The sequence below is a fragment of the Castanea sativa genome, chromosome 6 (genome assembly GCF_040712315.1).
Source record: "Castanea sativa cultivar Marrone di Chiusa Pesio chromosome 6, ASM4071231v1".
NCBI classification, from domain to species: domain Eukaryota; kingdom Viridiplantae; phylum Streptophyta; class Magnoliopsida; order Fagales; family Fagaceae; genus Castanea; species Castanea sativa.
In genome coordinates, this window is record NC_134018.1 from 62,626,069 (window position 1) to 62,698,157 (window position 72,089).

General features: G+C 33.4%; 2 protein-coding genes across 4 annotated transcripts; both read left to right on the plus strand.

Annotated features, from left to right (window-relative positions):
* The first annotated feature begins 16,656 nt into the window (after positions 1–16,656).
* LOC142641112 (heat stress transcription factor A-4b-like) lies at positions 16,657–21,117 on the plus strand. Its single transcript, XM_075815498.1, has 2 exons — positions 16,657–17,401; positions 19,743–21,117. The coding sequence occupies exons 1-2, from the start codon at positions 17,186–17,188 to the stop codon at positions 20,862–20,864; spliced, it is 1,338 nt and encodes a 445-aa protein (XP_075671613.1). The 5' UTR covers positions 16,657–17,185; the 3' UTR covers positions 20,865–21,117.
* A 2,165-nt stretch (positions 21,118–23,282) lies between these two features.
* Positions 23,283–43,529, plus strand: LOC142639214 (putative sugar phosphate/phosphate translocator At1g06470). Of its 3 annotated transcripts, none has more exons than XM_075813343.1 (13): positions 23,283–23,413; positions 23,934–24,714; positions 24,825–24,994; positions 27,422–27,507; positions 27,641–27,690; positions 32,236–32,303; positions 33,473–33,573; positions 33,758–33,770; positions 36,828–37,012; positions 37,265–37,351; positions 39,153–39,247; positions 42,159–42,308; positions 42,893–43,529. In XM_075813343.1, exons 2-12 carry the CDS (start codon positions 24,194–24,196, stop codon positions 42,274–42,276), a joined length of 1,494 nt encoding a protein of 497 aa, XP_075669458.1. In that variant the 5' UTR covers positions 23,283–23,413; positions 23,934–24,193; the 3' UTR covers positions 42,277–42,308; positions 42,893–43,529. The 3 variants fall into 3 exon arrangements, with proteins under 3 accessions (XP_075669458.1, XP_075669459.1, XP_075669460.1); XM_075813344.1 differs by lacking the exon at positions 42,893–43,529 and adding an exon at positions 42,525–42,655; XM_075813345.1 differs by lacking the exon at positions 23,283–23,413 and having other exon boundaries at positions 23,945–24,070; positions 24,177–24,714.
* Positions 43,530–72,089: the final 28,560 nt, after the last annotated feature.

Sequence of the window (72,089 nt, forward strand, 5' to 3'; positions counted from 1 at the left end):
GGAGAGATTTTTCGCCGAGTTTTTCGGTTTCCTCTTCGATAACACATCGGCGTGTTATCTTGTGTTTGCATCTCTCTTCTCTACTCTTTTAGCTTTCATTTTACTATTGTGATTTGTTGAATATGACTTAAAGTAGTTGTATTGTTTGTTTGCTCGCATTTACTCTATTCCGCACTTAGTTTAAGTTAGAATAAAATTAACCGAGCCGTAATTTTTTTTAATTTGGGGTCTAAACAGCTCTTGTGTTTTTAACACAAATTCGAGCTTTCAAATATAATAATTGAGATGTGTTGATTCTTATAAGATATCACTTTTACTATAATTTAAATGATAACATTTTTTTCTTTTACATGATAATTGAAAAAATAACTTACTATGTACTATTGAAAAAATTAGATTTTATGTAATAAGAGTATAATAATAAATTCATACAAATTATATTTTTTTATAGCTCATTTTTTTCTTCTCAACTAAATTAAAAAAAAATATTTACTTTCTATTACTTCACTTTTCTATACTCTATACCCAACACAAATTGAAAAAAACTAAAATCTTTCCTTCCTCTACTTTTATGTTTTTCTTGCATTTGTTAATATATATATATATATATATATATATATATATATATATATATATATATATATATATATTTCCATCATTCCATTCCATCCAAATCAACCCTAAAGTTAAGTCAACAATACCGGTGGTTGCAAAATTCCATTCCATTCAAACTTCCATGCATTTCCACAAGCCTAATGTATTTAAAATTCCACTATTCTAAACTTCCATGCATTTCCACGAGCCTAATATTTCTATAACAACTATACCGCTCAAATTTAATTTTCAAAATTTCTTCCTTCATGTTTATTTTTTTCTTTCTTTACCCAATAAATCACCATGGTCTAGGGATGGCAATGGGGCGGGGTGGGGCCGAAGGATGGGATCTTCGCCCCCGCCCCGTATAGATTTTTTTTGCCCCATCTCCGCCCCGCCCCGCATGACAAGGAAAATTTCTTGCCCCATCCCCGCCCTATAAGGCCCCGCGAAGCCCCGCCCTACACCGTAAAACTTTATTTCTTGTTAATTTTCCCTATAATTATTACCATTTTTTCAAATAAAATGACATGTTTCAATAATAAAAATATACTTGAAATTATAAATAAATTTATCTTATCAAATCAAACTAATTTTTAGCAAAAACTAAATAATATTATCTAAATGTTTAACAAGACAATGTCACAACAAAAATCTCATAGTATGACACAAAAATCTCATATTATGTTAATGATGAAAAGTAAGTTCAGAAAGACATATGAATCATGAATGAAAATACAAAAAAAAAAAAAAAAAAAAGAGTTAAAATTGGTACCTTATTTCCAACTTTGCTTGAGAGAAAATAGAGGTAGAACCACATTAGGTAGAATAAAATAAGCTGATGATATTTTTGTTTAAATAGTAGGATTTTAGAGTATGAAAAAATTACAACTTAATCCTTATTATCGCGGGATGGGGCGGGGCGGGGTGGGATGGGTCTAAAAAGGGTAAACCCATCCCCGCCCTACCCCGTGGTGCGGGTCTAAAATCTCGCCCTATCCCCGCCCCATCACCTTTGCGGGACAGGGAAAACCCGCACGGGGCGAAGCGGGGAGGGGCGGGTCAAGCGGGGCGGGGAAAAATTGCCATCCCTACCATGGTCCATGTACTAGGTTAAATCATATAGGATCAACTCATATTATATTGTGAATAAATAATTAAACAGCATACTCGAAAAAAAGGAGAAGAAAATCAGACTATCTATATATATATAGGTAGATCCACCTATCTACATCCTTCCTCCAACTTTCTTACGTACCCTTCACGATCACAGTCAAATTCTCTCCCTTATCTTGCTTTCCTCACCACTTTGTTTCCTTGTCTCCTCTCCAACTATATCCTCTTTATGGTTGACCCTCATCTCGATATCAACAAAGTCGCCTCTAAAAACTAAGAGCCTAAACGAGGTGGATCGATCAACTCATTCTGCTGGACGCCTACCCCACCAAAGCAATTTCAATTGCAACAGCTTATACAAACATACTCAATATCTAAAAATTAAAGTGTAATATTTATTGTTATTTCATTCCTGTTGAGTTACATTATCAGAGCATTTCAGTCCAATTTGATTCATTTAGGTCAACTTAGGTCACTTCGCCCAGTTCGGTTTAATTCAGTCCATCCGGTTCATTTTGGACTTGGGCCTTAAATTTATTCTTTTTCTAAGTTGGCTTTTCAGTTTTTGATTAAAAATTATATATATATATATATATTTATATATATTCTTAATATTTGGATTATAAAGTATGATATTTTTATTTTATTTGAGTCAAACTCTTTAGTTTTTAGCTAAAAATACAAACAAATTACTCATTAGAAATTAGAGATACGAGTCATAAAAAAGAAATAAAAATGATAAATATTCAAAAGATTATCTTATTCAAGTTTCAATAATATAGACTATAGTGATTAAGGGTCCTAATAAGGATAGTGGGCTGTGGGCCGCACCCGAGGACATCAAAGAGCCCGAAGACAAGCACGCATTAGTAGAGACAAGTAGATTACTAGGCCGAGGAAGAGGTTTGATCATAATGAACAAGTGACGTTGTCCGAGGAGCAATCCTTCATTGGCCAACAGAGTGTAAGCCTAAAGTCCGATCACCTATCAAGTACTGGGCAGTGGGCAATCGTGCTTAGGAAGATAAGCTTTAGAGAGAGATGAGTAAACAGAGAATTGAGAAATGTTTGGAAAGAAAGCTACTACCACCGCATTGAATGCTCTACATCTAACCCCTTGGCCGCATTAATGTGGAAGTGATACCTGAATAATGACTTTCAGCCTTACAGCTACCTACAAAGACTTTCGGAAGGTGCTGGTGAGACAAATATCAAGGGGATTCACAATCTGATCTACACGTGGAAGGCTGAGATGAAAGAGGGGAAGGGAATATAAAAGGGAAGGATTCCACTACAGGGGGGATCATTAGAAATCCATAAAAGAAATCACTGTGTAACCAAGAATTTGAATATTTGCATTAGTCTAGGAGAAATATATAAGAACATATCATCCTCAAACCTAACCGAGGAGTACCTTTTCTTTTCAAACTGTTTGTATTGCTCATTCGAACGCCAACTAGCCTATTGTGATCTATATTCTAACTCATTGAACGTTTAGTAATATACTCACTCTCTATCAAATTTATTGTTTTGGGCTCAATGGGCTATTGTCCAAATCTCTTGGGCTGTGGATCGAAACATGCCATTACATAGACATTTAAAATAATAATAATAATAATATAGACATTATACTTAAATTCAATTTAAAAAAAAAAAACTACAATTCTAAACTTATATAATAATTAAACTTAGTGTAACATATTAAACTTACATGTATTTCATGGAATGGGGGTGTGCATTTTTTTTAATATTCTTGAAAATGTTCAAATTAGTTAACCAATTATGGTACATTTTTTTTAAAAAAAAGTCTTTTTTTTTAAAAAAAAAGTCATTTTTAATGACATTCTCAATTTATATAATAAAATATTATAATTATGTAATTTAAACCTTTTTATTAAATTATGGTTTTCATATATATATATGATAGGCCAAAAACATATTGACCCCTTGTGATGAATTAAATTGATTAATTAGCAAAGTTTATTAATTAATCAAATTAACATGCAAACGCATGGTAGCACAAACAAATCACCAATAAACTAAAGTGCAGTGGAAAATAAATTGACATGGTGATTTGTTTACGAATGGGGAAAACCTCCAAGGCAAAAACCCCACCGGGTGATTTTAAGGTCACCACTCTCGAGAATCCACTATTATCACAACAAAGCGGTTACAAGTAAAAAAATCTCAGTACCTAATACCAACCTACAGTTGAACCCTTACCCCAATACCCAATTGGACTTGTTCTGTAGTGACAATTTCTTCTTTTCAATGCACGGCTCCTAGTACGTGACTAACCAATTGCACGGATCTCAGTACGCAACTTCAATTACCAACTTGAGAAAGATGTTGGCTGCAAAATTCTTTAGTTCATCCTCACAATAAAGAACAAGAAAATGCTTGGTTACAAAACCCTACGGTGTAAAGACATAACAGCTTCTTCACAAAGAGATGAACTAGGGCAAACTTTGTCTTCGGTCACAAATTGGTTGAACAGACTTTTCTCAATACTTGTGCAACTTGTGCTTACTTTGACGGCCCTTAAAATAATTCTTTTATATGTAGGTTATGAGAAAAGAAGGCCCAAAGACATATCCACGGATTAGAATCAAAACAGTACTGAAAAACTATTTTTCTTAAATCTCGACAGCTAGAGGTGTTGAGGTGCTGTCGAGCCACGGGGCTGGAACAGCTTCTTAAAGCTCGATAGATGTAGCTGTTGAGCCAGTTGTCGAGCTTTAATGAAGAGCACTTCTCAACTTGTTTCTTGGACAAACTTGCATGACTTTAACACTTGATCTTGAAACCTTATTTCTTGAAGTATCAAAAACATCCTAAATCTACCCAATTACAAGTAAAGTGCGTTTTGTCAAAGGATTCGCCAATTATATAAAATAATGACATATGTTCTTAACAATTGAACCATATATGTCCTAACAATATATATATATATATATATATATATATATATATATATATATATATATATATATATATATATTATGTGTTGTTGTTGAATGCAAAATAAATTATATGTTTCATTACATAAAACTTATAAACATAGAAAATACTTTTAAATAACACACGCACTATTTAACTTACAAATTTAACGTTATATTTTTTAAAAACTAAGACATGGGTATGGCGGGAATAACATTATATTAATTAATAATTAAATATATTTTATTTTTATTTTTATGTATGGTTAATCATTTATTTTTTTATATAATACTAAACATATATCAATCTAAGAGAAACAATTAATATTTTATTTAATTAAGGTCTAAGATTATTATTATTAAGGGAAATTACACTTTACCCACTTGTGGTTTGTCCAAAAAACACTTTACCCATCTGTAGTTTAAAAAATGGCACTTTGCCCACCTGTGATTTGATCTGTTAGCAAAACATTACCCACCTCTAACCCTACAGTTACTCTAACACCAATTCACTCAATAAAACAATAGCAATTGAATCAAAACTCTTTCCTTTGAGAAACCATAATAGAGCATGACTTGCAATTTCATAACAGAGCATATCTTGCAATTTCCAAACCAACCTTTACACACACAGACATTGACACAAGAAAATGTATAGCACAAATAACAGCAATAGTTCTTTTTCGTTCTTGGCAAAAAATGTATAGCACAGACCCAATTTCTCAACAAAAAAAAAAAAATCATTAACACGCTACACATTGAGATAACAACAATCATTGATTTACTCTGTTTTTGTACGTGTATGAAAAGTCAAAAAAGGTTGTAAATATGAGAAAGCGTCTTAGAAATGGAATTAGATGGTGAAGCACGACAATACGTGGTGGGTGGAGCACAAATATTGGATCAAAACTCCAATGAGAAGTCTGCGAAAATATATAGCACAGAGCAAAAAAATGTATAGCACAGACCCAATTTCTCAAAAAACTTTTTTTCATTAACACGCTACACATTAAGTAATCTACCACAAATTTTTTTTTTTAAATCTACCAACAAATACCAAGATAAATTAACAACGTAATCTACCAGCAAGAAAAAAAAAATCTTCAAAAACATGATCTGCCAGCAATAAGCTGCAAATCTTCAAAAAAAACTTCAAAATAAATCAAAATTGCGGTAGAAATCTGCCAGCAATCAAAAAAAAAATCTACCAGCAATTTTTGAAAAAGAAATCAAGAACCCTAATTATGAAAAATGTACCTGCGGTTTAAATCAAGAGAGAAAATCTTGAAGATCCTTCACATGGGTTATGATCGGGCTGCCAACTTCTCTTGATGTTAAGAGTTTTAAGTTTTTATCTTGATGGAGTGGATCACAATCTGGAATAGGGAGTGTACATGTACAAGGAAGTTTTTATTTTTTTCAAAGGAAAGAGTTTTGATTCAATTGCTATTGTATTTTTGAGTGAATTTGTGTTAGAATAACGGCAGGTTTAGAGATGGGTAACGTTTTGCTAACGGATCAAACCACAGGTGGGTAAAGTGCCATTTTTTAAACCTCAGGTGGGTAAAGTGTTTTTTGGGCAAACCACAAGTGGGCAAAGTGTAATTTTCCCTTATTATTATTGTTATGATACGTGTGTGTGTGTGTGTGTATATATATATATATATATATATATATATATATATATATATATATATATATATATGATAGAGATCTAAAATATCTCCTTTAAAATTTAAGCCCATGTCTTAAGTATATTAAAGCCCGTTGTGTGAGTTTCATTTTGATATGTGAATTAAAAAAGAAAAGAAGAAGAAGAAGTAGAAGAAGAGATATGTGAGTGAGAGAGAAGTATAAAATGGAAATAATTGAAGAGAAGAGGGGAAGTAGCTAACAGCTGGCCACTTAAAAAGTCAAATTGAAAAAGAAAAGGCAGACATCCACACAACTCTAAAAAGGAGAAGAAGATAAATTAGCCACACAATTCTAAAAAATAAAAGATAATTTTTTTTAAAACATAAAATGAGAGAGAAACTTAAGAAAGATAAAGAGACATAGTGTGGAAGAAACTAAAGAAGCATAAGAGCATTCACATTAGAAATGACATATGTCATATGTTGGTTTAATTTAGCATAAAATCCCAAAATCTTCATTACATCAAAACTTGTAAAATCTAACTATTGCAAAAAAATTTGCAATTGTGCTATAGTGCGATTCTAAATGTAGAATCACACTGTAGCTCAATTGTGAAACCAAAAAACATTATTTTATTCTTTCTCATCTCCTTGAATCTCTCACTCTCTCAAGTTTGTCTCCCACATCTCTCTTTCTCAAATTTCTCCCTCTCCCTTTGCTCTTCCTCAGGCCACCGTTGGCCACCATCGCCCAGCAACGCCAAGCCTAGGCCGCGTCTCACCCAGCGACGCCCAAGCCCAGGCCGCCGTTGGCCACTGTCTCACTCAGCATGGATTGTGAGATCTCTTGGGCGATTTCCAACTGGGTTTTCCGTGAGATCTCCGGCATGGGTTTGCCATGGGTGGGTTGCGTGGGGGTGATGGTGGGTTTGGAGTTCTGGGTTTTTTTTTTTTTTTCCTATTGTGATCGATGCCTAAAGGAAGAGGTGGGTATGGCTAAATTAGGTATGGGTTTGATATGGATGGTGGCTGAATTAGGTATGGCTTTGTGAGTATGGCTAAATTGGCATTGAAGAGAGAAAAAAAAAAATCAAGGCTTTTTTCAAGTATTGGTGGGTGGTTGTTCTTGGTTTGGGTTGGTGGTGGGTGGATGAGAAAGAGGGAAGAATAGAGAGACGGAGAGTAGAGATGAAGAGAGAAGAGAGAAGAGAGAGATATTTTTTTATCTTATTTTATTGTGTAATATATATTATTTTAATGTGTTGTATTGTAAAATAAAAGTTTGGATGCTAGGAGTATTGTAAAATGGTATGGTATAATTAATAAAGTAGCTTTTTGATATGGTAAAATATGATAGGATAACATTTCTTATTGTGGATGCTCTAAGGAAGACTGAAAATATATGGAGAACGGAGATAGAAGATACATATCTTATTTTTCCCTTATTTTTTTCTTTCTTTTTTCAGCATACCCAGTGTCTTCTCCATGTCCAATAAAAAAAAAAATTACAATAAACTCACCTGTGGTTTGATCCAAATTCAAATTGCATACCCGTGGTTTGAAAAATGTCACTTTGCCCAGTTGAGGTTTGCTCCGTTTTTCTCCTGTAACCCACCTCCGTTAAAAGTGAGGGTAAATATGTATTTTTACCCCCATTTTATATATCTCTCCTCCAAAACAAGAAACACATCCAAAAACAAGAGAAAACATATCAAAAAGTTAGGGTTTGTAAAAATCAATTAAATTTGACTCTTTCTCACCTTTTCACCATGTCTCTCTCTTTGATTATTTGCTAACATTTGATTATTTGCTGCTTACCTTACATGGCGTTTGAAGTTAAGCTATATGTTCAATCTAGCTTAAGTTGATTCAGGATAGTTTTATCATTTTGAACCCAGAGTTGTATACATGAAATCTAAATAACCTTAGTCACTAGTCAATCTGTCACGCTCTGAACCCAACTATAAAGATAGGCACGTGACAACTGCCGCACGCTTATAAAGTAAGCACCATACAAGTGTGCAAAGCCTTCTTAGCAACTAAAATTTATCCTCGATAATTTCTTTATGAATAGATCTCCAATAATTTAATAGGAACAAAATCCAAACCTCATGTACATAATGCCAATTGGCCAATGAATATAAAACTATTAGAAGACCATCCAATTCCAAAATCTCTAAGCTTCTTTTCCTGCTCACAACACAACATCAAAATTCCCAAAACTTGCTATTCTTCCGAATTTGAAACTGGAGGGGAAAAAGGGGGGTGAGTTGACAACTCAATAAGTAACCAAAGTTTTAATAAGTTCTATCAAACAATAGATTTGTAAAGTAATAAGATGTAATATGAGTTTTCAAAAGTTATAATATACTATGGGTTTAAAAAAAAAAAAAAAAACTAAAGAAGTTTCATAGTCTTAAAATAATAAGTTACGAATAGATCACATACATTAATCTTACAAATATATATCATAGATGGTTTGGAAAGTATTCAGTTTTCCATATATCAAAAGTTATAACTTACCATAGGTTCCAAAAATACATAAGCAATTTAAATGACTCAATATAGTTCAAATGCTCAAACATTTCAGAAAATCACATATGTAGTTTTAAGGACTCGAAATAGTTCAAATATTCAAACGTAATTCATATTCTTAACAATCTTATGACTATGGTCACACTATATCCCAGTGACTAGGTATCAGAGTACCAAAGAATAACCCCCATTGGTTGGGTATCAGAGTACCAATGAATAAACCCCCATTGGTTTGGTTATTAGAATACCAATGAATGACCCCCATTGGCTAGGTATCAGAGTACCAATGAATAACCCCCATTGGTTTGGGTATCAGAGTACCAATGAATAACCCCCATTAGCCTGGGTATCAAAATCAATTCATAATCAGATTATCCATATTCATATATATGAAATCATAGTTCTAACAAAAATATATATAATCATATATTCAATATTCAAATATATTTGTGATATTTCTATATTCTTTACTTTAAATCAATATAGCTAAAAAAACAATTAAATTAAATAAATCTTATATTCAATGCTCATATGTATTTGTGAAATTCTTTATTCTTTACTTTGAATCAGTATAGCTAAAAACAATTACATAAAAATATATCATATATTTAGTAATCAGATATATTTGTGATAATGTTTTACTTGAAATCAGTAATACAATAGAAATAAAATTGTAACAACTGTAAACAATTTTCAGTAGTTAAAATACGCAAAATAAAACCAATTAGGATAAGATTATTTACCTCCAAAAGCCATACCAAAAGGAATTTCCCCCTAACACTTCTTTTAAAATCCTTAGATATCACCTAAAACAATTTTGCACATACCATTTACTCAATAATTAAATAATTTAAGAATGACTTATAGAGGTATCCGGCCAAAAGAGAAACTGCCAAAAATATCCATCTTATATATTTCATAACTATCATTAATTCATCTATATAAATTCTGTCTCCTTACTAAGCCTAACAATAATCCCCTGTTTCTTACACCAAACTCACGTAGTCATAATATTTTTGTCTCTTTACTTTCTACCACAAATAGTTCCCTAGGAATAAAACCTAAACTTATAGCCATATAGGTTCTATACGTGTGTGTGTGTTTTTTTTTTTTTTTTCCTCTGCCACCATTAGTTCTCCTGAGATGAGGACAAACCAAGTACTACATCATACAAAAATCAAAGCACTAGGACATTTACGAATACACCACACCATTCTTTTTCTTTCTTTTTTTAACTTGTCAGACCTCAGCTCATCAAATTGGTACTATTCCGGTTGTGCAGAAACTTATCCCACCAAGCCTAAAATTCTGCATATTCTATCTCCATTCAACGCAACAAAAGGCATAGATAAGATTAAGTTACTGAACATAAGAAAAATACACAGTAATAATGTCTAGTTTACCGAAAATAAATCCAAACTTTTCTTCGTTTGCATCATTAAAACTCTTGAATAATTAAGTAGTTTCACTACTGGCCAAAATATCCACATAAGAAAATATTCTAAAACCACATAAAATCTAAATTTGACAAAAGAACAAGATTTCTTAAGCTCGTACCTCAAGGATGTAGTCAATCCTTCTCTACTTCAGTCATTTGGGTAGTCTCTTCTCTCAAAATATTTTTCCCTATATGTTGACCTTTAATAAGCTTATATATAACTAGGGTTTCAACTTTCAACCTTATTTTCTAAAAACTCCCTTATAATTATAAATTATAAAATTAGTCCCACAAAGATATTTACTTAAATACCCCTCCTTTTAAATCCTTTTTTTTTTCCAGGTATTACACAGTATAATTGCAAAAACTAATCATTGACTAAATGCAAAATTAATTAAGTTTTTTTGCCACTATTCTTAAGCTATATATGATTGGTATTTGGTGGTTAGAGATATAATATTGGTTTTGGAAGGACTAGGCTCTAGAGTTCCTCCTATTTGGCCAACAGATCTGCGGGGTGTTGTGGCATTATGGGCTTGCCACACCAGGGGTGCGATGTTAAAGGTGTGTATTAGATTAGGGGCTTCCCATTTACTTTGCACAGTCAAAGGTGTTAATCTTGTTGGCTTATCAGAGCAACGAAGGTCCTTTGTTGTCTCACGAGACCTACTGGTCCATCGTATAGGTGAAGCTTCCATTTGAATCTTTGATAGTTGGTGGATGATTATGATTTGCATTAATAGTAATTCTAATTCTTTGTTGTTACCATTGTGCTAGAAGAGAGAGAGATGAAGAGGAGAGAGAAAAACACAGTGGAAGAGGAGAGGGAGAGTCAAATGTTTGTTATAAAATTTTACCAAAACATAACTTTTTGATATTTTTTTTTTTCCTTGTAGTTTTTTGTGCTTTTTGTTTTGGGAGGAGAGAGATATAAAATGGGAGCAAAGATACATATTTACCCTCATTTTTAAGAGAGGTGGGTTATGGGAGACAAACGGAGTAAACCTCAGGTGGATAAAGTGACACTTTTCAAATCATAGGTAGGTAATGTGAATTCAGGTCAAACCACAGGTAGGTTTATAGTAATTACAACACAAAAAATTGGGACATGCTTGAAACTCTCCTATGTGTACCCTGTGTCTAGTACATCTCTAACACTGACAAGGTAGGCAAATTGTTGTGTTCATGCTTTCTAGCAAAAAACCATACCTATGCACCCATAATCCCAAATTCAATTAATTCAGTTTTATTTACTTAATTATTTTTTTCCCACATTTGTTCATATAAAATGTATAATTATATTTAGTGTCAAAGATTGTAATGGCAAGCCGTGTAGCACAAAGAAGGGTAAGTAAGACATTGTGAACTAAAGAGAAACTAGAATGGAATTAATGGAAAGTATTAACATAAATGGAGTCTAAATCTTTTGTCCCACTTTTCCTACTCCACTCTATACTCCACCAATAAAAACTTGCCACGTGTTCACCTAATTAATTAAATACTACTATTAATTAATAACGGTAGCATTAATAAGTCAATAATGATAGTATTTAATTAATTAAGTGAACACGTGACAAGTTTTTATTGGTGGAGTATAGAGTGGAGCAGGAAAAGTGGGACAGAAGATTTGGACTCAGAAAATGGGGTGAAGGCAGGGAGTAATTAATAATATTGATGACATCGCAAGGGATGTTTTATCCACCAGGACCACCACTAGATCTTATTAAAGTCTACCGATTTAATATAAAAATGTGTAATTCAGAAGTTGAACCCTATTTTGACTTTGAGTGGCCTATGTCAAAAATAAATAAATAAATAAATATAGACAAAGAAAACAAAGCTAGAAGCCTGGCATATTGTTTTCTTTATATAAAAAAAATTCATGTGAAAAATACAAATCAACCTAACCCAACTTGAAACCTGAATGACCCGACCCGACCGTTTGCCATGTCTAGCTACAGGATTGAAGTGGAAGCAAGCAACATGACAAAAGTTGTAATGCTCTGGCAAGCTGAAAAGAAGAAACAAAGACACTATAATTACCAAAAATTATGACAGAAACCCATTGTATTAGCCCCAAACAAAGATATTGCCGAAATCCACCAGAATTCACAGGTATTACAGGAAAAAAGGCTAGTACACCCCAGTATTTGAAGGGAAACATTTCAAATGTGTTTCTGTACTGTTCAAAGTACCAATGCAACAAATACCAGCTAATACGGGTATGAAATGTCTGTTTGGATAACTTATTTTACTATTCAGCTTATTTTTGCTACTATTCATGGGCCCCATTTCACTTTTGGTACTATTCATGGGTTTCACTGTACTATTTCAGCTAACTCTTACTTTTATCTACAATACTTTTAGCAAAAAAAATTCAGTTTCAACAAAATAAGTGGATCTCAAATAGACCCGAAATTGACAAATTGTCTTTCCATTAGTCACTAATTTCTGATGATTTTTTTGAAAATGATTATTTGGCCTATGAGGTGTGGTATTTTAAGGATGGGCTTGAGTCTTGATTTTGCAGTGTTGGGCTTAATATATCGTGTTGAACATTATGGTAGTGATTGGGGGTTCTTGTCATAAAATTGGGGATCTCGAATATGGTCTGGAACAAAATTGTGTGTCTATAGTCCACATGACTAATGCAAATTGTTATATATCAAAAACTACAAATTGATTCATGATTCGAAATGTTGCCAAATCAACTAAAAAAAATAGAACTCCCAAAACAAATAATATTACACAAGGTGATTATACTCTCATAGTAAAATATTTATTTAAAATAGAAGCATCATGTTAATATCCAACATGATATCAATTTTTGAGGCAAAATGCTCCAATGAAAATAGTTTTGCACCGTATATATGAAACAATATAAATTCAAGAAGTACAATCCCTAATGCATCACTATTGTAATCTCTCTCCTGTACCGCGTCCACCATTACAATTAGCTCAAGGAAAATTTCCCACATAGCGAGTCTTGTTATTGCACCAATGCAAACACTTCTCTGATTGATTTTGAAAAATAGTATGTTCAAAGGTTCAAACATAACTTAGTAAATAAAAAGGATAAAAAATATATTGACCAAGATGCTTCCCAATAAATAAGTAGGTGAATTAATACATAAAAAGTAATGTGCAAAAGGGAGGCGGACATCATACTATAATAGATTGAAACTTTATAAAAATAATAATAAATAAATAAATAAAAAGTGCCAAAGGGAAGGGAAAAAAATTGTTATCCCTACTATAAAGTTGTGCATTCAATGACGTCATAAATTTGTGAATTCAATATGGGTGGATCAACTTCCCACTATAATGGAATTTAGGATAGTTTTTTTTTTCAACTATTTTGAAAATTCGAAATTAATGGTTTGAGATAATATCTAATTCATGGCCATCATTATGACAACTAAGTAATTTTTATTTTCACTTTATAATGCACAATATTCAAGCACTTTAGGGAAATTATTTATAACCTTTTAGTGTTGATTTTAGAAAAATAAAATAAAATCATATTTTTTCATGCATATGTGCATACATACACACACACACACATACACACACACACACACACACACACACACACACACATATATATATAGGGCTAATTACAACTTACCCACCTTTGGTTTATCTGAAATTTAAGTTGCCTACTCGTGGTTTGAAATTTGACACTTTACCCACCTAAGGTTAGCTTAATTAGGATTCAATTACCTACCTATGTTTAAAATGAAGCTAAATATGTATTTTTGCTCTCTTTTATATCTCTCTCCCCTCAAAACATAAAAAACATAAAAGAATTAGAGAAAACAAGATAAAAAAATGAGAGTTTTATAAAAATTATAAACAAACATTGTCACCACCATTGAAGTTTCTATCAAGAACTTTACCTTGTATGTTTCTTCATAAATAGGCAAATAGTGGAGCTCATTGGTCACTTCCCCCCATGATTCAATTAGAATCAAAGCCTTGTTACGATTATTAACTATAGTCTGAGGATCTTCAATCAACTTCACCATCTCATCAAGAACTCTCTTAGCTGCTACCTCCGAGAAAGCCTTCTTATAATTCTTAACACATGTTTCAAGCAACACTAAAGCCAAGTACTGAATCCTAGGACTCTTCAACATGACCCTCTAATTCCACGAATCAATTCAACACTGTTAATCTTTTCAGCATTGATCATGTCACAAATGTCAAGATTATATTCAATTAATTTAGTTTTATTTTCTTAATTTTTTTTCCCACATTTGTTCATATAAACGTGGAGTTCTATTTTTAATGTTAAAGATTGTAAATTGTAATGGCATGCCAATTCGCGTGGAGAAGAGTAAGTAAGATATTGTGAACTGCAAACTGCAAAGAAGCCAACATGGAATTAATGGAAAGTATTGACATAAACGGGATGAAGGTAATGAGTAATTAATACTATGGATGACATGGCAAGGAATGTTTTATTCACCATTAGATCTTATTAAAAACTATTCTTTAATAGAGTTGTAACTCGGAAAGCTATACTAGTTGTAAGTCCAAGTCTCTAACCTATTTTGAGTGACCCATTTCAAAATTAAAAAAAAAAAAAAAAAAACAAAGTTGGAAGCCTAGAACAGAAGTTGTGGAAGATGAAGAATAGAGCTACAAGATTGAAGTGGAAGCGAGCAACAAGATAAAAGTTGTAATGTTCCGGCAAGCTGAAAAGAATAGGAGATTGGCTGAAAAGAAGAAACTGTAAGCACCATAAATTATGGAAGAAACTCTTTGTATCCGGTGCCGGCCCAAGGCCGAGGACTAAGGCCTCACCAAAAAAAAAAAAAATTCCCATCAAGGAAAAAGACCTTACTTTCAAGATTAAAGGCCCGAATTTTTATAAAATTATATATATATATATATATATATATATATATATTAATAGTTGTGCATTTTTTTTAATTGGTGATGTTAAGGATACTATAAATTTTAATATTGAATTACAAATTGCAATGTTGCTAATTACAAGCAAGTGATTTAAACATTCATTAGTTAGATTGATGAATTTCATTAATGAAAGTTAATTTAACATCATATTGTGAACATTTTATAGTGTATTAAGTAAATTTTTTCTTTTCATTTTTATTAACTATTAAGACTCTCAATATACAATACCAATAAAAACCTAACCTAATTGAAACTTTAAATTATTACAAAGATATCATTAAATTCCACCAGAATTTGTCGGTATTACCGAAAAAGGCCTGTACACCCGATATTTGAAGGAGTACATTTCTAATGTGTTTTTGTACCAGTAATTACCAGTGCAACAAATACCAGCCAATACAGTGCGGATTTGTCCTCCTAATCACTAATTTCTGATGATTTTTTTTTTTTTTTTGTTGATAATGTGATTATTTGACCTATGCGGTTTGGTAGGCCAAGCAATTATTCTCTCGCTGTCGAAATTTGAAAGTTGAAAGTTGAAACTTTAAAGGCCGCGGCGGCGGTCAACGGTAATTATGCATACAATAAGTGCGTCTATTATAAGGTTGCTCTTATTGATCTTCCTGTGAGCTCTCTTCATTTTTACCGCATGTATAGCATGCAAACTAATTATAGTGTATAAAAATTCGGTATCATAGCATTTTGTACGTCCATTTTCATTTCTCTGGTCAAAATTTCAGTCTAATACAATTGAATATGATTACAGCTACTGGTCAAACTTGTCTAAATTACAGTTGGGCCAAATTTTTTCGTGAAGAGAAAGAAAACAAAAACTGAATTAAAAAAAAAAAAGGTTTACATGGAATATAATATAGATCAAAAAAATTCCTAAAAAGAAAACAAAAATTAGAACAGAAAAAAAAAAGGATAAAAATGTACTTCTTTGTGTGCCTTCAAAAACATTCTATAGAATAATAAATAGAAGTCTTTTGTCCCTTTTTTTTTTTTGGACAAAATCTGCATAAAACCGAAGAGTTCTGCCAGGAGTTTTATTGGTTGGCATTTTTAATATTTTTAAGACATTTATGGACTAAATCTCTCGGAATCTGTTTTAACAAAAAAAGAAAAAAAACCGAACCAACAAACGGAAGAAACCGACTGAAGACCTCACACAATCGAGTTGCAAGATGAGAATGGCCTCATCACATCCTTTTTATATTATCAATCTACCAATTATTTATGGCTCATCACGGACTAGTGGAAGCACTCCAAGACAATTCCAATTTCTACGACCATGTCGTTAGAAAGAAATACCTCTGCAAATTAAGGAAAAAACAAAAACTTATTAAAAACAAACAACCCCACTGACCATGCACGAGCACGAGCACGAGCACGACCAAAATTTTCAAAACGCGGTGCTTGGAATATTCAAACCAATAATACAATTTCAAAGCTCTTAACATTATTAATATTTTTCCATTCTGTCTCTTTCATCGGTCCTCTCTTCTCCTTGTTTAGGTGAAGTCTAAAGACTCTTCTTTTCCACGTTGCTTTTTCTCCAAGTTCCGCTTTCAGATTTTTCAGAACGTTTCACATAAAGGGCTCAATTGTTTCCTGAATCTTTTCAACTCTCATTTGTTTATTTCACTTTATGTCTTCACCTCCAAAACCAGCATATTAGTGATCCATTTTGAGGCAAGTCAATTCTTGGGGTTTTGGGTTTTGTAGTTTTAAGTTCATATTGTTTAGTTCCTGAGGTACACAAGGCATTTGATGCAGTTTTCAATCTTGGATTTTGATATGGTGCTTTGAGATGGTTCCATATTTCTGGGTTCTTGAATTTTTTTTTAGACATCACCTTTTTCTCAGAGCCACTTTTACTTTGACTGAGTTGGCGTAAATTTGATCCAATTGCTAATCTTATTTGGATATTGTCCTTTGTGTGAGCTAGGAGATATTTGTAGACGGACTTTGGTTTTAAGTTTTGTACAACAGTGGAAGCTAGTATGGATGGATCACAGGGTAGTTCGAGTGCCCCAGCGCCTTTTCTTATAAAAACATATGAGCTGGTGGATGATCCAATAACGAATTCCGTGGTGTCATGGAGTGAAAGTGGTTGTAGTTTTATTGTGTGGGATCCCCCAGAATTCGCTTCAGATTTGCTTCCCAAGTATTTCAAGCACAACAATTTTTCAAGTTTTGTCAGGCAACTTAACACATATGTAAGTCCAATACTCTTTCTTATGGAAGCGATTGGTTTATTTAAATCTGATGACTCTAGCTTTTGCGGAAATGACTGGTTTCAACTTCCAATTGTAGTTTGATTTCTGTATTTGTGTTTTGAATTTATTGCTATTATATTAAAGTACATCTGTAAGAAAATTGGTTTTTCATCAATTTGAATGTTTTCTTTTAGAATTCTTGCTTAAATTCATGTGGATATGCAATTGCAAAGTTGTTGTTTTGTTTCTGTTTGGAATTGATTTCATTTCTTGGTTTTTTTCCTGAATTTTACTAGTGTTAAACTTTTGTGCTAATTTCAATGTACATGTAAACTCATTAATTTTTCAACAGAGATTTGTTCTTCACGATTCGTGTCCCTGCATATGATTTATTGGAAATTTTACACTCATCTCTGAATTCAATTTAAGCATATTAGAATTGCTTCATATTCATTATATTATGATGTCTATGTTCCTCCCCTTCCCCCTCCCCCCACCCTCGCATTTTTCCTCTTATTTTGAGTTTTTCTTGCTCACTATGAGTGCCCACTTTAAGTTTGTGGCCTATAGTTGTCTGGATATAAGCATCCTTGCATAGAAGTATTGTAACAGAACTTCTATTGCTTTTGAAAGTGAAATTGACCTGATTTTTAGACTTTAACTTATATCATGTCAAGAAAAGTATCTTTGAGGAGGTAGCTAGGGGGGTTCTTGTCATATGCAGAAATATTTAGCTTGTTCAGTGAGAACCTTTTTAACTCACAGTTACGAGTGTATATGGACCTATAGGGAATGTTGTTAGTAGGAAGAATTTATCCGTTTTCAGGACATGAACATCACAGCTACTGTGAAGCATCATTAGTTACTAGTAGTATAAGCTCCTTTTTTCAAGGATCACTTCAAGTTGTACTTGGAAAAGGAAGAATTGCAATATATTTAGTCTGAATATATTAAAAATGACAGAAGTTGATTTTTGAAAAAGCTTCTGAAGATAATTGAGAAAGCAAAGGGATGTTTCCTTGTTAGATTGGGAATGGAATGTCATACCTCTGGTTCGATAATTGTTTTCCTTTTGGATCAATTGTGAATAGATTTAATTGAAGATTTTTGTATGCTTGCAATTTCTATGGTTTCAGATTAGGGGGTACCTCGTTAGTCTTTTGTTATCAATGAGGTTAGTGAGATATGGATTGCATAATACAGATTACTTGAAGAGGAGGGAAGACGTTAATTAGCTGATTTCCAGGCATTATTCAGCTTTTAGTGTTTAAGAAAGTATCAGGGATCTTGTGGGGAGATAGGTTGGAAACTTGGCATTGACTGGTCTGCTTCTCTAGTAATGTGCCTGGAAATCCCTTTTATCTTGTAGCTTGCTATTACAGTAGATCAGAAACTCAGGCATCTCAGTGGAGATGGGTGTATTTCAAAGGTCCAAATTTTACTGTTCAGCCAGTTGAAATTAATGGTTGGCATCTCATAGTCATATTGGGGATGAAAGTATGCTCAATGCTGTCATGAAAACATGTTTGAGGCTGAGGTCTGCTATCTCCGGTGGGTTTTCATAATCCATCCCACACATTTGGGCAGGCATTGCTGAAGTTGTGGAGGTGGCAGATTGAAGCTTTCTGATAGACTGGTAGAGCATACTTCTCATAACAGAGTTTTTAGGTGCTAGCCAGGAGATTTTTATGCTAGTGGATCTCCTTGAGAGGGGTTGTTGGAAGTCAAGTGCTGATGATTTTTTAACAGTAAGAAGGGAGAAGCTGTCTGTGTGCTCATGGACCACGAGATTTTGTTTGGCTTGTGGTAGCTATCCTCTGATGGTCCTACACATTGAATTGGATACTATCAAAAATTGGCTAAACTTAGCTGTTTAAAAAACGGGTAATAACGTTTAAATGCCCTGGATTCAGAAATGCTACTGCGGTGCTGACAGAAGTCAACGCCTACCTGAATCAGTAATGGTGATACGGTTAACCTGTTGCCTGAGAATTCAATGCGGTAGCTAATGTTCTTGCTGTTTAATGTGTATTGTTGAAATGGGTGAAAGTCTTTTTATGAATACAAGCTGCCTAAAAGAGTTTGTGAGGTACACGATATGCATATACATATGCATGGATTTACACATTTTAGACTATCTATAAAGCTTTTCAACTAGTATTTTTGAACTGCTGATCCAGCAGTAGCTTAGCAGCATGTTCTTGTCTCCAATTTTAAGATTGGACTGTTTTATGTTTACTTGATATATGATCTATTTCAATATTCCTTTTTTGTGCAATTGTTTTGTGTGGTTAAGGTGCAGTTTTCTATATTTAAATTCAAGCTTCTCGTGTATTACCAGGGATTTAGGAAGATTGATCCTGACCAATGGGAGTTTGCAAATGAGGAGTTTCTAAGAGGACAAAGACATCTTTTGAAGAATATTCATCGACGCAAGCCAGTTCATAGTCATTCCATGCAGAACCAAGATCATGTTTCAGCCCCATTAACTGAAACAGAAAAACAGGAATTTGATGTGGAAATTAATAGACTGAAACACAACAATGGCTTGCTTCAGTTGGAGCTACAGAGGCATCAAAGTGACAATGAGATGTTTGAACTTCAAATGCAGTCTTTTGGTGAGAAATTGTGGAATATGGAACATAGACAGAATCATTTGATGGCCTTCTTTGCTCAACTTCTGAAGAAACCGGGTTTCGCATCTATACTTATGCAAAAATCAGAAATTCATAGCAAAAAGAGAAGGTTATCGATGCCTAATCATTTTCATGAAAGAGAAGTGGAAGAGAAGTGGAGTTTGAATTTCCAAACTTTCCAGAAAGAAGAACTGGATGCAATATCTGCTCCAACATTAAATTTGGAGCTGATTGAGAAGTTAGACTCATCATTAAATTTTTGGGAAAATTTTCTGCATGGAGTTGGTGAAGCTTTAAATGAAGAAAAGTATGATATTGGTGCATTCTCACAGCCCCCTCCTATCACTGTCACAGAAATTCATGATACTGATGTGAATAACCAGCCTTGCTCACCTATATCACATGCATATTCCTCACCCAATTCAGCAGATACTCATTCCAGAGCATCCCCAGAGCTGGTTGAGTCAATGACTCATGTGGACAGCCCTCCCTTATCATCTATATATCTTGGGGTTGACATGATGCCTAACTCTTCCGGGATTGATATAAATATGAAGCCTGCTAGTGCTCTAGCGGTTGAGACATTAAAAGAAACGGTAGAAGGGACAACAACTGCATTGCCAACTCATCCGAATGATGTCTTCTGGGAACAATTCTTGACAGAACGACCCGATTCATCTTATAGGCAGGAAATCGAGTCAGAGAGAAGGGATACTGATGGCAGAATGAGGAATAACAATGCAGCTGATCACAAAAAAGTTTGGTTCTACTCGAATAACGTAGACAACCTTATAGAACAAATGGGATATCTGACTCCAGCTGTATAATAATCTTGTTGATTCTTCTTCCACCTGATATTTCAACTGCTTGTGTATACCATTTTAACTGATAGGTTCACCTACTTTTCTTATGTAGTTGTAGGCATGCCACTAGTTGAGCACTTGAGCTCATTGTTGCAGTGCACATCAGATATATACCTGTCAGTTTCTGATGTCACGAGAGACTGGTCATTTCTGTTAAGTTTCTATATGTATATGATAAAAGTTATAAAATTTGCACATTTGCAAATTTTCCTTCCTTCTTTCCTCTTTAGTTATATGACAGTTACTTCATGTCCAAGCATTTACCCTTACTTGCCTTCCATTGCTTTGGTCATTTTTCTAATTAGGAGATCGCTGAGATAATGGAAGCTCTAATATTTATTTATTTTGAATGCAGTTAATTATAGTGAATTAATGTGAAATAGAAAGAGAACACACAATCACACGAGAACACCAAAAATTTCATGGTTCAACCTTTAACCATCTCCATAGACAACTTCGAAGAAAAAGTTTCACTAACAAAATAAAGAGCGCACAGTAATGAATAAAAGCACTCCTACAAACTCAAATCTCAAATAAACCCAAAAACTCTTTTATTATGAATTTTTAAAATTTAGCCGTTTAGACCCCAAAATTACAGTTTATATCAATTTCAAGTTTATTACTAATTTAAGCCCAATTTTAAATATGATTAGCCAATTGATATCTACATGGATACACAAGCACGATAGGAAATCCCAAAACAATCACAAATACCCAAATACCACAAAGTGTTCACAAAGAGAAAAAAACTAAAATGAATCATTAGCTTTGCCTACATTCGTTTTTTTTAAATATTTTTTTGCTAAAGCTTTGCCTACATTCGTAATTTTGCCGTCCAAATTGACTTTGTGTGTGGTTGGATACTAATGAAAATTTAAAATTATTTTATTATTTATCTTATTTTTGTTACTATTTATGGGCTTCACTGCACTTTTTGGTATTATTCATAAACCCATTGTACTATTTCAATTAACTTTTGCCTTTATTACAGTACTTTTAGTAATAAATTTTCAGTTTCAGCAAAATAAATGGTATTGAATTTCTATAAGGAGGTGGAAAGTTTACAGGAGTTGTACTTTATTGAATTTTGTGCTAAACACCTTTGATGTGTTTTGTCACACTATTATCACACAACTTTTTGTCAATATTACGTATCAATGATATCATGGTATTTTTGTGAAATTTTGAAAGTTTCTTTATTTTTTTGAGAAGATGAAAATTTGAAAGTTGAAACGTGCAAAGTCATTTTTTTATACTGATTTTTTCAATAAACTTGAGATTTTTTTTTTTGAGAAGAATCTTGAGAATTTCATTGTGAAACCATGAACCAAAATTACTAACATTCTTGATGGGAAGATGCAATTTTGTTCATAATGTTTCGGTACGATGCAAAAGAGTAGAGCCAACACTTTTTTTACTAATAAATTTTTGTTTTTTAAAAGCACTGTAATTTTTTTTTTCTTCTAGAGATAAACATGTCACTTTTTTATGACTTTTTTCAGTTTCACTTAATATAAATTAAGGAGTCATATGATAAAATCCCATTAATTTTAGGATGTGAAATAAATATGTTGAGTTATAGGGGATAAGCACAATAAATAATAAAATTATATTAAATTTCTTGGAACTTTTATAAATAAAATTTTTATTAGGGTAGCATTCAAATTTTGTAAGAATTAGTAATAGAATTTTACCGATAATAAATAATTTAAGATAGAATTTCATTATAAATTATCTTAATAATTAATGAATGCTTTTCAAAAAAAAAATAATTAATGAATGTACTAAAAGACAAATAATTATTATTGACGTGTATAGGTTTTAGTTAGCTCAACTACCAGAATTTCTTAGAAAGTATCTACTTGGTACAAGAAGATGACAGTCACAAAATCATTTAATGCAACCACATCATCTATAATCCAAATTCTATTATATAATATATATGGTAGTCACATAGTCATTTAATTCTTGGGTATTGCGGGCAACATATACTAGTTCAAAAAAAAAATTGTTCAACCAATTTTTTTTTTAGCCATAAGCTGCTAAAGAATAATAATTTAAATAATCCTAACATTTTCTAGGCCTACTTTAAATTCCACAAAATAGTGCAACAGGAAAAAAAAAAGGGAGAGTAAAATTAAAGAAGGATTTATAATCTTAAAAATAAAGCAATAGAAGGACTCATATTTATGAATAATAAAATAAAATAAAAAAATCAACAACCCTCCCATTCCCATAAAGAGGAGTTTTTATTTTTATTTTCTTTAAAATTCACCCATTGCCCACAACAACAGACAATAATAACATTCAAACCTAAAAAACGACCAAACTCATCTGCTGACTCTGCACCTACAATTTAATCATTGCTTTCAATTTACAATACGTTTATTTATTATTACTTGTTATTACAAACACATTTCCCAGATCGGATCTCTCTTTCTCTCTCTTTCTTGTTCTTTATAGACACACAGATATCTCTCTGTGTCTCTAGCAATCTCTGTTACAATTTTCAGGTCAGAATATAATCGTCAATGTTAAGCATTGTTGGGTTTTTGACAATCTTTAGCTACTTTCCTTTATTTTTGATTTCAGATAATGAATGTTTCTTTGATTTTCTGTTTTTCCCAAGTCTTGGAACTGATCTGAATCTTGTAATGGAGACCTATGACGTTTATTTTATTCTATTTGGAATTTTCCTGTTTGGTTGCTAAGAAAACCCTGGAATTAATAAATGAAATGTGGGTTTGATGCTTTTATGATTTTAGCTGTTTAGTTTCCAAGAAAGCATTGAAAAAGATAGCTCAGCTTAGCTCAAAGCAAACAAATTTATGGTATTTATTAGTTGGGTTTGTAATTCTTTTTCTTCATGTATCTGCATTTGATTGGGGAATGGCAACAATGCCTAGTAGGATAGATGTTTGTTCTTTTGTAAATTTCCATTCTGTATTGTTAACCTGATCGAGCGTTATTGAATTTGGATTTTTGGGGAATTTTTCTTTGGCTATTTTTTGATGGGAGTTTTCATCTGAACAGGTAGCTTTGGAGATTTCAGAGTGATTTGAATATATCAGACTGGCTATTTGAGGTCTTGACTAGTTAGGTCGCGAGAATCCATATAACTTACATAATTGACTCATAGTTCGTCTGGAGAAGCTTCAAGGACTCTTCAGGTTAAGATCAATCTGAAAATTGTATTCTTATAATGTTTGTTATGTTGGATAATTTTGCTATCTGATTTGATGGAAACTGAAGTTGGAGTGTATGGATGGGTTTAAGTTAGGATAGGAAAGGAGATGGTCGAGCGTGATTTGGATACAGAAAACACTGGGTACACGGGAGTTAATGACACTCAGAGTGGCAACCAAGGTTCAGGTCTTCGCAGGGAGCCCTCATTCTCAGGCTGGTGTGATGAGGATGGGAGGGTCTGTTTAAACCATCAATTGGAAAATTCTGATGAATGTGTAGAAGAAGACTCTGATTTTGAGTTGCCTTTGCTTCAACAGGGGGAGATAGAAAACGGGTTTTTGGGTAGGGAGGACTATCATAAGTTTAAGGATAGAAGAATGTACTTGAATGGTAGCAATAATATGGATGATGCTTCCATTCGTGTTGGGAGGAATGAAAATGAGAAGTATGTGCCTTTCAATATTGAAAATGGGTCTGCAAGGGAGACCAATGGTGCCGATGTCTCTATGTCAATCGGTAATCATGAATCAATGGCGCCATATTCCAAGGATCCTATTTCTGTTGCCAATGTGTTGAAGACATTGTTTTTCATACTTGTATGGTACACTTTCAGTCTATTATTGACCATGTAAGTTCCTTCTATGCTCATTCAATTATTCAATGCATAGTGTTTCATTTAGTTTCCTCATTGATGCAATGGAAATTTCTTTGGTTCTTATTATGTGCTCTTTTGATTAGATATAACAAAAGCCTGTTAGGAGAAGATTTGGGAAAGTTCCCAGCTCCTTTATTGATGAATACTGTCCATTTTACAATGCAAGCTGTTCTGTCATGGGCCATCACATGGTTTTGGTCTCATAGGTTTGAACCTAGTGTTGCTATGTCATGGAGGGATTACTTTTTGAGAGGTAAATTTTTCCACTTAAATTTATTATGTCAATTTGCTGCCTAAAAAATTATTAATTATTCTGTTTTTTTTTTTTTTTTCTCCAACCAAGCTAGTGCTGAAATCTTTTGGTTTGAAATGATGGTTGGTTTTGGGTTTCGAATACTTTATGGTTAATAGTACTTCCCAAAAAAAAAAAAAATTGTGGTTGTTCGGAACAAATTTTAATTGAATTGGGATTGTCCTCTTTTCTTGTTTGCTTCATCCTAAATGTGTTATTGTATCTAACAAAATAGAATTCTATATTATCTATAACTCAGATGTAGTTGTGTACTTGGAACATACGAGATTCAGGTACTGTTTAATGCGCTGGAGCAGTGTGTTTATTGATATTTGTCTTTCTTGTATCCTCTTGCCATCTGAAATCTATAAGAAATTTATTTTCTGATATAAAAACTTAAAAGTTATTGGTAAAGGTAAGAAGTTAGTCTTGTGATTGAACATACAAATTATGCAGAAAGCCTATATGCATATTAAGTGAAGGAAACTGAGGATAATGAAAGTACTTGTATGTACCATGCATTTTTTTTATTAGTTGTGAGAATCCTGCAATCTTTTGTCAGTAACTTGATTTCTTTGATATTTTTTTGGCAACATGACCAATAGTTAGCATTGAAGAACTTGTCAATTCCTTAAAAATTTTAATGCAAGCTACCTGGTTGGGTGATATTATTTGAAAATAATCCTCGCTACACTTTAGGTAATCTACCTTAAATGTGTTCCGAGTACTTGATTAGATATTTTGTAAGCAACATGACCAATAGTTTGCATCAAAGGACTTTCCCATTCTTTAAAAAGTTTAATGCAAGCTACTTGGTTGGTTGATATAATTTGAAGAGAATCCTTGCTACACTAATCGACCTTAATATGGAATGAGCAGTTTAGTCAACAGAGTTTCTATTGTCAAATTAAGGTCTGGGTGAGGCTATAAGCTAGCATAAGTCAAGTAGTTTGGATAAAACAAGCATAATATCACGAAGGAGAGCTGCTTTAGTGCTGGAGTTTGTGTGACAATAGAATTATGCATGGGGCCTGTTTCTTCTTGTATTAATATGATAAGACAAAGATGAAGAAGCCCTGATTTTGATGAAGAGATGAAGATCATTGATGCTCCCCTTGCTAGGAGAGAAGGAAAAGGAAGATGAGCTAACTGGTAGCAAAAGAAAAAAAATGTAGGTGAGAGAAAGGAAACTGTCTGTCCCGTTTGTTTGGTTGTGAGGAATGAAACAGAAGGAGAGGAAAAAAAAAGCAGAAAAGTGGGCCTTGAAAACATATGACAAGAAGTCCCCTCCCTTTCAAGTGCCCAAGTGTGTTTGTCAACTTTAGTTAGAGATAAAGAATTGATGAGATGAGACATTTGAAGTGAAGTCAAGTTTGTAGTTCTAATTTTTGTTTGATAATGGAAGGATAAGAAGAGATTATTGTTAGAAAATATTTAGTGCCATTGAGTTTTGTTATAATGATTGTACAATATGATTTAAATGCTGTACTTGAGCAATTCCTTTTTTTTTTTTTGAATAAGTATATTGATGTAGGGAAAATTAGGAAATTTGTCTACATTTTGTATGTGGTAATTAGAGAGAAAATAGTGCTGTTTAGGGGCTGTGTGAACAGTCTCCGTGAACCAACGAAGGCAAATGTGCCTATTATTGAAAACACTCAATTTTATAAATCAACTCATTCTTTTTTATTTTTTTATGAATAATCAACTCATTCTATCATCTTTGAATACATTGAGCACAATATATATAAAGACTCTTACTTTTACTTGTAGTAATGGGATTCCTACTAGTAATAGGACTACTATAAAACCTGATAAATACTTAACTTGGACCCAAAGAAAATAAACCTAAGATACTTAGAATTCCTTAGAAGATCCTAGACTCAACTAAATTACCGAAATACCCTTAATTCGCAGGAATTGTTGAAATTGCAGATTTGCCCCTAAATATAAAATTGACTTTAACTAATAAAATAAAAATCCAAATTTAAAACTGTTTTAATCCTAAAAGACTCATACTCAAATTCTCCCTTTCTTAGTAGAGAAGTGTAAATTGATTTTTATGAATGTACAGGCAATCTGTTAATAATACATTACTTTCTTTTGCTTCATGAGCAGTTTAATTTTAATTCTCAAAGAGGAGATAGATATTATCTTCAAGTGAATTTTGCTGAAGAAATCAGTATAATATTTTATGTTTATCTCATACGTTGCATGTAGTTTATTTTCTTGGTTGATGATAAATTACGTCTTGTATGCCCATAAGTTTATTTCCTCTAATTACTATTATTTAATTCATATATGTTTCTTGATGCAAAATTTCTGTAATTTCTTGTTAAATTAACTTTTCTATCAACTAATGCTACAGATGGACTTTGCCTTTCACAGTTGTACCAACAGCTCTTGGATCAGCAATGGACATTAACCTGAGCAATGCTTCCCTTGTTTTCGTATCTGTCACATTTGCCACAATGGTTAGTTATCTTCTACTGTACTACAGCATGATGGGATGGTTATCATCTCAATAAAGTTTCTCTATATGCTTACTTAATCCACATTTTACCATTTTTAAGGTTCTAAGCAAACATACATCTTTTGTTTGTGCAGTGTAAATCTGCTTCTCCTATATTTCTCCTATTATTTGCATTTGCTTTCAGGTGAATCTCTTGTCAATTAAGCTGTATTACCTGTCTCTTTTTCATATGAATAACCTATGTGAAATTGTGTATTTTTTTTTGTTATGAAGAGTTGATGTGTCATTTTCTGTTGTTCTTCAAGCTGATCTTTTAGTTTCTTGAACACTTTGGCCCCATTTGGCATTGCCTTTAGAGGGGGAAAAAAGATCTTTAAGGGGCTTAAAGCATTTTAGCAATATTTGTCACCTTTTTGGAAATTTTGCTAAAGAGCTCCCCATTTGGAGTATTACAACATGACTTTTCCACATGGCATAGGCATGATGAGGTGGCCAACTACTCCATAAAAGCATTCTAATGTGGTTGAATAAAATACTCAGCAAGAACCTGCTTTTGAAGATGAGATTAAATGGTTCTGCTGTTTATTCTAAAAAAAAGAAAAGAAAAGATGTGATTAAATGGTTTTTAGACATGTGGATAGTTGTTGTAGAAGTTAGTTGGAAATGTGACCAACTGTTTTAAGTGTGTTATTCATCTGCTAGCTATAGTCTGTTATGATTGACACACGTGATTAATTGTTTTTACATGTGTGCTAGCTATAGTTTGTTGCGGGCTTGTTATTGTTTAGGGATGATGTCATCATGTTAGCATAACCAACTACTTAGTGTAAAAATAGCCAAGGTTGAACATTGTAAACTCAAACTTTATGATTGGATAATAATTTTACTTTGAAATTAAAGTTGCGATTAGAGTCTCTCTTGTTTTGTCTACTCTCTCTTTTTCTTTGAAAGTCCAAATTTTTTGTTTGCGTTGCTTCCACTTCCCACCCCCCCCGGCCGCACAAAAAAGTCAATATTTAAAACTCTTTTGAGCACTGTTCTAACTTTTTATAATAGAAACAATGAATATATAGAAATGTCTACATTTATTTTTCAAAATGACACTTGATGCCCACATGTTCTTTTTCTTTCTTATTCTAATTCTTTCTCCTCACAACACAACCACCCACACCCCCCTCATCCACACTGTGACCAATAACCCCCAAATCCACACCGCCTCCAAATTGGTGAGTTGTAGTACCTCTAGCAAGCAACACTCCCCCCTTGGGGTCCCATCTCTTCAAACCCAGATTCCCTCTTGAAGAAAAATCTCAGTTAAGTTCAGCTCCGTGCTCTTCAGACTCAAATGAAGGTGGTACAATAACTCCAATAGACATTTCTGCTCACCTTAGAGTCCCAAAAATCAATAGAAATTTAGCTCATTAATATTACTACACGAAAATTTGCAATTATTTGCCCCATTTGGTTGAGAAAATTCAAAAAATCATAAATAAAATAATTTTCATTTCCTGAACTTTCTCAGCAACCATAAAGAAAATTTTTCCTGCTTTAACTCATTAATAGCACTACATGAAAATTTGCAATTATGCCTCATTTGCTAAGAGCCTTGTAGCTCATGGTTGGCATATTTTTGTGTGTCCATGACATCCAAAGCTCAAATACCCCCTCCCTGTTGTAACTATTAAATTCAAAAAAGAAAAAAGTTCCACATCCAAATCAGAACCCATCACCACCAAAGAAACTCAAAATCTCACATTCATAAGGAAAATTCGAACAAAGGGAAAATATGCACAGAAATTTCCTGTTCAGACATTTTTCACTAGTGAGTAACTCATTCAAACTTCAATTTTAAGTAAACAATTCATCCAAATCTGAATTCTGTTTACAATACTACCAAAATTAGATCACAAAAACAGCATCATTGTATCCAACATCCACAAGTCAAACAAAAAAGAAACTCAATGCAGTTTGTGGTTGTGTTGATTAGTGACACAATTGAGGCAGGTTGCAGCTGATTGAGCTCCACTTGAAAGCCCATCCTGAAATCACACCTTTGGTTACACCCTTGGCTGAGTTTACTCCATCTTTGAACCTTCCAGCTGAAAATCTATCCTTAAGCTCTACTGCATTGCGAGCCAACGAATGTCGCCATGAAGCAAGGTTTGAACTGCCACTCCTTATTCTAACACCCCATTCTAAAATTGGTTCCATCTATAACGACTGAAGAAAAAGTGCTAGCCACATTTGTGCTATACCTCAAAAGGACTAGTCACAATTGAGGTTCTTTGTAGTTGTTAATAAAACCCAGATCTACTCAGTAAAAAACCGATGTGGGACTCATCACACACCTACACACATCACACAATCAATCAAATTGGGGCGTCACAATCTCCCCCACTTAAATCTCTAATGTTCTCGTTAGAGCCCATTTTGTAGGGTAGTGTCTCTCAGTCTACACGGGATTATCGGGCCGGCTCTGATACCATATGTAACGACCCAAGAAAAAGCGCTAGCCACATCTGTGCTATACCTCAAAAGAACTAGTCACAATTAAGGCTCTTTGTAGTTGTTAATAAAACTCAGATTTACCCAGTAAATACCTGATTTGGGACTCATCACACAATCAATCAAATTAGGGCATTACACCATTGGTTTTCAAGAACAATAAAGATTGACTGAGGAGAATTTCATTATACCAGCTTTTTTTTTTATCCACTGACAATCTCCGAAAGAGAGGTAATATTGTAGTGGAATGATGTTGCATGTGTAAAAAGTGTGAGGAGTTCAGATCATCTTCTTCTTCATTGTCCTAAAGCTTATGAGTTGTGGACAATGGTGTTCTACTTATTTGGACTCCAACGGGTTATGCCAAAGAGGGTTATTGACAAGTTTGCAGCTAGGTAGGGTTCTTTTGGCAGGCATACAAACATAGCTTTTGGGAAGGCTGTGCCATTTTGCATCATGTGGTGTCTTTGGCAAGAGCGGAATGCTAGAAGTTTTGAGGGATGTGAATGATCTATCCTTGAATTTAAAGCCTTTTTCTTACGTACATTGTTAGATTGGAGTGTTGCTTTTCATTCTTTTTCCTTGGTTTACTCTTTTATGTACGTTTGAGCATTGTAATTTGAGAGGTTAATTGGATTTAAATATGAAAAGACAAGGAAGTTTTATCAAATCAAACATAGGATCTACCCCTCCTGTTTTCCACCTGCGTTATGTGAATATTAGCCCCTATTTCTACAAGAAATTGGGATTATCTATTTTTTCTTTGGTGAGTATGTGTTACTGCTCCTAGGTTTCACTTCCTGTTTTCTTCATTAACTCTCAAGTTTGGTTTTGTGTTCTTGACACTGAACCTATGCTAGTGACCAAGCCCTGTCTTGTTAATTTGTTCCTCAGTACATGCATCTTGATCCCATGATTACAGTTGTCTAGGTAAGGGAGCACACTGCAAAGAGATTTAACACCATATCAACAATCCATCAAAAGCATGCCTAGTACCTCTCTTCAAATGCTATCAAGTGTTTTGCATATCTCATTTTAACTTCTATGGATTTTTTCCCCCTTATGGTTGTCATGTATACATGACCTTTGGATTTAACACCTTGAGCTTTATTTAGATGGTGCTTTTATGAGGATTTTGGTTTCGTAGGTTAATACAAAATGGATCATGAATTCTAAGGGTGTTGGTTGTGCCAGTTCATATTGGATTATGAATTCTGAGTTGTTTCAGTACTGAGTCTATGACCTTGAGATTAATTACATAAAGGTAGAATGCAGTAATTGTTGTGCTGTAACTTGTAAGCTAGGCAGCTAGGCGCAATTGTGAATAATATTACGTATCTTGAGTGTTCTTGTTTGCTCCTGTCTGTGTGCATGATAGCTCAGCTTTGGTTTTTGATCCACTCACATAATGTTTTAATTATGGTTAAAGAAGCTCTGTATGATTTAAATTTTGTTTCCATTCCAATGTTGAAGGGGAAATTAGAGTTCTCAGATTTGAAATAAAATGTTTTGTTCCAATTTTATCTGCTATACTTGAAAGTTCTGCATTTTCTTGGTGCTTGAATGTGGTGGGCGTCCAAGAGCTCTTATTTTGTGAGCATTGCACAACTTGAGGATAAGATGAAAGAGCCAGGTAGGTGGTATAATTAAGTGCAAAAAAGATTAGTGATCACAACAGTAAGGAGACAAATTATGTTTGATTGTGCTACATGGAACAGAATAATGATCCAGGAATTGGTAGACAATGTTACCCTGGGTGGTGTTTTTTGATTGTCTATAAATCCTGGGTAGGGTTGAATGGCAATAAAGATTCTTGTGGCTGTGCATAAGTTGATAGAATGAAGTTTTCTTAAATTGAGTTTAAGATCTTGCCTTATAAGGTGATAGAAAGCCTTTTGAGTTTTCGAATCTCCAATTTTCATACAATATTTCATGGTCATGAGCTTCAGGTCACGATTATGCAAACGCAGATTCAGATAGAAAAGTTCATGTATAGGTGCTTTTTTCAAATTTTTAGAAGTCTATCCACTCATTATTTTCTTCTCTCTTGGTAAAATGACTGTTTTGTGATGTTCATTTTCTTGTAATTTTATTTCATACTGCTTCGACTTTTATGAATTTCTTGCAAATTATAATCTAGATATCTATTCATTGTATGTTTGATGTGTAGTTTTTTTTTTGGGTTACCTATTATTTGCATTTAATGCGGAAATTTATTTGGAAGGTTGGAGTCTCCAAGCATTAAACTCTCAGGCATCATTTTAATTATCTCAGTTGGAATACTTTTAACAGGTATCAAATTCCGTCTGTAGTAGTGTTATTCTCTAATTGCTCAGTTGAATATGCCTGTATTTTGTCTGTAGCACAGATAGCACCACCAGTGTTAGGATATCTAACCCATTATTTGTGAGGATGTGAGTTTGTGAAAGTAGTGATAATCTATAGATGTCCCTGGCTGCTTGAGTGATGCAACAAGTGGACCCACCAAGTCACAAGCCCTTACTGGCTTATATGAGAATGGATCCCAAATGGATATCATGGAATAATATTTGGTGAATTGGTTCAAAGTGTGAATAGATCCTGAAGATGACTTAAGCAAGGAAATAAAAATTATTAAAAGCCTTCTTTCTTTCTTGAACTCCTCCCTTTCTCTCTCTTTTCTGTTTCCTTTTTATCTTGTTCGTCCTTGCCCCTATCTCAATTTCTCTCCTTATATTTGCTGGCTAATACAGCGATGGTTCCTTGTTTTTGTTAATGGGGGGAAATTCAGTCACAAAGATGTGATATACCCAAAACATAGGGATTTTATGTCAGCTGCATAAATTCTAGTTTCTTTGTATAAATATCATTAGACTTGTTTACCATGCCTGGACAGCCAAAATATGCATCCAATAATCCTAAGGCTTTTTTCTTTCCATATTCTTTCTGCTGTTAATATAAATTCATATTTCGTCCAAGGTCCCTATCAAATTTTATACTTCACATGCAATGATTTCTTTCAAATGCATTTGTTTCCAAAATTAGTATATTTTGTCTGCCCTTCCTCTCTCCTCTCTCCTCTCTCCCTTCATTCAAATATAGGGTTAATATTTGAACATATAAAGGCGTTTTAGGATCTGAGGATTCTCAACTTAAACTTCATGAAAAGAAAATTTGATTGTATGATATACCCCTATATTTTGCTGCAATGCAACAGTCCTTGCCATGGTTGACTTCTACTATGATTTATTTGGTGCAGTTTTCTTGCATTAGTGATTCTCCAATATATGATTGGATGACTTTTTAGGCGGTATTCTTTGTTTTTTGATCTATATCTCTTCTTAATTTTAGGTTGTTACATTAGATATTATTCTTGTACACCCCTGTTTACTTGTTTTGATTTTTATCAGGTAGCAAAAAAGAAAAAATTAAATATATTCAGTGTTAATATTTCTGTGTTTTCCATATGGACTATATGACAGTTGCAAAAGAGACAGAGTTTGAGTTTTTGGGTTTCATCTTGGTTATGCTTGCTGCTGTAATGTCTGGCTTCCGCTGGGCCATGACTCAAATTCTTCTGCAGGTAGGTCTTGTGCGGGTTTTTTAGTTACTTTCTATTTGCGTGATATATGGATTTTGATTATTTTTCCCATTATCCAAGTTTTAATTTTTTTTTTTTTAATAACCGTGTTCTTAATTGTTGTTGTTGTCTTGGAATCTTATTTTGCATTCTATTCGTGCGCTTCGACACCAAAATCAATATAAAGAAAGAAGCTTATGGTAAGTGCTGTATATTGCCTTTTTTTGGAATTTAAATTTTAGCAAAGTTTGATGTTATTAGATTAACATGAGTTTTCATATGACTGCATTTGGACTAGAATCATCAGTTGTCACTTAGGTGACGTCATTAGAGTTTTATTTTGAACCTATAACTGTGACTCATCTTCTAGAGTTACAACCTATGATGCACGGACATGGAAATGACACGGCGATACGGCAATTTTTGAAAAATAAAGACACGATACAGCGTGGACACGACAATTAAATAATTAATTAAAATTTATATTTAGGCATATTTTTTTATATTTTTAGACATAAAATACGTTTATGTTTAGAATTTAAATTATGTAAGAACTACAAATAAGTAAACTAACCCTTGAAGTAGAACAATAATACACATAAAAATGTTTAGAGTACAAACCAAAAGTTTAAATAGGCTACATTCAACATCAAACTAAAAACATAAAAGGTAACCAAGCTTTAAAAAGTATAACCTAGTGAGTGTTAGTGACACAGTGACAGTGAGAATGGGATTAAAAAAAAAAAAAGCGTTATAACTTATATTAAAGTAAGTAACACAGTACACGATTCACCAAAATATCTGAAAGAAAGAAAGAAACAAAAAAAAAAAAAAAACAGAGAGAGAGAAGAGAAGAGGTTGGACAGTCCACGCCGAGAGAGAGATAGATCAGAAGCGATGGGGTGCAGCGTTGACGTTTATGGAGCTTGCCGATTGGCCCGATCTAGCTCCAGTGAGGGACAGAGGGCAGCGGCAGCGGGTAGAGGTCAAAGGGAGGGTGGGTTGAGAACTTGAGATGCGAGCAGAGGTCTGTGAATTTTTTTTTTCACTGCTGGCGTGTCGGGCGTGCATGTCCGGTGCCATGTCGGCACCGTGTTGGAGAAGTGAAAAAAAAAGAAGAAAACATTGCTCGGACACCGGAGTCCGGCGAGTCGTACCAGTTCTAGTGTCCGACATGTGTCGGACACCGACACGTCGCCAAAATTGGCGTGTTGGTGCAGCCTAGGTTACAACTTTCAAGAATATTATGAGTAAGAAAGGGCAATCTTATACTTTTCATATTCATGTATAAATAAAGAACCTGGCCACTCTAGGGTTGCTTCTCACAATGTTTTTCATATTCTTCTCTCTCTAGCTGTAAAGACTATGGTGTTAGGGTGTGGTCTGTGTAAAAGGTCTTGTGTTTGAATATGAGGAACCCCCAGTTATTTCATTTTTCATTTTTGGTATTTCTTAATGTACATTGTTGGTCCACCTGCCAACTCAAGCTTTTGGGATATATCGTGTGTACTAATTTATTGAGTTCCTTTGTCATGATTCTTTATTTTTATTTTTATTTTATAAATTGACAAGTATCAAAAGTCCTCAGTTGTGAAAAGGATAGATAAAGAAGTTTTGACTAATAAGAAGTGTAGTTTTTCTGCTTATAGAAGATCATAGAACTCATAGCTGAACATATTTTAGAATATGAAAGTTTGAGTTTGTACAGCCGGCGCTTTAAGTAATCGTCAAAGTACTGCAATTTGTCTTGCTTTATATTTACCTGTCCTGTCCAGAGATATGCATTTCAGCCTTCAGGGTTTATGGTGTTTGCCAGAAGTAGAAGTTGATCTTTTTGCAGCAACAAAGAAAATACTAAATTTATACTCTTTATTTGTAGTAATGAGATATGTTTAACGAGGAAGAGACAGATATTATGATTTTGGATAGGATAGTTTGGTGAAGAAGAATATATGTGTTTGATCCCAATTAGTCTTTTAAAGTCCATTTGGTTCGAGGGGTAGAAAAGTGGGGGAGGATAGAAAATGGGGAAGGAATAGAAGATTGGGAGGATAGAAGAGATTTAGTTTTCTCTCATATGTGTTTGGTTGGGAGGATGAAAAAGTGGAGAGATGGAAAATGAAGGTAGTATAAATTTACAATTATATCCCTATTAAATAAACAAAAATTAATACATTTTTTTAATTAAAAAATTGTGTATGGACACTTCAATTTCCATTTTTACTTTTTGAAAGTCCTCAAGCCAAAGGAACCAAAACAGATGTGAGCCAAAAAAAGAAAAGAAAAAAAGAATGTAAGAAATGGATAAAAGCAAGATGAAGAAAAAGAAAAATGTGAAAAAAAAAAACCAAGACCAGCTAATGATGATAATAGAATAAATGGACAAAAAGAAAAAAAAAAAAACAAAAAAATTGCTAGTTGCGGGTTGTTGTGGGAACGACAATTTTGTCCAAAACACACTTCCCCCTTTCATCTTGAATTTTCTCTCCATTTTGGAGAGATTAAGTTTTGGTGGGCCTAGAGAGAAAACAGCTGGGGCCCACCAATATTCTCTCCTCCTCCCCCTCTCAACCAAACACCCCTCCCATCCATTTTCTCTCCGATTTACCACTTTTAATTCCCATCCTTCCCAAAATCATCCCAACCAAACATACCCTTATAGCTGATCCCAAAGTTTAGGGACAGAGTCTTTGTTGTCTTTGTAGAGATGAGATATATTAATTGTTAATGTTGGAGTTATTCATGAGAATGTGTTGTGAGATGCTTTGCATAGGGGTGAAGCTTCGAAGAAGCTTAGAAGGGTCTATGATGCCCCAAATTCTAAAATAGCCCCTATTTATGGTTTAACCATTAATATTTATTACCCCTCCAATGTTGTTAATACTCCTTCAATTGTATGGGTGAGGTAAGACTCAAGACCTATGGAGTGTGTAACTTACAATAAAAAATCTATTATTCTAAATATGCCACCCCCTCCACTCGCGCTCACACACACACAAAAACTTAACTAAGAAGATAAAAAAAAAACTCTGGATCTGGTAGTCTTAGCACTAAAATTTGTGCCACATTTCAGAGAATTTTGTTCTTTCTTCCCTAGGATACGAAAAATACTATGTTTTTTTAACCAATGAATCCCTTAAAGATGGTCAAGTCTGTTATTATAAATGCTGTCATGTCTTATTTTGATATTTGGAGTTAAAAAATTGCTGTTCGGTTTTCCGAAATTGTCCTAAGATGGTTCTATTTAATTGTTTCAGGTTTGAAAAATCCTCTTACCTTGATGAGCTATGTGACTCCAGTGATGGCATTGGCAACTGCCTTTTTTTCTCTTATATTGGATCCTTGGCATGAAATCATAGGGAGCAACTACTTCAATAGTCCATGGCATGTCACTCGAAGTTGCTTGTTGATGCTTTTTGGTGGAACACTTGCCTTTTTTATGGTAAGAATATAGGTTTAACTTTTTTTTTTTATTTTTTAAAAACAGTTTTTTCTTTAGATTTCCTTTTTGCTTCTTTTTTTTTTTTGGGGGGGGGGGTGATGGAGTTGGATTTTAACTGACTTCAACTTAAATGTAGTCCAGTTCAGTTGTTTAACTTCTCATGCTGCTGTTGTTGTTAGCATGCCTTTAAGTCATATATCTATAAATTTGAGTTATTGCTTATAAATACTTAGGATGTTCATGTTGCTGCAGGTATTGACAGAATACATTCTTGTCTCAGTAACTAGTGCTGTCACGGTAACAATAGCAGGTGTTGTCAAGGAGGCTGTCACTATAGTGGTATGAACTACTCATTTTTGTCTGTTTATTAAATTGACCTAGTGCAAACTCTAAATTTGTGGTTCTGTCCGACAGTCTAGACTTCCCCCTTGTCATGTTGTAAATTTCTGTTTCCATTCACAAAATATGTTTTTGAATTGGTCTACAACTCCACATTCTTTTAGGACATTCAGCTGTTAATTTTCTCTTTGTATAACAACTACTAATTCATTCATGCATGTGCTAGCAGGGTTTTCTTTATAATTAGGAATGAGTAACCTTTCCTTCTACATAATTGCATGCTGGCAATTTTTTGTAATAAATTTTCATTATTGATTTCATAATTGCAAAGTGGAGCTTTTTTATTTTTTATTTTTTAATTTTTTATTTTCTTGATAAGTAAGAAAAAATTTAGAAGAAAAGATTACTTCAGGCACATGATGATGACCATTAACCTAAATAATTGCAAAAACTTGTACACAAAAAAGAAGTGAATCCATCAAATCTATTAATGTTTTACAATTTGTAAGACCCAATACTCAAGACCAATCAAATAAAGTTATCAACAATGTTGAGTCTTTGATCTGTCTGTATTCTCAAATGTATGACTATTTGATGGAACAGAGCTAGATAGAGTTGTAAATCCTAAAGTGAAAACTTTGATGGAGTCTGTGCCTTTTACAGCTGATTTATACATCTGACACTGCTATAGCAAACCTATCAGTTTGGTATATAAGCAGTGTACCCATGTTTACTTAGCGAATTCTATCACATCTTCAAAAGCACTTCTGATTTCCTCTCTTTCCCACCTTCTCACTCACCTGATTATTGTCCATATCTAACCTAATGTTTCTGCACTCTTCTCACTCGCCTTATCATTTAAATGTCCATGTGATTTTGGAAAGCTTGGCTGTTAGAGTTGGGCCTTTCCTGCAAAAGATGATAAAGAAGACAGCTAGGGAGGCATGGTTTATAAGATATAATTTGTGAACTCAGTATCCAAGGGAACAAATATTTCCACATGCTTCAATCTGCATGGTGGACAATGTAAGTTTTGACATTCTACACAGTATAGTGATGGTTCCAGATGTAGATAACAAAGTGCTTTTTCCAATCCTTTCCTGAAGAAGAGACATGTTTTGTGAAAGATGCAGATGTGGTTACAGTGTCAATTTTGTGTCTGCATTTTGGGGAGAGAACAAGCTCTTAGGGAAGAGAAGCAGTAAGGGGATAGGTTGTGCAATTACTCATATTTTCCCAAAATTAGAAAGTTAACAAAAGGGTGTGGGGACTTTTCTGTCTGCGTGTAAGCGTTTAGTAAATGTATTTAAGAGCAACTTCTGATCCTTTCATTTATAAGGCTAGCATTTTCTCCTATCAATTATAAGCTCAATGAACTACTTTTTGATGTAAGAAACAAGTCCTTTTGATAGAGAGTGGATGAAGAGGGAAACAGGAAATTCGAAGTTCCTCGGTGCATTAATTGGATATATTAATTTCTTATTCTCCATAAACTTTTTGAGTGATTCTGTATATTGAGGTGCTGTCTCCATAAACTGTTGTTTCCAAACATATGTAATTGCTAATTCTTGACTATATAAATTATGAAGCACTATTGTCATGTGGCCCTGTGAATGGCAATTAATGTTTTCCACTGGTATTAATCTCTATTTATTGGCCCACTAACCTTGGATTTGAATCAAAAACATTTCATTAAAGTCATTATTAATTTGCATGATATTGATGAATTTCCTCTGCTGGTTTGGAAGCTGCTGTTGTGTACCATTTGTTTGACATTATTTTCTGATCTTGTGCAATTCAGGTTGCAGTCTTCTACTTCCATGATGAATTTACCTGGTTGAAAGGTGCTGGCCTATTCACAATCATGATTGGTGTTAGTTTATTCAATTGGTACAAGTAAGTCTTCAGTTTCAAGCAAAATATCTTAAAATTTCAGGTTTTGTTTAATCCCTTTTTCTTATCACAAAATGAAACTAATAATCTATAAAAGACTCTCAAGATTTTTATCTTGGTTCATTTTGTCATTGTTGTTCTTTATTCATTCTTGGAATTTAGGATTTTCAACATTAAATTGTTGTTAATTTGCTCAATTTGTTGGGTAATAGTAATAAAATCCTTTGATTTTCCAATGGAGTTTTCTAGGGTTCAATCCCCCTTCTCCAACTGTGGAATTATAAAAAAAAAAAAAAAAATCTTGGAATTTCCATTTTCTGACATGCCTAGTGGCCTTGGGAAATTTGGAAATGGGATTGTGTTTTTATAAGCGTTTATTTCTAAAGTGTCTTTCTTGTACTTTACCATATTGCTGTACTTAAATTTCATGTTTGCATTTCAATGTGTACACACACACACACAGCTAAAGTATAGTTGCCTGAAATATTCTGGGTGGGTTGCAAGGTTTAGGACCAGCTTGTACACAACACTTTCACAAGAAATCCTAAGTGGTAGGTCGTTATGGGTCGTTATTGGTGGGGCAAAATAATAATTTTAGTAGTAGGTTCAAACTAAAAACAAATAACCACATATGATTTGTTGTGAAAATATTGTGGACGTAGCATCTCTCTTTCTTAAAAGAGAGAAATCAAGCCTCATCGTGTGCTACATGCTTAGGCTTGAATAGAGTTCGAATTTTGGGTTAAAATGGCCAAATACCATCTTTGGCTGAAATTATTAGCATTCTACCACTGTTTGCGAAATAAAGTGATCTACCACTGTTTTGAAACTCGAGTTTTTGAAACTTGAGTTTGCTGTGTGACTTGAGTTCCATACAAAATAGCCACTGAGTTTGCCGTGTTACTTGAGTTCCATAAAAACTAGCTATCAAGTTACACGGCAAACTTGGTGCTATTTTGTATGGAACTCGAGCTAAATGGCAAACTCGAGTTTCAAAAGTAGTTAATCACTAATTATTTCGCAAATAGTGATAGAACACTAATAATTTCTGTCAAAAATAATATTTGGCCATTTTGCCCAAGAATTTTGTGCTTCATTGCTTTGCACCTGTAGCATCTGTAGTTTGTTGAGATGAGAAATTCAGAAAACTCTAGCTTACTTGAAATAATGAAGATTGAAGTGCAGGGCTTTGCTATCCCATATTCTAAAAGGTGCTTGTATGGATGACTAGGTTTGCAATTGGGAATTTACATGGGTAGTTGCAAATTTGACATGAACCAAATATAAAACCTTTATGAACCAGTTCCCTCTACACAATCTTTCTGCAAATATCAAATCCATCTCCAGAATCTTTCAAGACCTGAGAACAAGCAAACCCCTATTCATCATAAATAGGTCTTTATAATCTTTTTAGGGGATTGAGCATTCTAGTCAGCACTGGCTACAGGGTACTCTTAAGACCTTAAGGAGCTGAATACCTTGAAACTATCAATGTCATTCTTTAGGCAGACATCAACTTGTATCTGATGCCGCAGCTGCACATTGTCAACCCTTCAATTCTTCCTTCTGGGATGACTCAATTGTCACTGAGTTGAATCAACCCATATCTCTACAATCAATCTTCCACATTTTTCTCATGTTATGATGATTCTCAAACTTAGTGGCAAATGCACATTTGTTCAGAAATAGTGATCTGTTTGCTCGATAAATAGCAGCAACTGTTCAGCTGATCAAGGGGAAGATTTATGAAAAAATGGTTTTCGTGTGATTTTGAATAATAGCTGAAGGTTTATGACATAAGCTTTATATTATTATTATTTTATTTATTTATTTATTTTTTAAAAAGAAAAAACTTACTTTAGGTAGAACTTGAAAAAAATGAAAGAAAAGGCCTTTGTCTTAATTGGGTGGTTTTTATTTATTTATTTATTTTTTCCCCAATATAAGGAAGTGTGTCCTAGCTTTCACGCAGACTATTTCACTCCCTATCCATGCGATACCCCGAAAACCCATGGATTGATAGTGTGGTGGATTAAGCTTGGGACCTTAGTGATTACAATACAGCACATCCTTTTAAGTCCATTGAGCCCACCACCCAAGTGTCTCTAAAAGGATGCTATTCTTAGGTGTGCACCAGGATGCTCTACTTTGGGGAGTTGTTGCATTCTTCTAATAACACTTACTCTATCTTTGGGATGTGATATCTTTTCAGTTTGAGGCTTGTCACAGTTTATGAAACTCTTATGAATTTGCATTGCTTTTATGAGTGCCTCTAATATTTCTTCAGAATGTACTGTGCAATATTTCTTCCGTTATAGTAGTTGAAACTTTCTTCAAGAGAGCTGTATCTTAGTAGTTAGTGGTAGCATATTTAAAAGTGAAATGTTCAATTGGTATGTCATTTGGGAAATACCATGTTATTGATAAGTTGACACAGCAAGCCTGAGTCTTGAGCTCTTAGCTGTTTGTTCAAGACTCCTTGGGTACATGCATAACTTGCCATTTAATTAAAAAAAAAATGTTATCAGAGACTAGTTTTGTTATAGGATTTAACATTTGAAATATTTTTATGCCAGTGATAGAAGAATCCAAATCCCACAGTACTCATGCACTCGTGGAGTCATGAGTGGCACTGATTGGTGTGATAAATTCTGGTTTGGCCAGCCAGTTGTAAAATGTTGGCTCTTCACTTGTGGACTTTTGTTTCTGTATGTTTGGTCGTTATCTAAATCTAAGCATTTATTGACATAATCCCATAGGTTGTAAAATGTAGGAAGAGCTGAACTCTATCATTATATTTTTAAAAGAAAATTAACATGTCTAGAGCATGAGAACTTATCACATGCCTTTTTATTCTAGCTTATTCATCCTTGTCTGCTTCTTTGTTGATCAATTTATGTTATTTATTTATTAGATACCAAAAGCTGAAGAAGGGTAAAAACAGTGAAGATACCAGTGTGGGACCACTCACTACAAATGTTTCTGCCAAGTATGTGATTATTGAGGAGGATGAACATGATGATGGTGCTTGAGAGCCTTAGCAATCACATTGCCTGTATTCAAAGTAATCCACTCACTATATCCTCATTAAATGTTTTTCATTGCAAATTTGTCCATGAATGATTCATTTCCATTTAGCTTTTAATTGCATAGCGTAGCTGAAATTAATGTTAGTCTCAGCACAGCTGAAATTATTGTTAAGTCTTTTAATCATTTCATTATCTGCTGTTAGTAGGATACATCAAATCATAATCAAAGATTCCCACAATTTTGGTGGTAGGGTCTGTTGGATGCAAGGCGTACCACAAACCTGGGTTCAATACCCGAGTGCAATAGTGTGGTCATCACCTATGTTTGATTTTGAGAGCTGAGCATCAAAAAAGAAAATAATGTTATTTAATGCATATTGTTGAATGTTGTGTGGACAAGGGTCATATTTCATCTTCGAGTATTGGTTTTTATTCTACCTTACAGAAAATCATGTAATGATTTCTAAGCAAAAATGACATACTGGGCTTGACTTCGTATTTTACTTGCAAGCTAACATATTGATAGGGTATTGCTAATTTGCTATGTTGTTGATTCAACTAGACATCATAAATGTGGTAAATTTACACAGGGAAAGTTGATACTCATGCTCTCTTTCAGGTGAAGATTGTATGAAACGCCAGTTTAGTTAGTTTCAGCTTCACAGTATATATGATATCCTATGCTCTTCGAGCTTTGGATCTTGTAGTCTGTACTTCCTCTTTTGGGTTGGCGGTAAAAATTGGATGTCTTCCTGCACTAATAGGAGTCATTGTAACAATTTGTCAACGTCTGCCTAGATGCAATCAACAGATTTTGAATGGCAAGTTTCCTTGAGCGTCCAGTTAATGGCAGTACTTATGCCATGTTAGAAGTATGCATCTGGATGTGTCAAAGATTGTTGCTGGTTCAGGATTTGGCATTATGTTTCTTCTTCTCCTTTAAGATAAAAGGATTTACATTGCAACAGGAAGCTATCAAGATTGAGTGCCATTTTGTGTCTTTTGTTTTGTTTTGTGTTTTTTTTTTCCTTCCCCCCCAATCATTCATTATGTTAGATGGCGGCTTCATTTTCTTGGATGTAAATAGTAATTGCAATGAGGTATGGTTTATTCCGGAAGAAACAGTTTCTCATAAAATATTCAAGTGTTAATTTTTAACATGTTGTTCCTAGTACCACTGACTGTAATATCATTGGTAATGGATACATTGTCTTTGCAAGTTGGAGCTAGAGGTTAAGTGGCTTTTGTTTGAGTCCCATGGCTTGTCCTCATGTTTTCCTTACCATCAAATTTTCATTTAGATTGATGTGTTAGTAAGAATCAGGATTCATTTCCATCCTTCATTATTGTAACTATTGAATTATTTATAAGAAGAAAAAAATTGTAGAAGAAAAGTTTATTACAATGAAGTAAATTGGTATCACATATCTACGAAGAAAGGTATTCATTAAACACCAAAATATTGATTTTGAAGACCTGTAGACACATAATATTACGAAGGAATTGGTGTCAATGTCAAAAGGGTGCAAAAAATGTTTTGAAATACTCTTTTAAGTGGTAAACGCTATATAATCCTTGTTAGATATAATGAATTCATCAATTTTGCATTATTAACTAAGTGCTCTCTTCGTCTCACTTTGTTTGCCCTGTTTGAAAAGTTAAATTTTTTAAGGGAACATCATTTATTGTCTTGTCTGTCTTATAAAAATGTATAAGATTACAAAACTACTCTTAAATAAATTTATTAGCTTTTTTTAAAAAGAATTATTTTTAATGAGGCAATTAAAAAGGTACCTCAAATAGATTAATCTTTTGTAGTTTTCTTTTCAAATAGTTTTGAAAATAAAGTAGGGATATAATAGGAATATTAGTAAACTAATAACTTTTATTTTTAGGAACATGACAATATTTTGGGACAACCTAAAATGGAATAGAGGACAAAGAAAATGGGATGGAGGGAGTATATTTTTGGTAGGCGAGGAAATTCGAATGGAAGGGCTCCAATTATGACTTCATTTTCCAGAAACTTGTGTATTTGAATCACTTTTTAAAATTTGAAGTCACACACAAGTGTTTAGAGATAGGCTAGGAGAAACTCTAGAACACTTCAATATTTTAGACATAAGATAGGAGAATCTCTTGGATATTCCGAGCTTGAATTTCAACACAAATTTTGAATTTTTCGACACAAATCATGAGAGTTATTGTCATTTGAAAAATGCCCCACCAAGATACCTGAAATTCGGATTCCAACTATGTGCAGATAGAAGTGTAAGTGTACAATTGCACCTGGACCCAAAGACAACTATGGGCTCAAGCCCAATATGCCTTAAACAATGAAATTTATAGAGTGTGGATTTGAAATCTAGTTAGGGGTACTGGAAACTTAATGAACATGCTAAGGTATAAAAATACTGGCGAATAGTAAATGATTATTGCAAAGGAGCCTCCTCGGACATAAGCCGATGACAATTTCTGTATTATTTCTCTTTCTCCTTTGAAGGTTACAATTCTTAATTCCTTTTCTGATAACCGACCGATCCCCTTTTCTTTGGCCTCCCCCCTCCTTAAATACTTTTTCTCTTGGTGCTTTATCCACGTGTTGCACAAATCTTCCCCTCCTCTCCTGACACCACCTTCTTCAAGTGTTTTAAATAGTAGCCAGAAGATTCAGTTCCACTGTTCAGGGGTCACTTCCCCATTAATGCGGCCATGGAGGTAGGTGCAGGATCTTTAATGTGGAGGTAACAGCCTTTTTCTAAGATATTTCTCTAACATCGGTGCATCTAGAGGGTACAGGGATCCCCTTTTTAACCAACAGTCTTTTTGGAACTCTGCCTTGATCTTTATAGCGAATCTCCGAGTTCTCCTGGGTCTATCTAAGGAGAAATTCATTTTCGGATGTATCCTCAGACCCTCGGCGTATGGGCCGATTTGCAGTACTAACAGGCTTTTAATCAAGAACGGATTAGCCCTTCTTGTCAAAGCCCAAAGACCCAAATACCTACTCGGGTCCTTTTACCCCCCACAATAAGGGCAATAAAATGGAAGTCTAACGTTTTTTTCCTCGAATTTAGTTCTAAAATATAATACCTTTACCCAGAGAACAATCCAAAAAAATCAGAATTTTGGAAAAAAATACGTTGTGGCTAGTTATTCACAAGACTTAATCGCTTAGAAAACGTGTTGAAAAGTGACATATGGTAACCGTTTTAACAACAACTTTTGAATTTCAACAAAAAATTTGAATTTTTTCGACACAAATCACGAGAGTTATTGTCGTTTGAATAATGCCCCCACTGAGTTACCCGAAATTCGGATTCCAATTATGTGCCGATAGAAGGGTGTAAAAATGGAAGTCTAACGTTTTTTTCTCAGATTTGGTTTTAAAATATTATACCTTTACCTCAGGAGCAATCCACACAAAATCAATTTTTTGGAAAAAAAAAAAAACATTAGTGGCTAGTTATTCACAAAACTTAATCGCCTAGAAAATGTGTTGAAAAGTGATGTTTGGTCACCTTTTTGACAATAACTTTTCAATGGTAAGGAATTATTTAACGCGTGCTAAATGGTTAAGTAATTAAACATTCCGAGCTTGAATTGCAACACAAGTTTTGAATTTTTTCGACACAAATCAAGAGAATTATTGTCGTTTGAATAGTGCCCCCACTGAGTTATCCAAAATTCAGATTCCAACTATGTGCCGATAGAAGGGCATAAAAATGGAAGGCTAACGTTTTTTTTTCTCGTATTTGGTTTTAAAATATTATACCTTAATCTCAAGAGCAATCCACACAAAATCAAATTTTTGGGAAAAAAATACGTTAGCAGCTAGTTATTCACGAAACTTAATCGCCTAGAAAATGTGTTGAAAAGTGACATTTGCTCACCGTTTTGTCAATAACTTTTGAACGGTAAAGAATTCTTTAATCCATGCTAAATGTTTTCGAAAGTAGACATTTCGAGCTTGAATTTCAACACAAATTTAGAATTTGTTGACAAAAATTAGGAGAGTTATTATCGTTTGAATAATGCACCTACCGAGTTACTTGAAATTCGGATTCCAACTATGTGCTAAAAGAAGGGTGTAAAAATGGAAGTCCAATGTTTTTTTCTCGGATTTAGTTATAAAATATTATACCTTTACCTCGAGAGCAATCCACACAAAATCAAATTTTTGGAAAAAAATACGTTAGTGGCAAGTTATTCACGAAACTTAGTCGCTTAGAAAATGTGTTGAAAACTGATGTTTGGTCATTGTTTTGTCAATAACTTTTGAACGGTAAGGAATTCTTTAGTAGACATTCGGAACTTGAATTTCAACACAAATTTTGAATTTTTTTGACAAAAATCAAGAGCGTTATTGTTGTTTGAATAATGCCCTCACCTAGTTACCCAAAATTCGGATTCCAACTATATGCCAATAGAAGGGCGTAGAAACGGAAGTCTAATGTTTTTTTTCTCGGATTTGGTTTTAAACTATTATACCTTTACCTCAGGAACAATCCACACGAAATCAAATTTTTGGAAAAAAAAAAATGTTAGCAGCTAGTTATTCACGAAACTTAATCGCCTTGAAGATGTGTTAAAAAGTGACCCTTGGTCACCTTTTTGACAATAACTTTTCAATGGTAAGGAATTCTTTAAGGTGTGCTGAATGTTTTAGAAAGTAAACATTCTGAGCTTGAATTGCAACACAAATTTTGAATTTTTTTGACACAAATGAAGAGAGTTATTGTCGTTTGTATATTGCCCCCAGCGAGTAACCCGAAATTCGGATTCCAACTATGTGCCGATAGAAGGGCGTGAAAATGGAAGTCTAATGATTTTTTCTCAGATATGGTTTTAAAATATTATACCTTTACCCCGAGAGAAATCCACACAAAATCAAATTTTTGGAAAAAAATACGTTAGCGGCTAGTTATTCACGAAACTTAATCGCCTAGAAAATGAATTGAAAAGTGACGTTTGGTCACCTTCTTGACAATAACTATTCAACGGTAAGGAATTGTTTAACGCATGCTGAATGCTTTAGAAATTAGACATTCTGAGCTTGAATTTAACCAAAAATTATGAATTTTTTTGACACAAATCAAGAGAGTTACTGGAGTTTGTATAATGCCCCCACCGAGTGACGCGAAATTCAGATTCCAACTATTTGCCGATAGAAGGGCGTACAAATGGAAGTCTAACATTTTTTTCTCGGATTTAGTTTTAAAATATTATACCTTTACCTTGAGAGCAATCTACGCAAAACGAAATTTTTTAAAAAAAAATACGTTAGCGGCAAGTTATTCACGAAACATAATCGCCTAGAAAATGTGTTGAGTAGTGATGTTTGGTCACCTTTTTGACAATAACTTTTCAACAGTAAGGAATTCTTTAATGCGTGCTGGCTGGTTTAGAAAGTAGACATTTTAAGCTTAAATTTCAACATAAATCAAGAGAGTTATTATCGTTTGAATAATGCTCCCACCGAGTGACCTGAAATTCGGATTCCAACTAATTGCCGATATAAGGGCGTAAAAATGGAAGTCTAATGTTTTTTTTCTCGGATTTGGTTTTAAAATATTATACCTTTACCTCGGGAACAATCCACAAAAAATCAAATTTTCGGAAAAAAAATACATTAGCGGCTAGATATTCACGAAACTTAATTGCCTAGAAAATATGTTGAAAAGTGACGTTTGGTGACCTTTTTGACAATAACTTTTAACGGTAAAAAAATTCATTAACGCGTGCTGAATTTTTTAGAAAGTAGACATTCCAAGCTTGGATTTCAACACAAATTTTGAATTTTTTCGCTACAAATCAAGAGAGTTATTGTCTTTTGAATAATGCCCCCAGCTAGTTACCCAAAATTCGGATTCCAACCATGTGCCGATTGAAGGGCGTAAAAATGGAAGTCTAACGATTTTTTCTCGGATTTGGTTTTAAAATATTATACCTTTACCCCGAGAGCAATCCACACAAAATCAAATTTTTGGAAAAAAATACGTTAGCGGCTAGTTATTCATGAAACATAATTGCCTAAAAAATGAGTTGAAAAGTGACGTTTGGTCACCTTTTTGACAATAACTTCCCAACGGTAAGGTATTTTATAACGCCTGCTGAATGCTTTAGAAATTAGACATTCCGAGCTTGAATTTAAACACAAGTTTTGAATTTTTTCAACACAAATCAAGAGAGTTATTGGAGTTTGTATATTGCCCCCACCGAGTAACCTGAAATTCGGATTCCAACTATATGCCGATAGAAGGGTGTAAAAATGGAAGTCTAACGTTTTTTTCTCAGATTTGGTTTTAAAATATTATACCTTTACCTCGGGAGCAATCCACACAAAATCAATTTTTTGGAAAAAAAAAAAACGTTAGTGGCTAGTTATTCACAAAACTTAATCGCCTAGAAAATGTGTTGAAAAGTGATGTTTGGTCACCTTTTTGACAATAACTTTTCAATGGTAAGGAATTATTTAACGCGTGCTGAATGGTTAAGAAATTAAACATTCCGAGCTTGAATTGCAACACAAGTTTTGAATTTTTTCGACACAAATCAAGAGAGTTATTGTCGTTTGAATAATGCCCCCACTGAGTTATCCGAAATTCAGATTCCAACTATGTGCCGACAGAAGGGCGTAAAAATGGAAGGCTAACGTTTTTTTTTCTCGTATTTGGTTTAAAATATTATACCTTAATCTCGAGAGCAATCCACACAAAATCAAATTTTTGGGAAAAAAATACGTTAGCAGCTAGTTATTCACGAAACATAATCGCCTAGAAAATGTGTTGAAAAGTGACATTTGGTCACCGTTTTGTCAATAACTTTTGAACGGTAAAGAATTCTTTAATCCATGCTAAATGTTTTAGAAAGTAGACATTTCGAGCTTGAATTTCAACACAAATTTAGAATTTGTCGACAGAAATTAGGAGAGTTATTATCGTTTGAATAATGCACCTACCGAGTTACTTGAAATTCGGATTCCAACTATGTGCTAAAAGAGGGGAGTAAAAATGGAAGTCCAATGTTTTTTTCTCGGATTTAGTTATAAAATATTATACCTTTACCTCGAGAGCAATCCACACAAAATCAAATTTTCGGAAAAAAATACGTTAGTGGCAAGTTATTCACGAAACTCAATCGCTTAGAAAATGTGTTGAAAACTGATGTTTGGTCATTGTTTTGTCAATAACTTTTGAATGGTAAGGAATTCTTTAGTATACATTCGGAACATGAATTGTAACACAAATTTTGAATTTTTTTGACAAAAATCAAGAGAGTTATTGTTGTTTGAATAATGCCCTCACCTAGTTACCAAAAATTCGGATTCCAACTATGTGACAATAGAAGGGCGTAGAAACGGAAGTCTAATGTTTTTTTTCTCAGATTTGGTTTTAAACTATTATACCTTTACCTCAGGAGCAATCCACACGAAATCAAATTTTTGGAAAAAAAAATGTTAGCAGCTAGTTATTCACGAAACTTAATCGCCTTGAAGATGTGTTAAAAAGTGTCCCTTGGTCACCTTTTTGACAGTAACTTTTCAATGGTAAGGAATTTTTTAAGGTGTGCTGAATGTTTTAGAAAGTAAACATTCTGAGCTTGAATTGCAACACAAATTTTGAATTTTTTTGACACAAATGAAGAGAGTTATTGTCGTTTGAATAATGCCCCCACTAAGTTACCCGAAATTTGGATTCCAACTATGTGCCGATAGAAGGGCGTGAAAATGGAAGTCTAATGTTTTTTTCTCAGATTTGGTTTTAAAATATTATACCTTTACCTCGAGAGAAATCCACACAAAATCAAATTTTTGGAAAAAAATACGTTAGCGGCTAGTTATTCACGAAACTTAATCGCCTAGAAAATGAATTGAAAAGTGACGTTTGGTCACCTTCTTGACAATAACTATTCAATGGTAAGGAATTGTTCAACGCGTGCTGAATGCTTTAGAAATTAGACATTCTGAGCTTGAATTCAAACACAAATTATGAAATTTTTTGACACAAATCAAGAGAGTTATTGGAGTTTGTATAATGCCCCCACCGAGTGACGCGAAATTCGGATTCCAACTATTTGCCGATAGAAGGGCGTAAAAATGGAAGTCTAACGTTTTTTTCTTGGATTTGGTTTTAAAATATTATACCTTTACCTTGAGAGCAATCTACGCAAAATGAAATTTTTTTAAAAAAAATACGTTAGCGGCAAGTAATTCACGAAACTTAATCGCCTAGAAAATGTGTTGAGTAGTGACGTTTGGTCACCTTTTTGACAATAACTTTTCAACAGTAAGGAATTCTTTGATGCGTGCTGGCTGGTTTAGAAAGTAGACATTTCGAGATTAAATTTCAACATAAATCAAGAGAGTTATTATCGTTTGAATAATGCCCCCACCGAGTGACCCGAAATTCGGATTCCAACTAATTGCCGATAGAAGGGCGTAAAAATGGAAGTCTAACGTTTTTTTTCTCGGATTTGGTTTTAAAATATTATACCTTTACCTCGGGAACAATCCACAAAAAATCAAATTTTTGGAAAAAAAATACGTTAGCGGCTAGATATTCAGGAAACTTAATTGCCTAGAAAATATGTTGAAAAGTGACGTTTGGTCACCTTTTTGACAATAACTTTTAATGGTAAAAAAATTCTTTAACACGTGCTGAATGTTTTAGAAAGTAGACATTCCAAGCTTGGATTTCAACACAAATTTTGAATTTTTTCACTACAAATAAAGAGAGTTATTGTCATTTGAATAATGCCCCCACAGAGTTACCCGAAATTCGAATTCCAACAATGGGCCGATAGAAGGGCGTGAAAATGGAAGACTAACGTTTCTTTCTAAGATTTGGTTTTAAAATATTTTATCTTTACCTCGGGACCAATCCACAAAAAATCAAATTTTAAGAAAAAAATAGGTTAGCGGCTAGTTATTCACGAAAATTAATTGCCTAGAAAATGAGTTGAAAAGTGATGTTTGGTCACCTTTTTGACAATAACTTTTAACGGTAAAAAAAATTCTTTAACGCGCGTTGAATGTTTTAGAAAGTAGACATTCCAAGTTTGGATTTCAACACAAATTTTGAATTTTTTCACTACAAATCAAGAGAGTTATTGTCATTTGAATAATTCCTCCACCGTGTTACCCGAAATTCGAATTCCAACTGTGCCGATAGAAGGGCGTGAAAATGGAAGTCTAACGTTTCTTTCTCAGATTTGGTTCTAAAATATTTTATATTTACCTCGGGACCAATCCACAAAAAATCAAATTTTAAGAAAAAAATAGGTTAGCGGCTAGTTATTCACGAAAATTAATCGCCCAGAAAATGAGTTGAAAAGTGATGTTTGGTCACCTTTTTGACAATAACTTTTAACGGTAAAAAAATTCTTTAACGCGTGCTGATGTTTTAAAAGTAGACATTCCAAGTTTGGATTTCAACACAAATTTTGAATTTTTTTGCTACAAATCAAGAGAGTTATTATCGTTTGAATAATGCCCCCACCGAGTGACCCGAAATTCGAATTCCAACTAATTGCCGATAGAAGGGCGTAAAAATGGAAGTCTAACGTTTTTTTTCTCGGATTTGGTTTTAAAATATTATACCTTTACCTCGGGAACAATCCACAAAAAATTAAATTGATGGAAAAAAAATACGTTAGCGGCTAGATATTCACGAAACTTAATTGCCTAGAAAATATGTTGAAAAGTGACGTTTGGTTACCTTTTTGACAATAACTTTTAACGGTAAAAGAATTCTTTAACGCGTGCTGAATGTTTTAGAAAGTAGACATTCCAAGCTTGGATTTCAACACAAATTTTGAATTTTTTCGGTACAAATCAAGAGAGTTATTGTCATTTGCATAATGCCCCCACCGAGTTACCCGAAATTTGAATTCCAACTATGTGCCGATAGAAGGGCGTGAAAATGGAAGTCTAACATTTCTTTCTCAGATTTGGTTTTGAAATATTTTATCTTTACCTCGGGACCAATCCACAAAAATCAAATTCTAAGAAAAAAATAGGTTAGCGGCTAGTTATTCACGAAAATTAATCGCCTAGAAAATGAGTTGAAAAGTGATGTTTGGTCACCTTTTTGACAATAACTTTTAATGGTAAAAAAATTCTTTAACGCGTGCTGAATGTTTTAGAAAGTAGACATTCCATGTTTGGATTTCAACACAAATTTTGAATTTTTTCGCTACAAATCAAGAGAGTTATTGTCATTTGAATAATGCCCCCACGGAGTTACCCGAAATTCGAATTCCAACTATGTGCCGATAGAAGGGCGTGAAAATGGAAGTTTAACGTTTCTTTCTTAGATTTGGTTTTAAAATATTTTATCTTTACCTCGGGACCAATCCACAAAAAATCAAATTTTAAGAAAATAATAGGTTAGCGGCTAGTTATTCACGAAAATTAATCGCCTAGAAAATGAGTTGAAAAGTGATGTTTGGTCACCTTTTTGACAATAACTTTTAACGGTAAAAAAATTCTTTAACGCGTGCAGATGTTTTAGAAAGTAGACATTCCAAGTTTCGATTTCAACACAAATTTTGAATTTTTTCGCTACAAATCAAGAGAGTTATTATCGTTTGAATAATGCCCCTACCGAGTGACCCGAAATTCGGATTCCAACTAATTGCCGATAGAAGGGCGTAAAAAGGGAAGTCTAACGTTTTTTTTCTCGGATTTGGTTTTAAAATATTATACCTTTACCTCGGGAACAATCCACAAAAAATTAAATTTTCGGAAAAAAAATACGTTAGCGGCTAGATATTCACGAAACTTAATTGCCTAGAAAATATGTTGAAAAGTGACGTTTGGTCACCTTTTTGACAATAACTTTTAACGGTAAAAAAATTCTTTAACGCGTGCTGAATGTTTTAGAAAGTAGACATTCCAAGCCTGGATTTCAACACAAATTTTGAATTTTTTCGGTACAAATCAAGAGAGTTATTGTCATTTGCATAATGCCCCCACCGAGTTATCCGAAATTTGAATTCCAACTATGTGCCGATAGAAGGGCGTGAAAATGGAAGCCTAACGTTTCTTTCTCAGATTTGGTTTTAAAATATTTTATCTTTACCTCGGGACTAATCCACAAAAAATCAAATTTTATGAAAAAAATAGGTTAGCGGCTAGTTATTCACGAAAATTAATCGCCTAGAAAATGACTTGAAAAGTGATGTTTGGTCACCTTTTTGACAATAACTTTTAACGGTAAAAAAATTCTTTAACGCGTGCTGAATGTTTTAGAAAGTAGACATTCCAAGTTTGGATTTCAACACAAATTTTGAATTTTTCGCTACAAATCAAGAGAGTTATTGTCATTTGAATAATGCCCCCACCGAGTTACCCGAAATTTGAATTCCAACTATGTGCCGATAGATGGGCGTGAAAATGGAAGTCTAACGTTTCTTTCTCAGATCTGGTTTTATAATATTTTATCTTTACCTCGGGACCAATCCAAAAAAAATCAAATTTTAAGAAAAAAATAGGTTAGCGGCTAGTTACTCACAAAATTAATCGCCTAGAAAATGAGTTGAAAAGTGATGTTTGGTCACCTTTTTGACAATAAGTTTTAACAGTAAAAAAATTCTTTAACGCGTGCAGATGTTTTAGAAAGTAGACATTCCAAGTTTGGATTTCAACACAAATTTTGAATTTTTTCGCTACAAATCAAGAGAGTTATTATCGTTTGAATAATGCCCCCACCGAGTGACCCGAAATTCGAATTCCAACTAATTGCCGATAGAAGGGCGTAAAAATGGAAGTCTAACGTTTTTTTTCTCGGATTTGGTTTTAAAATATTATACCTTTACCTCGGGAACAATCCACAAAAAATCAAATTTTCGGAAAAAAAATACGTTAGCGGCTAGATATTCACGAAACTTAATTGCCTAGAAAATATGTTGAAAAGTCACGTTTGGTCACCTTTTTGACAATAACTTTTAACGGTAAAAAAATTCTTTAACGCGTGCTGAATGTTTTAGAAAGTAGACATTCCAAGCTTGGATTTCAACACAAATTTTGAATTTTTTCGCTACAAATCAAGAGAGTTATTGTCATTTGAATAATGCCCCCACCGAGTTACCCGAAATTTGAATTCCAACTATGTGCCGATAGAAGGGCGTGAAAATGGAAGTCTAACGTTTCTTTCTCAGATTTGGTTTTAAAATATTTTATCTTTACCTCAGGACCAATCCACAAAAAATCAAATTTTAAGAAAAAAATAGGTTATCGGCTAGTTATTCACGAAAATTAATCGCCTAGAAAATGAGTTGAAAAGTGATGTTTGGTCACCTTTTTGACAATAACTTTTAACGGTAAAAAAATTCTTTAACGCGTGCTGAATGTTTTAGAAAGTAGACATTCCAAGTTTGGATTTCAACACAAATTTTGAATTTTTTCGCTACAAATCAAGAGAGTTATTGTCATTTGAATAATGCCTCCACCGAGTTACCCGAAATTCGAATTCCAACTATGTGCCGATAGAAGGGCGTGAAAATGGAAGTCTAACGTTTCTTTCTCAGATTTGGTTTTAAAATATTTTATCTTTACCTCGGGACCAATCCAAAAAAAATCAAATTTTAAGAAAAAAATAGGTTAGCGGCTAGTTACTCACAAAATTAATCGCCTAGAAAATGAGTTGAAAAGTGATGTTTGGTCACCTTTTTGACAATAACTTTTAACAGTAAAAAAATTCTTTAACGCGTGTTGATGTTTTAGAAAGTAGACATTCCAAGTTTGGATTTCAACACAAATTTTGAATTTTTTCGCTACAAATCAAGAGAGTTATTGTCATTTGAATAATGCCCCCACGGAGTTACCCGAAATTCGAATTCCAACTATGTGCCGATAGAAGGGCGTGAAAATGGAAGTCTAACGTTTCTTTCTCAGATTTGGTTTTAAAATATTTTATCTTTACCTCGGGACCAATGCACAAAAAATTAAATTTTAAGAAAAAAATAGGTTAGCAGCTAGTTATTCACGAAAATTAATCGCCTAGAAAATGAGTTGAAAAGTGATGTTTGGTCACCTTTTTGACAATAACTTTTAACGGTAAAAAAATTCTTTAACGCGCGCTGAATGTTTTAGAAAGTAGACATTCTAAGTTTGGATTTCAACACAAATTTTGAATTTTTTCGCTACAAATCAAGAGAGTTATTGTCATTTGAATAATGCCTCCACCGAGTTACCCGAAATTTGAATTCCAACTATGTGCCGATAGATGGGCGTGAAAATGGAAGTCTAACGTTTCTTTCTCAGATTTGGTTTTAAAATATTTTATCTTTACCTCGCGACCAATCCAAAAAAAATCAAATTTTAAGAAAAAAATAGGTTAGCGGCTGGTTATTCACGAAAATTAATCGCCTTGAAAATGAGTTGAAAAGTGATGTTTGGTCACCTTTTTGACAATAACTTATAATGGTAAAAAAATTCTTTAACGCGTGCTGAATGTTTTAGAAAGTAGACATTCCATGTTTGGATTTCAACACAAATTTTGAATTTTTTCGCTACAAATCAAGAGAGTTATTGTCATTTGAATAATGCCTCCACCGAGTTACCCGAAATTTGAATTCCAACTATGTGCCGATAGATGGGCGTGAAAATGGAAGTCTAACGTTTCTTTCTCAGATTTGGTTTTAAAATATTTTATCTTTACCTCGGGACCAATCCAAAAAAAATCAAATTTTAAGAAAAAAATAGGTTAGCGGCTAGTTATTGACGAAAATTAATCGCCTTGAAAATGAGTTGAAAAGTGATGTTTGGTCACCTTTTTGACAATAACTTTTAACGGTAAAAAAATTCTTTAACGCGCGCTGAATGTTTTAGAAAGTAGACATTCTGAGTTTGGATTTCAACACAAATTTTGAATTTTTTCGCTACAAATCAAGAGAGTTATTGTCATTTGAATAATGCCTCCACCGAGTTACCCGAAATTCGAATTCCAACTATGTGCCGATAGATGGGCGTGAAAATGGAAGTCTAACGTTTCTTTCTCAGATTTGGTTTTAAAATATTTTATCTTTACCTCGGGACCAATCCAAAAAAAATCAAATTTTAAGAAAAAAATAAGTTAGCGGCTAGTTATTCACGAAAATTAATCGCCTTGAAAATGAGTTGAAAAGTGATGTTTGGTCACCTTTTTGACAGTAACTTTTAATGGTAAAAAAATTCTTTAACTCGTGCTGAATGTTTTAGAAAGTAGACATTCCATGTTTGGATTTCAACACAAATTTTGAATTTTTTCGCTACAAATCAAGAGAGTTATTGTCATTTGAATAATGCCCCCACGGAGTTACCCGAAATTCGAATTCCAACTATGTGCCGATAGAAGGGCGTGAAAATGGAAGTCTAACGTTTCTTTCTTAGATTTGGTTTTAAAATATTTTATCTTTACCTCGGGACCAATCCACAAAAAATCAAATTTTAAGAAAATAATAGGTTAGCGGCTAGTTATTCACGAAAATTAATCGCCTAGAAAATGAGTTGAAAAGTGATGTTTGGTCACCTTTTTGACAATAACTTTTAACGGTAAAAAAATTCTTTAACGCGTGCAGATGTTTTAGAAAGTAGACATTCCAAGTTTGGATTTCAACACAAATTTTGAATTTTTTCGCTACAAATCAAGAGAGTTATTATTGTTTGAATAATGCCCCTACCGAGAGACCCGAAATTCGGATTCCAACTAATTGCCGATAGAAGGGCGTAAAAAGGGAAGTCTAACGTTTTTTTTCTCGGATTTGGTTTTAAAATATTATACCTTTACCTCGGGAACAATCCACAAAAAATTAAATTTTTGGAAAAAAAATACGTTAGCGGCTAGATATTCACGAAACTTAATTGCCTAGAAAATATGTTGAAAAGTGACGTTTGGTCACCTTTTTGACAATAACTTTTAACGGTAAAAAAATTCTTTAACGCGTGCTGAATGTTTTAGAAAGTAGACATTCCAAGCCTGGATTTCAACACAAATTTTGAATTCTTTCGGTACAAATCAAGAGAGTTATTGTCATTTGCATAATGCCCCCACCGAGTTATCCGAAATTTGAATTCCAACTATGTGCCGATAGAAGGGCGTGAAAATGGAAGCCTAACGTTTCTTTCTCAGATTTGGTTTTAAAATATTTTATCTTTACCTCGGGACTAATCCACAAAAAATCAAATTTTATGAAAAAAATAGGTTAGCGGCTAGTTATTCACGAAAATTAATCGCCTAGAAAATGACTTGAAAAGTGATGTTTGGTCACCTTTTTGACAATAACTTTTAACGGTAAAAAAATCCTTTAACGCGTGCTGAATGTTTTAGAAAGTAGACATTCCAAGTTTGGATTTCAACACAAATTTTGAATTTTTCGCTACAAATCAAGAGAGTTATTGTCATTTGAATAATGCCCCCACCGAGTTACCCGAAATTTGAATTCCAACTATGTGCCGATAGATGGGCGTGAAAATGGAAGTCTAACGTTTCTTTCTCAGATTTGGTTTTAAAATATTTTATCTTTACCTCGGGACCAATCCAAAAAAAATCAAATTTTAAGAAAAAAATAAGTTAGCGGCTAGTTATTCACGAAAATTAATCGCCTTGAAAATGAATTGAAAAGTGATGTTTGGTCACCTTTTTGACAGTAACTTTTAATGGTAAAAAAATTCTTTAACGCGTGCTGAATGTTTTAGAAAGTAGACATTCCATGTTTGGATTTCAACACAAATTTTGAATTTTTTCGCTACAAATCAAGAGAGTTATTGTCATTTGAATAATGCCCCCACGGAGTTACCCGAAATTCGAATTCCAACTATGTGCCGATAGAAGGGCGTGAAAATGGAAGTCAAACGTTTCTTTCTTAGATTTGGTTTTAAAATATTTTATCTTTACCTCGGGACCAATCCACAAAAAATCAAATTTGAAGAAAATAATAGGTTAGCGGCTAGTTATTCACGAAAATTAATCGCCTAGAAAATGAGTTGAAAAGTGATGTTTGGTCACCTTTTTGACAATAACTTTTAACGGTAAAAAAATTCTTTAACGCGTGCAGATGTTTTAGAAAGTAGACATTCCAAGTTTTGATTTCAACACAAATTTTGAATTTTTTCGCTACAAATCAAGAGAGTTATTATCGTTTGAATAATGCCCCTACCGAGTGACCCGAAATTCGAATTCCAACTAATTGCCGATAGAAGGGCGTAAAAATGGAAGTCTAACGTTTCTTTCTCAGATTTGGTTTTAAAATATTTTATCTTTACCTCGGGACCAATCCACAAAAAATCAAATTTTAAGAAAAAAATAGGTTAGCGGCTAGTTATTCACGAAAATTAATCGCCTAGAAAATGAGTTGAAAAGTGATGTTTGGTCACCTTTTTGACAATAACTTTTAACGGTAAAAAAATTCTTTAACGCGTGCTGAATGTTATAGAAAGTAGACATTCCAAGTTTGGATTTCAACACAAATTTAGAATTTTTTCGCTACAAATCAAGAGAGTTATTGTCATTTGAATAATGCCTCCACCGAGTTACCCGAAATTCGAATTCCAACTATGTGCCGATAGAAGGGCGTGAAAATGGAAGTCTAACGTTTCTTTCTCAGATTTGGTTTTAAAATATTTTATCTTTACCTCGGGACCAATCCAAAAAAAATCAAATTTTAAGAAAAAAATAGGTTAGCGGCTAGTTACTCACAAAATTAATCGCCTAGAAAATGAGTTGAAAAGTGATGTTTGGTCACCTTTTTGACAATAACTTTTAACAGTAAAAAAATTCTTTAACGCGTGTTGATGTTTTAGAAAGTAGACATTCCAGGTTTGGATTTCAACACAAATTTTGAATTTTTTCGCTACAAATCAAGAGAGTTATTGTCATTTGAATAATGCCCCCACGGAGTTACCCGAAATTCGAATTCCAACTATGTGCCGATAGAAGGGCGTGAAAATGGAAATCTAACGTTTCTTTCTCAGATTTGGTTTTAAAATATTTTATCTTTACCTCGGGACCAATGCACAAAAAATTAAATTTTAAGAAAAAAATAGGTTAGCAGCTAGTTATTCACGAAAATTAATCGCCTAGAAAATGAGTTGAAAAGTGATGTTTGGTCACCTTTTTGACAATAACTTTTAACGGTAAAAAAATTCTTTAACGCGCGCTGAATGTTTTAGAAAGTAGACATTCTAAGTTTGGATTTCAACACAAATTTTGAATTTTTTCGCTACAAATCAAGAGAGTTATTGTCATTTGAATAATGCCTCCACCGAGTTACCCAAAATTTGAATTCCAACTATGTGCCGATAGATGGGCGTGAAAATGGAAGTCCAACGTTTCTTTCTCAGATTTGGTTTTAAAATATTTTATCTTTACCTCGGGACCAATCCAAAAAAAATCAAATTTTAAGAAAAAAATAGGTTAGCGGCTAGTTATTCACGAAAATTAATCGCCTTGAAAAAGAGTTGAAAAGTGATGTTTGGTCACCTTTTTGACAATAACTTTTAATGGTAAAAAAATTCTTTAACGCGTGCTGAATGTTTTAGAAAGTAGACATTCCATGTTTGGATTTCAACACAAATTTTGAATTTTTTCGCCACAAATCAAGAGAGTTATTGTCATTTGAATAATGCCCCCACGGAGTTACCCGAAATTCGAATTCCAACTATGTGCCGATAGAAGGGCGTGAAAATGGAAGTCTAACGTTTCTTTCTCAGATTTGGTTTTAAAATATTTTATCTTTACCTCGGGACGAATCCACAAAAAATCAAATTTTAAGAAAAAAATAGGTTAGCAGCTAGTTATTCACGAAAATTAATCGCCTAGAAAATGAGTTGAAAAGTGATGTTTGGTCACCTTTTTGACAATAACTTTTAACGGTAAAAAAATTCTTTAACGCGTGCTGAATGTTTTAGAAAGTAGACATTCCAAGTTTGGATTTCAACACAAATTTTGAATTTTTTCGCTACAAATCAAGAGAGTTATTGTCATTTGAATAATGCCCCCACGGAGTTACCTGAAATTCGAATTCCAACTATGTGCCGATAGAAGGGCGTGAAAATGGAAGTCGAACGTTTCTTTTTCAGATTTGGTTTTAAAATATTTTATCTTTACCTCGGGACCAATGCACAAAAAATTAAATTTTAAGAAAAAAATAGGTTAGCAGCTAGTTATTCACGAAAATTAATCGCCTAGAAAATGAGTTGAAAAGTGATGTTTGGTCACCTTTTTGACAATAACTTTTAACGGTAAAAAAATTCTTTAACGTGCGCTGAATGTTTTTGAAAGTAGACATTCGAAGTTTGGATTTCAACACAAATTTTGAATTTTTTCGCTACAAATCAAGAGAGTTATTGTCATTTGAATAATGCCTCCACCGAGTTACCCGAAATTTGAATTCCAACTATGTGCCGATAGATGGGCGTGAAAATGGAAGTCTAACGTTTCTTTCTCAGATTTGGTTTTAAAATATTTTATCTTTACCTCGGGACCAATCCAAAAAAAATCAAATTTTAAGAAAAAAATAGGTTAGCGGCTAGTTATTGACGAAAATTAATCGCCTTGAAAATGAGTTGAAAAGTAATGTTTGGTCACCTTTTTGGCAATAACTTTTAACGGTAAAAAAATTCTTTAACGCGCGCTGAATGTTTTAGAAAGTAGACATTCTAAGTTTGGATTTCAACACAAATTTTGAATTTTTTCGCTACAAATCAAGAGAGTTATTGTCATTTGAATAATGCCTCCACCGAGTTACCCGAAATTTGAATTCCAACTATGTGCCGATAGATGGGCGTGAAAATGGAAGTCTAACGTTTCTTTCTCAGATTTGGTTTTAAAATATTTTATCTTTACCTCGGGACCAATCCAAAAAAAATCAAATTTTAAGAAAAAAATAAGTTAGCGGCTAGTTATTCACGAAAATTAATCGCCTTGAAAATGAGTTGAAAAGTGATGTTTGGTCACCTTTTTGACAGTAACTTTTAATGGTACAAAAATTCTTTAACGCGTGCTGAATGTTTTAGAAAGTAGACATTCCATGTTTGGATTTCAACACAAATTTTGAATTTTTTCGCTACAAATCAAGAGAGTTATTGTCATTTGAATAATGCCCCCACGGAGTTACCCGAAATTCGAATTCCAACTATGTGCCGATAGAAGGGCGTGAAAATGGAAGTCTAACGTTTCTTTCTCAGATTTGGTTTTAAAATATTTTATCTTTACCTCGGGACCAATGCACAAAAAATTAAATTTTAAGAAAAAAATAGGTTAGCAGCTAGTTATTCACGAAAATTAATCGCCTAGAAAATGAGTTGAAAAGTGATGTTTGGTCACCTTTTTGACAATAACTTTTAATGGTAAAAAAATTCTTTAACGCGTGCTGAATGTTTTAGAAAGTAGACATTCCATGTTTGGATTTCAACACAAATTTTGAATTTTTTCGCTACAAATCAAGAGAGTTATTGTCATTTGAATAATGCCTCCACCGAGTTACCCGAAATTTGAATTCCAACAATGTGCCGATAGATGGGCGTGTAAATGGAAGTCTAACGTTTCTTTCTCAGATTTGGTTTTAAAATATTTTATCTTTACCTCGGGACCAATCCAAAAAAAATCAAATTTTAAGAAAAAAATAGGTTAGCGGCTAGTAATTCACGAAAATTAATCGCCTTGAAAATGAGTTCAAAAGTGATGTTTGGTCACCTTTTTGACAATAACTTTTAATGGTAAAAAAATTCTTTAACGCGTGCTGAATGTTTTAGAAAGTAGACATTCCATGTTTGGATTTCAACACAAATTTTGAATTTTTTCGCTACAAATCAAGAGAGTTATTGTCATTTGAATAATGCCCCCACGGAGTTACCCGAAATTCGAATTCCAACTATGTGCCGATAGAAGGGCGTGAAAATGGAAGTCTAACGTTTCTTTCTCAGATTTGGTTTTAAAATATTTTATCTTTACCTCGGGACCAATGCACAAAAAATTAAATTTTAAGAAAAAAATAGGTTAGCAGCTAGTTATTCACGAAAATTAATCGCCTAGAAAATGAGTTGAAAAGTGATGTTTGGTCACCTTTTTGACAATAACTTTTTATGGTAAAAAAATTCTTTAACGCGCGCTGAATGTTTTAGAAAGTAGACATTCTAAGTTTGGATTTCAACACAAATTTTGAATTTTTTCGCTACAAATCAAGAGAGTTATTGTCATTTGAATAATGCCTCCACCGAGTTACCCGAAATTTGAATTCCAACTATGTGCCGATAGATGGGCGTGAAAATGGAAGTCTAACGTTTCTTTCTCTGATTTGGTTTTAAAATATTTTATCTTTACCTCGGGACCAATCCAAAAAAAATCAAATTTTAAGAAAAAAATAGGTTAGCGGCTAGTTATTGACGAAAATTAATCGCCTTGAAAATGAGTTGAAAAGTGATGTTTGGTCACCTTTTTGACAATAACTTTTAACGGTAAAAAAATTCTTTAACGCGCGCTGAATATTTTAGAAAGTAGACATTCTAAGTTTGGATTTCAACACAAATTTTGAATTTTTTCGCTACAAATCAAGAGAGTTATTGTCATTTGAATAATGCCCCCACGGAGTTACCCGAAATTCGAATTCCAACTATGTGCCGATAGAAGGGCGTGAAAATGGAAGTCTAACGTTTCTTTCTCAGATTTGGTTTTAAAATATTTTATCTTTACCCCGGGACCAATGCACAAAAAATTAAATTTTAAGAAAAAAATAGGTTAGCAGCTAGTTATTCACGAAAATTAATCGCCTAGAAAATGAGTTGAAAAGTGATGTTTGGTCACCTTTTTGACAATAACTTTTAACGGTAAAAAAATTCTTTAACGCGCGCTGAATGTTTTAGAAAGTAGACATTCTAAGTTTGGATTTCAACACAAATTTTGAATTTTTTCGCTACAAATCAAGAGAGTTATTGTCATTTGAATAATGCCTCCACCGAGTTACCCGAAATTTGAATTCCAACTATGTGCCGATAGATGGGCGTGAAAATGGAAGTCTAACGTTTCTTTCTCAGATTTGGTTTTAAAATATTTTATCTTTACCTAGGGACCAATCCAAAAAAAATCAAATTTTAAGAAAAAAATAGGTTAGCGGCTAGTTATTGACGAAAATTAATCGCCTTGAAAATGAGTTGAAAAGTGAAGTTTGGTCACCTTTTTGACAATAACTTTTAACGGTAAAAAAATTCTTTAACACGCGCTGAATATTTTAGAAAGTAGACATTCTAAGTTTGGATTTCAACACAAATTTTGAATTTTTTCGCTACAAATCAAGAGAGTTATTGTCATTTGAATAATGCCTCCACCGAGTTACCCGAAATTTGAATTCCAACTATGTGCCGATAGATGGGAGTGAAAATGGAAGTCTAACGTTTCTTTCTCGAGATTTGGTTTTAAAATATTTTATCTTTACCTCGGGACCAATCCAAAAAAAATCAAATTTTAAGAAAAAAATAGGTTAGCGGCTAGTTATTCACGAAAATTAATCGCCTTGAAAATGAGTTGAAAAGTGATGTTTGGTCACCTTTTTGACAATAACTTTTAACGGTAAAAAAATTCTTTAACGCGCGCTGAATGTTTTAGAAAGTAGACATTCTAAGTTTGGATTTCAACACAAATTTTGAATTTTTTCGCTACAAATCAAGAGAGTTATTGTCATTTGAATAATGCCTCCACCGAGTTACCCGAAATTTGAATTCCAACTATGTGCCGATAGATGGGCGTGAAAATGGAAGTCTAACGTTTCTTTCTCAGATTTGGTTTTAAAATATTTTATCTTTACCTCGGGACCAATCCAAAAAAAATCAAATTTTAAGAAAAAAATAGGTTAGCGGCTAGTAATTCACGAAAATTAATCGCCTTGAAAATGAGTTCAAAAGTGATGTTTGGTCACCTTTTTGACAATAACTTTTAATGGTAAAAAAATTCTTTAACGCGTGCTGAATGTTTTAGAAAGTAGACATTCCATGTTTGGATTTCAACACAAATTTTGAATTTTTTCGCTACAAATCAAGAGAGTTATTGTCATTTGAATAATGCCCCCACGGAGTTACCCGAAATTCGAATTCCAACTATGTGCCGATAGAAGGGCGTGAAAATGGAAGTCTAACGTTTCTTTCTCAGATTTGGTTTTAAAATATTTTATCTTTACCTCGGGACCAATGCACAAAAAATTAAATTTTAAGAAAAAAATAGGTTAGCAGCTAGTTATTCACGAAAATTAATCGCCTAGAAAATGAGTTGAAAAGTGATGTTTGGTCACCTTTTTGACAATAACTTTTAACGGTAAAAAAATTCTTTAACGCGCGCTGAATGTTTTAGAAAGTAGACATTCTAAGTTTGGATTTCAACACAAATTTTGAATTTTTTCGCTACAAATCAAGAGAGTTATTGTCATTTGAATAATGCCTCCACCGAGTTACCCGAAATTTGAATTCCAACTATGTGCCGATAGATGGGCGTGAAAATGGAAGTCTAACGTTTCTTTCTCTGATTTGGTTTTAAAATATTTTATCTTTACCTCGGGACCAATCCAAAAAAAATCAAATTTTAAGAAAAAAATAGGTTAGCGGCTAGTTATTGACGAAAATTAATCGCCTTGAAAATGAGTTGAAAAGTGATGTTTGGTCACCTTTTTGACAATAACTTTTAACGGTAAAAAAATTCTTTAACGCGCGCTGAATATTTTAGAAAGTAGACATTCTAAGTTTGGATTTCAACACAAATTTTGAATTTTTTCGCTACAAATCAAGAGAGTTATTGTCATTTGAATAATGCCTCCACCGAGTTACCCGAAATTTGAATTCCAACTATGTGCCGATAGATGGGCGTGAAAATGGAAGTCTAACGTTTCTTTCTCAGATTTGGTTTTAAAATATTTTATTTTTACCTCGGGACCAATCCAAAAAAAATCAAATTTTAAGAAAAAAATAGGTTAGCGGCTAGTAATTCACGAAAATTAATCGCCTTGAAAATGAGTTCAAAAGTGATGTTTGGTCACCTTTTTGACAATAACTTTTAATGGTAAAAAAATTCTTTAACGCGTGCTGAATGTTTTAGAAAGTAGACATTCCATGTTTGGATTTCAACACAAATTTTGAATTTTTTCGCTACAAATCAAGAGAGTTATTGTCATTTGAATAATGCCCCCACGGAGTTACCCGAAATTCGAATTCCAACTATGTGCCGATAGAAGGGCGTGAAAATGGAAGTCTAACGTTTCTTTCTCAGATTTGGTTTTAAAATATTTTATCTTTACCCCGGGACCAATGCACAAAAAATTAAATTTTAAGAAAAAAATAGGTTAGCAGCTAGTTATTCACGAAAATTAATCGCCTAGAAAATGAGTTGAAAAGTGATGTTTGGTCACCTTTTTGACAATAACTTTTAACGGTAAAAAAATTCTTTAACGCGCGCTGAATGTTTTAGAAAGTAGACATTCTAAGTTTGGATTTCAACACAAATTTTGAATTTTTTCGCTACAAATCAAGAGAGTTATTGTCATTTGAATAATGCCTCCACCGAGTTACCCGAAATTTGAATTCCAACTATGTGCCGATAGATGGGCGTGAAAATGGAAGTCTAACGTTTCTTTCTCAGATTTGGTTTTAAAATATTTTATCTTTACCTCGGGACCAATCCAAAAAAAATCAAATTTTAAGAAAAAAATAGGTTAGCGGCTAGTTATTGACGAAAATTAATCGCCTTGAAAATGAGTTGAAAAGTGATGTTTGGTCACCTTTTTGACAATAACTTTTAACGGTAAAAAAATTCTTTAACGCGCGCTGAATGTTTTAGAAAGTAGACATTCTAAGTTTGGATTTCAACACAAATTTTGAATTTTTTCGCTACAAATCAAGAGAGTTATTGTCATTTGAATAATGCCTCCACCGAGTTACCCGAAATTTGAATTCCAACTATGTGCCGATAGATGGGCGTGAAAATGGAAGTCTAACGTTTCTTTCTCTGATTTGGTTTTAAAATATTTTATCTTTACCTCGGGACCAATCCAAAAAAAATCAAATTTTAAGAAAAAAATAGGTTAGCGGCTAGTTATTGACGAAAATTAATCGCCTTGAAAATGAGTTGAAAAGTGATGTTTGGTCACCTTTTTGACAATAACTTTTAACGGTAAAAAAATTCTTTAACGCGCGCTGAATATTTTAGAAAGTAGACATTCTAAGTTTGGATTTCAACACAAATTTTGAATTTTTTCGCTACAAATCAAGAGAGTTATTGTCATTTGAATAATGCCTCCACCGAGTTACCCGAAATTTGAATTCCAACTATGTGCCGATAGATGGGCGTGAAAATGGAAGTCTAACGTTTCTTTCTACGATTTGGTTTTAAAATATTTTATCTTTACCTCGGGACCAATCCAAAAAAATCAAATTTTAAGAAAAAAATAGGTTAGCGGCTAGTTATTGACGAAAATTAATCGCCTTGAAAATGAGTTGAAAAGTGATGTTTGGTCACCTTTTTGACAATAACTTTTAACGGTAAAAAAATTCTTTAACGCGCGCTGAATATTTTAGAAAGTAGACATTCTAAGTTTGGATTTCAACACAAATTTTGAATTTTTTCGCTACAAATCAAGAGAGTTATTGTCATTTGAATAATGCCTCCACCGAGTTACCCGAAATTTGAATTCCAACTATGTGCCGATAGATGGGCGTGAAAATGGAAGTCTAACGTTTCTTTCTCAGATTTGGTTTTAAAATATTTTATTTTTACCTCGGGACCAATCCAAAAAAAATCAAATTTTAAGAAAAAAATAGGTTAGCGGCTAGTAATTCACGAAAATTAATCGCCTTGAAAATGAGTTCAAAAGTGATGTTTGGTCACCTTTTTGACAATAACTTTTAATGGTAAAAAAATTCTTTAACGCGTGCTGAATGTTTTAGAAAGTAGACATTCCATGTTTGGATTTCAACACAAATTTTGAATTTTTTCGCTACAAATCAAGAGAGTTATTGTCATTTGAATAATGCCCCCACGGAGTTACCCGAAATTCGAATTCCAACTATGTGCCGATAGAAGGGCGTGAAAATGGAAGTCTAACGTTTCTTTCTCAGATTTGGTTTTAAAATATTTTATCTTTACCCCGGAACCAATGCACAAAAAATTAAATTTTAAGAAAAAAATAGGTTAGCAGCTAGTTATTCACGAAAATTAATCGCCTAGAAAATGAGTTGAAAAGTGATGTTTGGTCACCTTTTAGACAATAACTTTTAACGGTAAAAAAATTCTTTAACGCGCGCTGAATGTTTTAGAAAGTAGACATTCTAAGTTTGGATTTCAACACAAATTTTGAATTTTTTCGCTACAAATCAAGAGAGTTATTGTCATTTGAATAATGCCTCCACCGAGTTACCCGAAATTTGAATTCCAACTATGTGCCGATAGATGGGCGTGAAAATGGAAGTCTAACGTTTCTTTGTCAGATTTGGTTTTAAAATATTTTATCTTTACCTCGGGACCAATCCAAAAAAAATCAAATTTTAAGAAAAAAATAGGTTAGCGGCTAGTTATTGACGAAAATTAATCGCCTTGAAAATGAGTTGAAAAGTAATGTTTGGTCACCTTTTTGGCAATAACTTTTAACGGTAAAAAAATTCTTTAACGCGCGCTGAATGTTTTAGAAAGTAGACATTCTAAGTTTGGATTTCAACACAAATTTTGAATTTTTTCGCTACAAATCAAGAGAGTTATTGTCATTTGAATAATGCCTCCACCGAGTTACCCGAAATTTGAATTCCAACTATGTGCCGATAGATGGGCGTGAAAATGGAAGTCTAACGTTTCTTTCTCAGATTTGGTTTTAAAATATTTTATCTTTACCTCGGGACCAATCCAAAAAAAATCAAATTTTAAGAAAAAAATAAGTTAGCGGCTAGTTATTCACGAAAATTAATCGCCTTGAAAATGAGTTGAAAAGTGATGTTTGGTCACCTTTTTGACAGTAACTTTTAATGGTACAAAAATTCTTTAACGCGTGCTGAATGTTTTAGAAAGTAGACATTCCATGTTTGGATTTCAACACAAATTTTGAATTTTTTCGCTACAAATCAAGAGAGTTATTGTCATTTGAATAATGCCCCCACGGAGTTACCCGAAATTCGAATTCCAACTATGTGCCGATAGAAGGGCGTGAAAATGGAAGTCTAACGTTTCTTTCTCAGATTTGGTTTTAAAATATTTTATCTTTACCTCGGGACCAATGCACAAAAAATTAAATTTTAAGAAAAAAATAGGTTAGCAGCTAGTTATTCACGAAAATTAATCGCCTAGAAAATGAGTTGAAAAGTGATGTTTGGTCACCTTTTTGACAATAACTTTTAATGGTAAAAAAATTCTTTAACGCGTGCTGAATGTTTTAGAAAGTAGACATTCCATGTTTGGATTTCAACACAAATTTTGAATTTTTTCGCTACAAATCAAGAGAGTTATTGTCATTTGAATAATGCCTCCACCGAGTTACCCGAAATTTGAATTCCAACAATGTGCCGATAGATGGGCGTGTAAATGGAAGTCTAACGTTTCTTTCTCAGATTTGGTTTTAAAATATTTTATCTTTACCTCGGGACCAATCCAAAAAAAATCAAATTTTAAGAAAAAAATAGGTTAGCGGCTAGTAATTCACGAAAATTAATCGCCTTGAAAATGAGTTCAAAAGTGATGTTTGGTCACCTTTTTGACAATAACTTTTAATGGTAAAAAAATTCTTTAACGCGTGCTGAATGTTTTAGAAAGTAGACATTCCATGTTTGGATTTCAACACAAATTTTGAATTTTTTCGCTACAAATCAAGAGAGTTATTGTCATTTGAATAATGCCCCCACGGAGTTACCCGAAATTCGAATTCCAACTATGTGCCGATAGAAGGGCGTGAAAATGGAAGTCTAACGTTTCTTTCTCGATTTGGTTTTAAAATATTTTATCTTTACCTCGGGACCAATGCACAAAAAATTAAATTTTAAGAAAAAAATAGGTTAGCAGCTAGTTATTCACGAAAATTAATCGCCTAGAAAATGAGTTGAAAAGTGATGTTTGGTCACCTTTTTGACAATAACTTTTTATGGTAAAAAAATTCTTTAACGCGCGCTGAATGTTTTAGAAAGTAGACATTCTAAGTTTGGATTTCAACACAAATTTTGAATTTTTTCGCTACAAATCAAGAGAGTTATTGTCATTTGAATAATGCCTCCACCGAGTTACCCGAAATTTGAATTCCAACTATGTGCCGATAGATGGGCGTGAAAATGGAAGTCTAACGTTTCTTTCTCTGATTTGGTTTTAAAATATTTTATCTTTACCTCGGGACCAATCCAAAAAAAATCAAATTTTAAGAAAAAAATAGGTTAGCGGCTAGTTATTGACGAAAATTAATCGCCTTGAAAATGAGTTGAAAAGTGATGTTTGGTCACCTTTTTGACAATAACTTTTAACGGTAAAAAAATTCTTTAACGCGCGCTGAATATTTTAGAAAGTAGACATTCTAAGTTTGGATTTCAACACAAATTTTGAATTTTTTCGCTACAAATCAAGAGAGTTATTGTCATTTGAATAATGCCCCCACGGAGTTACCCGAAATTCGAATTCCAACTATGTGCCGATAGAAGGGCGTGAAAATGGAAGTCTAACGTTTCTTTCTCAGATTTGGTTTTAAAATATTTTATCTTTACCCCGGGACCAATGCACAAAAAATTAAATTTTAAGAAAAAAATAGGTTAGCAGCTAGTTATTCACGAAAATTAATCGCCTAGAAAATGAGTTGAAAAGTGATGTTTGGTCACCTTTTTGACAATAACTTTTAACGGTAAAAAAATTCTTTAACGCGCGCTGAATGTTTTAGAAAGTAGACATTCTAAGTTTGGATTTCAACACAAATTTTGAATTTTTTCGCTACAAATCAAGAGAGTTATTGTCATTTGAATAATGCCTCCACCGAGTTACCCGAAATTTGAATTCCAACTATGTGCCGATAGATGGGCGTGAAAATGGAAGTCTAACGTTTCTTTCTCAGATTTGGTTTTAAAATATTTTATCTTTACCTAGGGACCAATCCAAAAAAAATCAAATTTTAAGAAAAAAATAGGTTAGCGGCTAGTTATTGACGAAAATTAATCGCCTTGAAAATGAGTTGAAAAGTGAAGTTTGGTCACCTTTTTGACAATAACTTTTAACGGTAAAAAAATTCTTTAACACGCGCTGAATATTTTAGAAAGTAGACATTCTAAGTTTGGATTTCAACACAAATTTTGAATTTTTTCGCTACAAATCAAGAGAGTTATTGTCATTTGAATAATGCCTCCACCGAGTTACCCGAAATTTGAATTCCAACTATGTGCCGATAGATGGGAGTGAAAATGGAAGTCTAACGTTTCTTTCTCAGATTTGGTTTTAAAATATTTTATCTTTACCTCGGGACCAATCCAAAAAAAATCAAATTTTAAGAAAAAAATAGGTTAGCGGCTAGTTATTCACGAAAATTAATCGCCTTGAAAATGAGTTGAAAAGTGATGTTTGGTCACCTTTTTGACAATAACTTTTAACGGTAAAAAAATTCTTTAACGCGCGCTGAATGTTTTAGAAAGTAGACATTCTAAGTTTGGATTTCAACACAAATTTTGAATTTTTTCGCTACAAATCAAGAGAGTTATTGTCATTTGAATAATGCCTCCACCGAGTTACCCGAAATTTGAATTCCAACTATGTGCCGATAGATGGGCGTGAAAATGGAAGTCTAACGTTTCTTTCTCAGATTTGGTTTTAAAATATTTTATCTTTACCTCGGGACCAATCCAAAAAAAATCAAATTTTAAGAAAAAAATAGGTTAGCGGCTAGTAATTCACGAAAATTAATCGCCTTGAAAATGAGTTCAAAAGTGATGTTTGGTCACCTTTTTGACAATAACTTTTAATGGTAAAAAAATTCTTTAACGCGTGCTGAATGTTTTAGAAAGTAGACATTCCATGTTTGGATTTCAACACAAATTTTGAATTTTTTCGCTACAAATCAAGAGAGTTATTGTCATTTGAATAATGCCCCCACGGAGTTACCCGAAATTCGAATTCCAACTATGTGCCGATAGAAGGGCGTGAAAATGGAAGTCTAACGTTTCTTTCTCGAGATTTGGTTTTAAAATATTTTATCTTTACCTCGGGACCAATGCACAAAAAATTAAATTTTAAGAAAAAAATAGGTTAGCAGCTAGTTATTCACGAAAATTAATCGCCTAGAAAATGAGTTGAAAAGTGATGTTTGGTCACCTTTTTGACAATAACTTTTAACGGTAAAAAAATTCTTTAACGCGCGCTGAATGTTTTAGAAAGTAGACATTCTAAGTTTGGATTTCAACACAAATTTTGAATTTTTTCGCTACAAATCAAGAGAGTTATTGTCATTTGAATAATGCCTCCACCGAGTTACCCGAAATTTGAATTCCAACTATGTGCCGATAGATGGGCGTGAAAATGGAAGTCTAACGTTTCTTTCTCTGATTTGGTTTTAAAATATTTTATCTTTACCTCGGGACCAATCCAAAAAAAATCAAATTTTAAGAAAAAAATAGGTTAGCGGCTAGTTATTGACGAAAATTAATCGCCTTGAAAATGAGTTGAAAAGTGATGTTTGGTCACCTTTTTGACAATAACTTTTAACGGTAAAAAAATTCTTTAACGCGCGCTGAATATTTTAGAAAGTAGACATTCTAAGTTTGGATTTCAACACAAATTTTGAATTTTTTCGCTACAAATCAAGAGAGTTATTGTCATTTGAATAATGCCTCCACCGAGTTACCCGAAATTTGAATTCCA

Excerpts from the sequence above, each read along its gene's own strand:
- LOC142641112 (XM_075815498.1), top strand. The coding sequence starts at position 17,186 with ATGGATGGATCACAGGGTAGTTCGAGTGCCCCAGCGCCTTTTCTTATA. Across the intron at positions 17,402-19,742 it reads TCAGGCAACTTAACACATAT|GGATTTAGGAAGATTGATCC; the intron begins GTAAGTCCAATA and ends GTGTATTACCAG.
- LOC142639214 (XM_075813343.1), top strand. The coding sequence starts at position 24,194 with ATGGTCGAGCGTGATTTGGATACAGAAAACACTGGGTACACGGGAGTT. Across the intron at positions 24,995-27,421 it reads GAGGGATTACTTTTTGAGAG|TTGTACCAACAGCTCTTGGA; the intron begins GTAAATTTTTCC and ends TGCCTTTCACAG. Across the intron at positions 37,013-37,264 it reads GAACACTTGCCTTTTTTATG|GTATTGACAGAATACATTCT; the intron begins GTAAGAATATAG and ends ATGTTGCTGCAG.